Consider the following 72,089-nt stretch of genomic DNA (forward strand, 5'->3'; position numbering starts at 1 on the left):
CTTTATTAACAGATTGCAGAATGGGTACAATGCAGTACGGCTCAATAGCCTCGCCGACAAGTTAAATGCATAATCTATAGGCTAATTTTAAATCCCTCATTACCCCAATCAATCAGATTATATTTCTTTAAACGTGCCTGCTGGCAGTAGGCTTATGGAATGTGTTCTGAAGGATCAGATTAAACCGAATATATATATTTATTTATATATATATATTTAATTGTATTTGTATATCCCCTGATATCCCTTGTATATTCCTTGTACAATATGCATTGAATATCCCTTCTAGTCTACTGAACATCCCATAATAGTCTCCATTCTACCATTGGACGAGACCTTGGTGCCAGGTCGCCATACCCCTCAGACCAGGTTCAATCGTACCGCTCAACATGTATGGACAAGTCCTAGTTCCGCGTAGGAATATGTCTACCGCACCACTAATGGTACTATTTGTTCATAGTGCGTATATATACTGCGCTATTAAAGTAGAGCTTTCTTTTAGTCCAGTTCCTTACCCTCCAACAGAGTGACAGACGCAAAAGCCTCCCCGCGAACCACGTGTGGGCAGTAAGGCCAATTCGGCCCAGTATCGGCATTGAGACATCGTGTATATTAATATTTGAATAGTCATATTTGGCACTATATCGTCGAGTTGGACGTATTCTATTAAGCTAATAATAGTCTATTCATATGTAGTGCCTCGTGCGGTAAGAGTTCTATAGTAATCAGCACCCCCATCGTTTCGGGCATCAGCTGGACGCTTATCCAGGGTGGTTGACCCCACGTGAAGCTGCACCCGAGGAGCTCCAGGCCAAAGAGCGAGTGGACCTGTATATTGGATTATTCTACCGACGACGGCTAGCCTTCCCCGGCTTGGATTATGCTTTGAGTACTTTGATTATTCTATGGATAAAGGCCAACACTGCGGTGTGTTGGAAATACCCCCCCCGGAGAGGACGACAGGTGAGAAGACGCTCTACACGACGAGGTCGCCTCACGTCTCTCCATCGTGGACCGGAGGACGCCGGCCACAGAGAGTCCAACTGTTTTCATCTGTGGATCGAGGATCGCTGGGCACCGGGTCGCACGACTGTGGGCTCTCCCAGGATACCCTCGGCCAGACGGGATACAGCCAGACTCTACCCCCCCCCTCCAGCTGTCCTACAAGCAGTCGGAACCTTCCCCTAGTGTATCCAGCTATATAATCATTCAAGTATCATTGCTATTGTTCCCTAAATATTCCTGGTTGTATATTTGCTTCCTGCGCAATCAGAGATTGGACATTCGATATTGATCTACCTACGAATACTCATTTGCCATAAAAGTGCATACTATTTCAAATCATAAATGTAATTAAGTGATCGTTGTACATACCTTTTGCTATGTATTATTATTAAACGCAGACTTTCGACTTGGTACATTTGTGTTGGATCCGTTTCATCAGGTGGGAGTGTTTATCATAATTATTTATACCTAGTACTGGGTGGCCAGAGTCTAAAGTACAAGAGGTAGTGGTAGTAAGTATCATATCTAACAATACAGTCAGGGAATTGTACCCCTCAGTTACAGAATGAATAATCAAATGAGATCTTGCTAGCGAAAATAATTAGTTCAACTCTTTCAGAATAAGGATAAAAACAAGCCCAAAGAGTATCTAATTGATAAGAATTAATAGATGCTTATGAGGATATCTGCACTGTATGCGCTCGGCTTAGGTAACATGTACTTTATATATAAATACAATTTTCAAGGCACGACCCCCGAAATAACAGAGAGGCTTGGAGCCGGCTATACAGTTTCACTATTAATCAGGTTTTAATCTGTTTCGGACATAATCCATATGCATTGAATTAGGGCTCGGCGATATGGCCTAAATATGATATCACGATATTTTCTGACCTTTCGGCGATACACGATACGCATCACGATGTTTTTATTTTTTTCCCCAAACAATTCATTATGAGGCTTACCAAGACAGTATTTGAGTTTGCAAGCTAACATTAAAGACAAAATAAAATACCCATGCATTTAGCATTTTTATATTATATATTAGATTTAGATGATTGGATTATTAGATTATATATTGCATATATTTAGCAATGAGATATTATATGATTTAGATATGAAATATGATGAATTGAAAATGGGGGACCCTGATGTAAACAAGACGAAAGTCTTTCTCTGGTCTGCATCCTCCAGTCCACTGTTGACTGTTGTTGTATTGAGCTGTACTGTATTGTACCCATGCTGCAATTTAATAACGTTTTCATTCATTCAGTTGGCAAACAGAATCATTTTGATTGACAGTCGCGTCTGCCAATTACGTCACATCGCTTGCACCCGCCCTGCTGTTCTTAGCACCAATCGGCAAGCGCGTATTCATTTTTTACTTCCGCCATTGGAGAGCTCAATGACAACAACAATGGCAGCGGTAGCTCGCCGCGGCCGACGTTTAGCTTTTAGCTCCGCAGGAAGACTAAACGACTGGAGGCATAATGATTTTACTGCAACGGATGTTATAATAAAAGCCTTTCCATACATCTGTCTGATTGAAAACGTTATTAACAGACCGCAGAATGGGCACAACTGAGTCAGCACGGGCTGAGATATGAACAACTAATGCTTGCTATATCTAGGTCGACCTCGGTCGTTGCTATGTAAATACGCTGATGTTATTGAAAGTGTAACTATATAACGTTAATGCCACAAAACAAATGCCTTTGTTATCATAAGTAGTAACTTTTGATGCAGTAGTGTGTGTGTGTGGGGCGGCGCTGTTCAAAAGTGTCAACGTGTGGACCAGATTGACGCGACACAAGCCTCTTGGGCAAAACATCACGATATCCACGATACGTTTAAAAAGTGTATCGTTAATGAACTGTACCCGATATTTATATAATATCGTCATATCGCCCAGCCCTACATTGAATTGATTAACCTTTGGTTTATACCAGTGACGCATGTTCATCATCAGATAACAGTGAATCTAACTTTATTAGACGGCCGACGTACGGCTCTCTTGTCCATTAATGGATATTTTATTTATCTGGCACCGTGGTGTAATGGTTAGTCCGTATACCTCTCAGGCGGACGACCCGCGTTCGAATCCCCCCTTTTTCAAAATTTTCTTTTTCTTTTTGCGATGTAAATGCTTCAATTTGGTGCACTTTGAGAGCTATATAAAGAATGACATCCTCAATGCATGTAGATTTATAATATTTTAACTTAAAACTAGGCTACTTTTGCGTATAGTCCTTAATATTATTTTCCAAAAAAAATTATATTAGAAACGCGGGGTTTCGAACTCGGGTCGTCCGCTTGACAGGAATGAGCACTAACCATTACACCACTGTGCCAGACAAAATATATCCATTATATATCCATCAATGGACAAGAGACCCGTGTTTCTAATTTTTTTTTTTGAATGAAGTTTTATCTCTTTATTCTCAAATGCATTAATGTGACGTCAACGGCTCATTCAATTGCTCAAATCCGTCAAACAGCGCATCTCATCAGACATTTTAATCACAGTTACAATATCACAATAACGTGTGAGTGATGATGATACAATTCAACAATCCTCAGATTCCTCGTAATTCATAATCCACAAAGACCACAATCCACGCATAGACACTTCAATTTTATGCTTGAATGAAACACAATCCGGGCGCTCCGTTAAGCAAATCTACAGCGGAGAATATATGAAACTAATCAGAGCCAAACGGCCGATAGGTTTCATTCATTAAAAATATCCCAGCGGGATTCACATTTGCAATGCGCCTTATTAAAATAACCACATGCAGCGTGTATCGCGACTCCGAGCGCCGTATATGACATGCATTATTTTATTTAGGACAAAGTAAATCTATAGGCTGAATATGATTTATTATCAGCATTTAGTTCTATTATACATTTCAAAAGCCCCCTCTAGGAAAATGAAGCACAAAAACATAATTCAGAATCGTATAATGGGATCTAGACTGTGAGAATTATTTCAGGAAGCGAGCTGGCATTTCTTTGCGAGGGCGTGGCCATGCAGGTTATCCAGCTAACTGAACTAAACCCTGCCCTCGACCAGGTTCAAACTTTCTGATCTGTTACCATGGTGATTTAGAAAATCCAACTTCGGGGAACGGAAAGGTTTGGCTTAAGTCAAGCTATGCTGAAAATTATCCGGCTAACTCAGTTAGCCAGGTACGGGGAACGGGGCCCAGAAAAAGACTTTTGGCTTTTTTACATAAGGGTCCTCCATTTTCAATTCATCAAAACATTTAGAGACATAGAAATATACAGTAGTTTAAAAAAAAAAGTAAAAAAAGGTTTTTTGCCACAAATATAGGTATCGGCCGCAAATTTTCATATCGGTGCACCCCTAGCAATGTTGTTACGTGGTAGACAGGGTAGTATTACATTGTATTATATTGTTGTTGTTACGTGGTAGACAGGGTAGTATTATATTGTTATCTGGTAGACGTGGTAGCACATCATGTGGTAAATGTCTCACCTGTTGTGTATTTTCTGTTCCAGAGGAGTTCAGATGAGCTCAACCTGTATTCTGACAGCCCTCCCATGACTGGTAAGTTTACCTCTTACCTTTAACCTCAGTCTACCCTTAACCTTTATCTAACCATAACCTCTATCTAACCTTAACCTCTATCTACCCTTAACCTCTATTTAACCATAACCTTAACATAAATCTACCCATAACCTCTATCTAACCTTAACCTTAACATATCTACCCTTAACACTTTCACGGCCAACCACGTGTATATATATACGTGTTTGCTTGCCAACGTTTCAGCGCCATAAACGTATATATACGTTTTTAGATCGTTTTTTCTTTTATTCGATCTTAATATCAATATTACACTCACGGACCTATATGTTACGAGTGAAAGCCATCTAGAGACCCAAAAAGTGCTATACCGGCCAAAACCGGCTAGGCGGCAGTATCGAGAACGCTTAAAAGCCTGTTCCAGACCGCATGTTATCTAAACCCCTCCGGGCGCATAATTTTGGTTCAGGCAAGTCTAGCGGTTCACACTTGGAAACGCGTCCAATGCCCCTCGATGGATAACTTGTGCCACATTATGTCCGGGACCAGATGAACATCAATACTGGAAATCGCGATCAGACAGTTGGAATATTCTTTTTGGAATAAGCCCGATCTAAGGTAAGGAACATCTGACGTCAATTCCAGCTTGATCCTGCAATGATTTCATACCGATCAGGCCGATCAGCATTTGTGGTGTTCAAAACGATCAAATAATCAAACCCCCCCCCCCTTTGATGCATTCATGATGAAACAATACCTATTATATACATTTGATTTGGGAATATTAGCGTGTCCAGGCGAAAAACTTCAAAAATTCACATAGCGCCCCTTTACGCAGCTTTCTGGAATTAGCCGGGATCGTTCTGAAACCAGGGTTAGAAATTAACGGGGGCTTGGGGCATAATGCCCTTGAAAATGGACAAAATGCCCTCGAAAATCAGTTAAGGGGGGCACTTAATGCCCCCGACAGTTTACTAATTATATATATATATTTATCCAGTAATGGAGCGTCTGTGTATCGTACGGTTCAGATGACGCGCAAATAAAAAAAATAATTTGGCGGAGCCGGTGTTCTGCACTGGCTGCAGGCAGCGGCAGCACTGCAGCCCAATAGGGTCCAGCTGCAGCCAGGTGCTAGTCAGTTTGTGTAAAAATGGCACGCACAATATAAATCAATCTTCATTACGACTTTAAAAACATAGCCATTAACATTACATTTACATTTACATTTACATTTAGTCATTTAGCTGACGCTTTTATCCAAAGCGACTTACAAGTTCTGTACGACAAGCCATCAGGAAGGGCACAACTCTATCAGCTGAGTAACAATGTTCATCAAAGTGTTGAGTGCTACAGTGTAGGTTAGTTTATTAGGACAAGTGCATGACAGTACGGTTAGTTAGGGTTAGATTTTTTTTTTTTTTTTTTTTAATTCAGATAATGGTTGAAGAAGTGCGTCTTTAGTCGACGGCGAAAGATTGGACGTGATTCGGCTGTCCTAACTGGGGTGGGTAGTTCATTCCACCATTGTGGGGCAAGGACTGAGAATAGGCGACTTCTCTTTGATGACCCTCCCGGAGCTTGGATAGGAGTAGGTCTGAGGCGGCCAGAAGATGCAGAGCGTAGGGGTCTTGAGGGTGTGTAGTTAGACACCATTGACCGGAGGTAGGCGGGAGCGGTTCCCTTTGCCGCACGGTATGCTAGGTCGAGGGCCTTGAAGCGGATTCGTGCAGCAATGGGGAGCCAGTGCAGGTCCCTAAGAAGTGGGGTGACATGGGCCGACTTCGGTAGGTTTGAGATCAGGCGTGCCGCTGCGTTCTGAATGAGTTGAAGAGGCTTAGTGGCAGTGGCCGGGAGGCCAGCGAGCAGTGCATTGCAGTAGTCGAGGCGGGAGATGACTGTTGATTGGACGAGGAGTTGGGTGGCTTCTTTTGTCAGGAAGGGGCGGATCCTTCTGACGTTGCTCAGGAGGAATCGGCAGGTTCTGGTCGTCGCTGCGATGTGAGCAGAGAAGTTCAACTGGTCGTCGAGGACAACACCAAGGTTCTTGGCGGTCGGGGACGCAGTCACAGCTGCATTCTCGACTGATTGAAAGGTCGGTTAGGGGGGAGGATTTGGCCGGCAGGTGGAGCAATTCTGTTTTGCTTAGGTTCAGTTTGAGGTGGTTGGACGTCATCCAGGCGGAGATGTCGGACAGACAGGCCGAGATCCGCTCAGAGACGTGGATATCTGAGGGAGGGAAGGAGAGGAAGAGTTGAGTATCGTCGGCATAACAATGGTAGGAGAAGCCATGAGACGTGATAATGTTACCCAGTGATTTAGTGTAGAGGGAGAAGAGAGGCATAGGCATACACACATCTTGCCATAGCGTTAGCAGTTTGTACAAAACAACGCACGTTTTAACTATGGTAGCCCGACGCAGCCCGCAAGCTAATACTGTACAGTCAATGAAATGTCACCGTAGCTACTACTAGCTACTGTAGCAGAGGAGGAAATGGGAGTCTGAGAGGCGGGGTGTTTAAAGACAATGATAGGCGTTTATTCAACATCCAAGAAGGCTAACATACAACTGTGTTTTACTAACTCCAACCGGGACTATTACCGCTGTCCCACTGCATGTTGATGTTATGAACTCCTCCTAACGTTACCGGAGCTGAAGGTGCCACACGCTAAAATGTCCGTGGGGACCCGCGCCAACCCATAGATGGTTCCAACTCACCGAATTACGTAATCCACCACAGTTGCACTCAATATTTAAATAATGTTAGTCTAAATAAATGTAGACAGAAACATAATAATTTCAAGCAGAAAACGAGTCTTTCCATTAAGAACTCACAATCAGGGAATTTAAACATGGTTGACATTGTTTTTGTGTGTTTATATTAAAGAAAGGAAAGTCTAGTGCTGGCTGAGCATATTGTTTCTTTGCACTAAGTTAATACTTTGACAATATATTTTTCAGTCAGTTCGGTCTTTGTGTGCCAAACATTATTTAAGGCTGTAAACACTGTAAACCTTTTATTTTATTTTTAATAAATGAGAAGCATGTTTAGATTTGAGTGTTACATTTTTTTTGAATAAAAATTAACGTATATCGAACTGAAAACCGTGACCCCAAAATCGTGATACGACCCAAACCGTCCATTTTGTGAACCGTCCCACCCCTACCGTTTATCATAAAAATTCAGTGCCCCCGAAATACAAAAAAAGCCCCCGAAAATCAATTAAGGGGGGCAAAAAAAGCCCTTGAATTTTTTTTTTAATTTCTAACCCTGTCTGAAACTATACAATATTCACCACGAGATAACGCGCAAATGTATTCATGAATAAAATATATTTTTTTTGCATATTGGACAGAAGATGGTTACTGTCAAATGACCATAGTAATGTATCCATAGCTATAATATAGAATATAGATATAGCTCTGCAAACATCGTGACGCACAGTGAAAATAGGCTCTAGATAGCTGGCGCTCTAGCTACGAGGATAAGGCTAATCCCTGGCGTTGAAAGTGTTAACCTCTATCTAACCTTAACCTCTATTTAACCATAACCTCTATCTAACCATAACCTTAACATACATCTTCCCCTAACATCTATCTAACCTTAACCTTAACATAGATCTACCCTTAACCTAACCTTAACCATAACATATATCTACCCTTAACCTTTATCTAACCTTAACATAGATCTACCCTTAATCTTTATCTAACCTTAACCTCTATCCAACCTTAAACTTAACATAAATCTACCCCTAACATCTATCTAACCTTAACATATATTTACCCATAACTAGGGCCGTCTTAAATACTTCGAAGCTTCGAAGCTTCGTTCGATGGCACAAGCTGCGAACATAAAAAAAAATTTGTTATCTAACCTTAACATATATTTACCCATAACTATGGCCGTCTTAAATACTTCGAAGCTTCGTTCGATGGCACAAGCTGCGAACATAAAAAAAAAACTGAGTAAAAAAAAAAAGATTTTTTTTAAATCTTTTTTTGCCTCATGTCTTGCGCCTCCATTCCAATGAAACGAAGGTAAGCGCCGCCTCGACTCCACCTCTCTACAACAAGCACGTGGAGATTATCTGTGTTGAAAACAACAAGGACATGTGCAGCAGACATGTCGACGAAGAAGTCATCAGACGTCTGGTTACACTTTAAAATATGCAAAGACAATGCCCAAAAAGCAGAGTGCCAGATATGCCAGAAGAAAATGGCATATCACAACTCTTCAACAACTTTGTCAAATCACCTAAAAAACGTAAGTATCGTTGTACACGACGGCGACGCCACACAAAACATTAATAAGGCTATGCCTATGCTGCTATGACTAATGTGTCACCAAGTTGGCTAATTTAATTGTAATCATCTGCTTTTGTAGGTGCATTGTCTGATATAATTATAAATTAAATATAATATAATTGTTTGCTTGATAGACAACGGTTGCAACATTATTATGTAATGTCATGTCGTTGGCTGTGAGAGCAGCCCCACTGCACCCAGGCAGCGCAGCCGAGTGAAACCTTGTTGGCTGCGTCACAGTCACGAAAGGTGCTACTTAATTAATTAATCCAATCCACTTTATTTATAGAGCACATTTAAAAACAACAAAGTTTACCAAAGTGCTGTACAAGTCCCACAACATAAGATAAAAAAAAAAAAAAAATATCGAAGCTTCGAATTAAAATCGAAGCTTGGCCTCGAAGCTTCGATTGCCAAAAAAAGCTTTGAAGGTCAGCCCTACCCATAACCTCTATCTACCCTTAACCTCCATCTACCTTTAACCTCTATCTAACCATAACGTCTCTATATAACCTTAACATAAATCTACCTTTAACCTCTATCTACCCTTAACCTCTATACAACCTTTATCTAACCTTAATCTCTATCAAACTCTGGGTTGCCAGGATGTGTAGGAATAATTCAACATAGTTTAAAATGCGGCTTCTCAGTGTAATCTGGCAACACTGTTCTCCATACAAAGCCTGATTTCATTCATGTCACTATACAAGTTAATTAAAACCAGGAGATTATATAACCTGATGCACCAGATGGTTTGTTACACAGAATCTCGTGATCTCCCGAATCCAGATGCACCGCAAGGTAAGAGATGATATATGTCGACAGAAAATAATGTGATCTCCCACCATAGCTTGTTGCACAAATGTTATGAAATACTATACTTATTATTTTCCAATTCACTGTCAGTAATGTATTCTATGCCACTGTCTAGGCTACTGTCACCTGAATTATGCATGTAAGGTATTTGTTTAGTATCATGACATTATTTGGCTATTTCTACCGTACCAGCTAAAATAATAACAATAATAATCTAGCAATAATTAGCTAGTATTGTTGTGAAATTGGTATTCAATTCTGCTCTAAGTGGTATTAAAATGTCTTAAATTGAACTTGTTGAAACCCCCAGATACCCTCACTAACCTCTTTTATGATCAAATCCTTTTGTATTCCTCTTTTACTTACTTTTTATTTAAATTTTTTTTTACTGTGAAAGCACATTCTCGGGCTCATACAGAACCAAGCATTTCACTGTAATGTACATGTACTTTATACGTAATGAAAGCAACATTTGAAACAAACGCACCAGGGTTCACTTGCAAGCGAGCCGAGACCCACGTTTTCTAGGGTTCTAACGAGCATAGTAAGATAATAATGAGCATAGTAAGATAATAACACGCATAGTAAGATGATAACGAGCATATTTAGATAATAATGAGCATAGTAAGATAATAATGAGCATAGTAAAATAATAACGAGCATAGTAAGATGATAATGAGCATAGTAAGATAATAACGAGCATAGTAGGATAATAATGAGTATAATTCTGAGTATAAAGGATATGTGTCCATTGCGTTATACGTGCGTTCCTGAATTCATATTCAGAAAGCGACAACAGTCCCAAGCAGTCAGTGTGAGCTGAACATGCGTCCTGACCCCTGGACATTACTGGGCCCTGGTGTGTGTGTTTGTGTGTGTGTGTGTGTAGCTAACGGCAGTGACAGTAAGAAGCAGCGCCTGGACGAGGCTCCGCCCTCCAGAGTTCTTCACATCAGGAAGCTCCCCAACGAGGTGTCGGAGACCGAGGTCATCGCTCTGGGCCTCCCGTTCGGCAAGGTCACCAACATCCTCATGCTGAAGGGCAAGAACCAGGTGTCTGATTTTAGTTTATTTATTATCGTACTAAAATAATAAATGGCATATGAAACGTATGATGAGAAGAACAAGAGTTCCTGGATAACGCATTAACCTGTTAAAGGGGAACTCCAACATTTTGGGAAATTAGCTTATTTAACATCTTCCCTGGAGTTAGACAAGAAGATACATACCTTTTTTGTCTCTGTGCGTGCATTTAGCTTTGGGAATAGACGCTCCGTTAGCATAGCTTAGCTTCATCACTGGAAGTACGGATCTGCCTCACTTCCAGTGATGAAGCTAAGCTATGCTAACGGAGCGTCTATTCCCAAAGCTAAATGCACGCACAGAGAAAAAAGGGTAGGTATCTTCTTGTCTAACTCCAGGGAAGATGTTAAATAAGCTAATTTCCCAAAATGTTGGAGTTCCCCTTTAAGCTCTAGCTATATTTACTGAAGATTTACCTAAAAGTACATACCCAAGAAAATAGAAGATTTCTCTACTTCTACAAGGTCCATTTGCATGTTCTTTGTATCTAGGGACATCTATGGTCAGACACAATATTTCTGACACTGGGAATACATTCCCTGAGGTCCATAGATGTCCGTAGATACCAATGACATGCAAATGGACGTTGTAGAAGTGGAGCAATCTTCCATTTACTTGGGTATGTACTTTTAGGTGAATTTTCTGAAAATATGGCTAGGGCTTAAGAGGTTAACTTAAAAATACTTAATATTGAAATGTACTATTTTGGAATAGGCCTAGTTGTATCAACTGTATGTTTTGAACTACTGTTGCTACTACTCCTGCTGCTGTTGTTGCTACTCCTACTGCTGTTGTTGCTACTCCTACTGCTGTTGTTGCTACTCCTGCTGCTGTTGTTGCTACTCCTACTGCTGTTGTTGCTACTCCTACTGCTGTTGTTGCTATTCCTACTGCTGTTGTTGCTACTCCTGCTGCTGTTGTTGCTACTCCTACTGCTGTTGTTGCTACTCCTACTGCTGTTGTTGCTACTACTGCTGTTGTTGCTACTACTTAGGGCTGCACGATTCTTGCTAAAATGTGAATCAAATGTATTTTTCTGTTAAAAAAATCATCATAATTTAGAAATGAGATTGCATAGATCTATGAATTGCGATCGATTAATTGTGCAGCCCTACTACTACTGTTGCTGTTGTTGCTACTACTGCTGTTGCTACTACTGTTCTTGCTACTATGACTAATACCACTTCTGTTCCTGCTACTACTGCCACTAATACTAATACCACTACTACTGCCACTGCTGCTACTACTACTGCTGCTGCTACTACTCCTAATACTACTGCTGCTGCTACTGTTCCTACTACTACTAATACCACTACTGATAATACTACTACTGCTGCTACTACTGTTCCTGCTGCTGCTACTACTACTACTACTGCCACTACTACTGATAATACGGTTATTAAGACTACTGCTATTACTAATGTGTGATTCTGTGTGTTCCAGGCCTTCTTGGAGCTGTCTACAGAGGAAGCAGCCATTACTATGGTCAATTACTACATCACTGTATCAGCACAGGTCAGGCCTAGTACACTGTTATATATTGTAATCATTCATTATATGAAAAGTACGAGAAAAGGGAGAAAAATACAATGCATAGAATATGCCATGTCTTGGCGCTATGGAAGTGGCAGGGAAGAAGATCTTGGCACGGAGTTGAGAGTATCCACTGCTCAGCTTAAGGATATTGTAACTGTTTTCGTTAGGAACAAACAACAGACTAGACAAGAACAGAAACAATAAGGCGGCTGGGTGGCGCAGCTGATATTGCGCTCGTCACCAACGCACGAGACACCGGTATCGAATCCGGCTGTCGGCGTTGCCTCCGGCTTGGTCCGGCCGTCATACTAACTCAATTGGCAGAGTTAGCGGGTGGGAAGTCGATGGGTGGTAATCTGGACATTGTAAACAGCGACTCCTACAGCACAGCAGAGACAGGAAAATGGCGGGGCAGTGTGAGCCTCCTACCTGTTACTCCTTGCAAAATGAGAGTCCGCGCTGGCAGGTGAAAAGATGCGACTGGCTGCCTCCACATGTATCGGAGGGGACATGTGATGCGCTTCTATCCTCCCTACAACCGGCCAGTGGGGGGCACATGCAAGCAACGTTCAAGACAGGGGAGGGGAGAATTGGCACGGCTAAATTGGGATGGGAGAAAAAATAGAAAAAGAGGAGAAAAAAGTGGATAAAAAAAAAAGAACAAACAACGGAGACTAGACGAGAACAGAAAAAACAGAGACTACACAAGAACAGAAACAACAGACTACACAAGAACAGAAACAACTGACTACACAAGAACAGAAACAACAGACTACACAAGAACAGAAACAACAGACTACACAAGAACAGAAACAACAGACTACACAAGAACAGAAACAACAGACTACACAAGAACAGAAACAACAGACTACACAAGAACAGAAACAACAGACTACACAAGAACAGAAACAACAGACTACACAAGAACAGAAACAACAGACTACACAAGAACAGAAACAACAGACTAGACAAGAACAGAAACAACAGACTACACAAGAACAGAAACAACAGACTAGACAAGAACAGAAACAACAGACTACACAAGAACAGAAACAACAGACTACACAAGAACAGAAACAACAGACTAGACAAGAACAGAAACAACAGACTAGACAAGAACAGAAACAACAGACTAGACAAGAACAGAAACAACAGACTAGACAAGAACAGAAACAACAGACTAGACAAGAACGGAAACGGAGACAAGAACAGAAATAACCGAGACTAGACGAGAACAGAAACGACAGACTAGAAAAGAACATAAATGGAGCCAAGAACAGAAACAACCAAGATACTATAGACAGACAAGAACAGAAACAACCAAGATACTAGACAAGAACAGAAACAACCAAGATACTAGACGACAACAGAAACAACAGACTAGACAAGAACAGAAACAACCAAGATACTAGATGACAACAGAGACTAGACAAGAACAGAAACAACAGACTACACAAGAACAGAAACAACAGACTAGACAAGAACAGAAACAACCAAGATACTAGATGACAAGAGACAAGAACAGAAACAACAGACTAGACAAGAACAGAAACAACCAAGATACTAGATGACAAGAGACAAGAACAGAAACAACAGACTACACAAGAACAGAAACGACAGACTAGACAAGAACAGAAACAACCAAGAGACTAGACAAGAACAGAAACAACCAAGAGACTAGACACGAACAGAAACAACCAAGAGACTAGACAAGAACAGAAACAACCAAGAGACTAGACAAGAACAGAAACAACAGACTAGACACGAACAGAAACAACCAAGAGACTAGACACGAACAGAAACAACCAAGAGACTAGACAAGAACAGAAACAACAGACTCTAGACACGAACAGAAACAACAGACTAGACACGAACAGAAACAACCAAGAGACGAGACTAGAACTAGACAAGTAACTGTTTATATCAATAAACCTGTGATACCAAAGAATCTGTTGGTCGCATATTTTCTCAAGGGGAGATTTCATTAGAGTGACTTTAATTCAACAACACAACAGAGTCCTATCCCCAAGGAAAACATCAATGTAACAGATCTCCCTCAATACTGGACCCATTAGAAACATGTTTGTCCCCATTAAATGTGTATTTTGCAGTGTGTGTATATATATATATATTCCCCCCCCCCCCCCCCCCCTTGTGTGCAGGTCAGAAACACTCCTGTCTTCATCCAGTACTCAAACCACAAGGAACTGAAGACTGATTCTGCTCTCAACTCGGTCAGTCCCTATTCACTTATTATATTATTATTATTATTATTATTATTATTATTATTATTATTATTATTATTATTATTATTATTATTATTATTATTATTATTATTATTATTACTAATTATTACACTAATCACTGTTTGTATTTTCATTGCATGGCTGGTTGTTGAACTGTAAAGTGGGGTCTTGATTGTGTTCGTTTTATCCCCCCAGAGGGCCCAGGCGGTGCTGCAGGCGGTGTCAGCAGTACAGGATGGAAGCTCTCCCTCCTCTGATACTGGAGTCCTGGACTTGGCTCCGCCCCCCAGCCCCGTCCTGCGCATCATCATCGACAACATGTTTTACCCCGTCACTCTGGATGTCTTGCAACAGGTACTAATTATATAATTATATTAAATGTATAATATAACCGGTACTAATATTATATTAACTGTATAAATATAACTGGTACTAAGAGAGGCACAGGTACTAATATTATATTAAATGTATAAATATAACTGGTACTAATATTTTATTAAATGCATACATATAATGGGTACTAATATTATATTAAATGTATAAATATAACGGTTACTAATATTATATTAAATGTGTAAATATAACTTGGTACTAATATTATATTAAATGTATAAAAGTTACTAATATTATATTAAATGTATAAATATAACGGTTACTAATATTATATTAAATGTGTAAATATAACTTTGTACTAATATTATTTTAAATGTATAAAAGTTACTAATATATTAAATGTATAAATATAATGGGTACTAATATTATATTAAATGTATAAATATAACTGGTACTAATATTATATTAAATGTATAAATATAACTGGTACTAATATTATATTAAATGTATAAATATAACTGGTACTAATATTATATTAAATGTATACATATAACGGGTACTAATATTATATTAAATGTATAAATATAACTGGTACTAATATATAATACAGACCTGCCAACCTGTACGCAAATGTCTATTAGCAACCTGTACGTGTGTTTACCAGCTAAACTTTAGTCTTGGCTTTATTTTTCTAACGTGATTCATTAATTCATTGCACACATGACATGTTGCGCATGTTTTGACATTGAACGTCTGCCATTTCCACGGCAACGATGGCACATAAGTAACTATGTGTCATCATGAATATCCAAATCTATTAAATGCCATGGCTTTTATACTATACTGCCACTTTTATACTACCCCATTATCAGGGCCGCCTGGGAGAAATGCGAGGCCCTGTGCGAGATTTAAACGCGATAATAATAATAATAGCGCTGCCCGAGGCTGGGCATGATACAGTCAACATATAGCAAGAGAGAGAGCGAGAGAGAGCTCCCGTTCTACAGTCAATATACAGTGTACAGAGAGAGAGACACATTGGAAAGAAATTGAAATGCTATTTGGCCCTAAACAGAGAGTACACAGTGGCAGAATACCTGAGCACTGTGACTGAAGATCCTTGACTAGGTACAGACTCAGCGAGCACAGCCTAGCCATCGAGAAAGGCCGCCATAGGCAGACTGTGTGTTAGAAAGAGAGAGAGAGAGAGAGAGAGAGAGCATGTGTGTTAGAGAGAGAGCATGTATGAGAGAGATAAGCAAAGATGACCCCCTAAAGGATATTCAACTTTTAATGAAAGAACAAAACAGAAGGAAAAGATAACTTCACAAAGGCAACATGAATATACATAGATCCAAAAGGACAAAGATCAACACTTAAATCCAAAGAGAAGAGGGTCTATACCAGAGAAAACAAAGCAGCAAGGAGCCAATGGCCGACAGCTAAAGGCTAGCCAGGTAGGCTACTGACACCAGGCCACACACAGCTTTGGCCAACGGCCCAACGCTACCCAAGCTACACAAACGACCAAGACAATGAATTCACACACAGCACATGTCGTATCTCCAAATGTTGTGAAGTAACATATGTTTTGCCTGGAAAAAAACATCGTTATTAACAAAACATTCGGGAGGGGAAGGAAGGAAGAGTGGGGTAATGTCATGATTTTCATTAATCTTACCTGCACCAAGGAACGCAGGGCGAAAGGCCGCAACACAGGTCTCCACGTTGACGAAAGGCCTCTCGCTGGCGGGACAAAAATAACCCCCTGCTATTCTCACGGCTAATGTCAATGGTCGTAGCACAAGCTAACAGCTAACTCAAGGCTAACTGATAGCATCAAACGAACGTTCCCAGCCGAGCGCAGCCGGCAGCTAACGTCGTAGCTAAACGGCTAACTGGCTAACAGTTAGCTCAACCAGGCTATCGCTAACCATTAGCTAACGCAGAAGCAAGCTATGCGGCTACATACAGGTGCTGACACCAGGCCACACACTGTTAGCTACTAGTAGTACTACAACAGCTAGTCGGCCAGTTTAGCTCCAGAGAGAGAGAGAGAGATGTCCACGGCGGGAATAGAATAGAGTTAATAGAATAGGTTAAAAACTCACCAAACGTCCAAGAGGATGGAGACAACCGCGTGGAGTTGACGAAGTTCATCTGCCAAACGACCATCCTCTTCATCTTGGCTGTATGCGCTGTCTCTAGGTTAGCTAACGCTAGTTAGCCTTTAGCTAAGCTAGCTACTAGCCGACATCATCATGGCTATACCATGACAAGGCTCCGGCCATTTGTCCCGCCAGCGAGAGGCCTTTCGTCAACGTTCCTTGGTGACCGACCGACTGATAATGACCGACCTCTTTATTCGTCTTGACTGGCATAACTAAGCATAATAGTCAAAAGCTGCATGCGCGAAATAGTCAAACGCAGCTGACTCACGCCGGCGTACTACACATGATGTAACTTGTAAGTAACCACTCCCTTCGTTGACACCAATAGTATGTCTGCTGCAGAGCCCCAGAGGCTGAGCTCCAATAGTGAGTATGTCTGCAGACCCAGGAACAAGTCAGACACATTCTACAAACGTGTCTAATGTGAAATATATAAGCATATAAGCAAAACTAGATTTTAGGTCTGTGATGAAAAAGGGCCTCGCGGGAAGGGGGGCCTCGCAAAAAAAATTAAAAATACAAATAAAAATAATAATAAATAAAAAATATTTTTTTTTAATTTTTTTTAATTTTGCGAGGCCCCCCTTCCCGCGAGGCCCTGTGCGACCGCACTGCTCGCACACCCCCTGAGGCGGCCCTGCCCATTATACTAGACTATTTATTTTATAATAGACTATCTATTTTATACTATACTACCCCTTTTATACTATACTACCCCTTTTATACTATACTACCCCTTTTATACCTTTTATACTAGACTACCCTTGTTATACTACCATATAGATGTTGGTATGATGTGTTAATGTGTTGATGCTTCTGTTTCTCTATCGTAGATCTTCAGTAAGTTTGGGACGGTGATGAAGATCATAACCTTCACTAAGAACAACCAGTTCCAGGCTCTGCTCCAGTACAGCGACCCAGTCAACGCCCAGCAATCTAAACTGGTACATACACAACCATACACACACAAACCACCTTTGCTGTAGTCTGATACATCACTCCTGGGTTTACTTTGGTACTGTAGAACCCTTTGCTGTAGTCTAATACATCACTCCAGTGTATGGAGTGCTTTTTATAACTGGTCTTTGACTATTTCCATTGACTGTCCTTCAACACTAAGAATAAGATACTAAGTTCAGTTAACATTAGTCATGAATGTCTGAATACTAAGTTCAGTTAACATTAGTCATGAATGTCTGAATACTAAGTTCAGTTAACATTAGTCATGAATGTCTGAATACTAAGTTCAGTTAACATTAGTCATGAATGTCTGAATACTAACTTCAGTTAACATTAGTCATGAATGTCTGAATACTAACTTCAGTTAACATTAGTCATGAATGTCTGAATACTAAGTTCAGTTAACATTAGTCATGAATGTCTGAATACTAAGTTCAGTTAACATTAGTCATGAATGTCTGAATACTAACTTCAGTTAACATTAGTCATGAATGTCTGAATACTAAGTTCAGTTAACATTAGTCATGAATGTCTGCTCTGCTGCATTTAAATCCAAAACCGAGGTGGTGATTCTTGTAAACGTTCCACCCAGCAAACTAAACTCTCATGCACTCCATGTGTCTCTCTATCTCTCTTTGTCTGTTGCTCTGGCTCTCAAAGTCTGTCTGTGTCTCTTTTTCTCGGTCTGTCTCTCTTTCTCTCCATCTGTCTGTCTTTCTCTCTGCCGCTCTTCATCTGTCTGTCTCTGTAATTTTGTCAACATCTCTTCTCTGTGTGTCTCTCTAGTCTCTGGATGGTCAGAGCATCTATACCTCCTGCTGTCCTCTGTCTCTATCTGTGTCTCTCTCGATCTCGATCTATCTCTATGGATCTCTCTCTCTGTCTGTCTCTGTCTCTAGTCTCTGGATGGTCAGAACATCTATAACTCCTGCTGTACTCTGTCTCTCTCTGTCTCTAGTCTCTGGACGGTCAGAACATCTATAACTCCTGCTGTACTCTGTCTCTCTAGTCTCTGGACGGTCAGAACATCTATAACTCCTGCTGTACTCTGTCTCTCTAGTCTCTGGACGGTCAGAACATCTATAACTCCTGCTGTACTCTGTGTCTCTCTCTGTCTCTAGTCTCTGGACGGTCAGAACATCTATAACTCCTGCTGTACTCTGTCTCTCTAGTCTCTGGACGGTCAGAACATCTATAACTCCTGCTGTACTCTGTGTCTCTCTCTGTCTCTAGTCTCTGGACGGTCAGAACATCTATAACTCCTGCTGTACTCTGTGTCTCTCTCTGTCTCTAGTCTCTGGATGGTCAGAACCAGGGGCGTTTTTAGGCTTAGAAAACATTGGGGGCTTCAGCCCCCCCCCCCCCTTTTTTTTACACACAAATACGCAATTTTAGAGTAATTAGAGACGAATACTGAAGAACTAGATTAGAGTTTTTTAAAGTGAGGTCCAGGTCCATGAGAGTGATCTGGGCAGTCCCCATAGAAAATTCAAAGTTAACAGGACCAAATCATCAGTTTCTTATTTATTTAACCTTTATTTAGCCAGATAGAACATTGATATGGTCCAAGAGGCCCCAACGAGAGTACAAATATACATATATACACATATACATACATACATACATACATATATATATACATGTATACATACATACACACATATACACCAATAACAAAATAAAAACACAGTTAAGAATCATACACATAAGCAAATAAACAAACAAACATTATGCACAGCCTATGTACAAAAGAAATAAACAGTTCATCTCTAGCCTTTACAGTTTTCTTCGATTGCATAAACGATCAAATCAAAAGTATTACACAATTATCAAAACCTTACACTCAAGGAGCAAAACATAGGCCCAGATTTGCACCCCTATAAGCACAAAGTCAGCCTCACTTTTTGCAAAACAATACACACAGTGATTTGCAAAACACTAAACACACTTGCATTACATTACACATAGAATGTCAAATTACCACACATATGAGCCAATTGGTTAAACACAGCAATCAGATGCACAAACACACCATTGCTTAACCCTTTAATCGCTGTTGATGCTGAAACACGTCATTCCCGCCATGCTTATTCTGCCGATGACGCTGGACAGGGTCTTTGATATCAATATTTCAAAAATCTGTGATCGAAATCATATTTCTCCCCCGGAGACATTATATGTATTGGTGAGCCCCTGTCAACTCTCTTAACGGTTCAAGAGCGCCATCTGGTGGCCGATCGGCAGATCGCCCAGGGAAGAAACGGGGAAGTAGAAGCTGGTGCTCATTTCAATTTGGTCCGATCACTCGCTATAGGTCCCGGGACTCGAGCTCGACACAATGGATATCGATCCGTTGCCAATAACTCGATAAACAACATGATTTGGACGTATATACTATTATACAACCTGGAAATGGATCGGGTATTTTCACATCCCATAATAGAAAAAATTCTGTTCCACGCTCATCTCCCAACGGCGAGAGGAAGCTACGGTGAGTTTCAGCGTTATTTTGTAATGTCTTCTATACTAACTGCTCCAATGATCATATCACCCACACTACATGAATGATATAACGTTGCCCACGGAATTATAAACGACCCCCCGCCCATCCGGTCAACATCAGATCATACGTAGTAACTTCTAGAAGTACGTCCATTTGAATTTTTTTATCTCGTGCCGATTGCTATCAAACTGTATACAATCATCAATATAATGCATTTAGGGCTTTAAATCACGTTCTGGAGAAAGCTGCAGAAAACGATAAAAACATACTTATACTTTAGACCGTATTTTAGTATGAATATGTGAATGAAAAAGTATAACGTTGCTACACCCTGAACAATAGATATAGGACTTTGAATGGGCCATGGTAATGTCAATTTAGCAATACAATTTAAAAAGTTATAGCCCTGCAAAGAAGGGGAACTTCTCCATGTTAAATAGGGCTGGCGAGGGATGGTAAATTATGAATTTAACCCTGGCGTTCAAAGGGTTAATTGTAGATACACCAATCAGGTTTAAGCACTATAAAAATGCAGCAGGTGAGTTCACCTGTCTTCAACCAAAATGGAAGGAGAGTGAAGTACTGTACACAGAGAATGTGAAAATATACAATACATTCACCAAACACTACACAAGACAACCAATGATGCAGACTGATGAAAATATTAATTGTCTCTCCATATACCCAAATCAGTCAACATGGAGAATCGCAACAAAAAAAATCTCTTGCCAGATCCAGCTAGGCAAAGAGATAATGTCTAGTATTTTCTGTACTATGTATTTACATTTTTTCTATTTGTTTTTGTTTTACTGTAATTTTAACCTGTACTGGATACAGTATTTTATGTTTGTCTGATATTTGCTGAGCTTACTGTGTTATGCACACTGTAGTAGCATGACAACTGGGACATGTTTTGTTGTGATTCTCCATGTTGAAATGTTGACTTGATTTGGCTATATGGAGAGAATTTATATTTTCATCAGTCTGCATCATTGATTTGGGTATATGGAGAGACATTTTGTCTTTGTCATCATTCTGCATCATTGATTTGGGTATATGGAGATAAATAAATTATATTTTCATCAGTCTACAGCATTGGTCTTGTGTAGTGTTTGGTGAATTTATTGTATATTTGCACATTCTCTGTGTACTTCACTTACAGTACTCTAATCACTGAGAAGTAGAATTGCTAAATGTGTTTTAGGTTAAGCACAGCAGTGTGTAACTGGTTCAAACAGAATTAAGTCATATGAAACGTGTGTTTCATATATGGTAACAAAATGTAGTTTTTATAAATTAGGTCGCTTTCCCATATAGTTTTGGTGGACTCGGTGCGGTTCTGGTGGTGAAGTTGCAACATTGTCATTCATTTGGTTCGTCTGCGTTCACATAGCAATTTGTGAGGCGCACCGAACTTTCTGAACAATGTCACGCGGTCGAAAAGGGTGCTCGTCTATTGGACGGAAATGTGTGTGTGTGTGGCTGCGAGCCCGTGTGCGCGCGTGTGTCTGTGTGTGGACTGCAAGCCCTCCAGATCAGCAGAGGCAGAGTTTTTTATTTTGACGTGACATTGATCCATTGTTCTATTGAAGCCCATTACCACCATCCTCTCGCTAAACAACTTGTACACTGCGTTGTTTTTATGAGTGCCCACAAGTAGGGCTGGGCGATATGGCCTAAATATGATATCACGATATTTTCTGACCTTTCGGCGATACACGATACACATCACAATGTTTTCTTTTTTCCCCCAAACAATTCATTATGAGGCTTACCAAGACAGTATTTGAGTTTGCAAGCCAACATTAAAGACAAAATAAAATACCCATGCATTTAGCATTTTTATATTATATATTAGATTTAGATTATTGGATTATATATTGCATATATTTAGCAATGAGATATTATATGATTTAGATATGAAATATGATGAATTGAAAATGGTGGACCCTGATGTAAACAAGGCTAAAGTCTTTCTCTGGTCTGCATCCCCTTAACAGCAATGAGCTGTACTGTACCCATTCTGCAATATGTTAATAAAGTTTTAAATCAATCAATCAATAGCATTTTTATGAAACTACTGTATATTTGTGAAACAACTGTATATTTGTATGTCTCTAAATGTTTTGATGAATTGAAAATAGAGGACCCTTATGTAAAAAAAACGAAAGTCTTTTTCTGGTCTTCATCCTCCAGTCCACTGTTGTATTGAGCTGTACTGTATTTTACCCATTCTGCAAACTGTTAATAAAGTTTTCAATCATTCATTCATTCAGACGGCAAACAGAATAATTTTGATTGACAGTCGAGTCTGCCAATTACGTCACACCGCTTGCACCCGCCCTGCTGTTCTTAGCACCAATCTGCAAGCGCGTATTCATGTTTTACTTCCGCTTTTGTCCGCCATTGATTTTGACGAGAGCTCAACAACAACAACGTTACTGTAGCTCCCCGCGGTCGACGAGTAGATTACCAGCGCTCCGCAGATGACTAAACGAGGCATAATGATTTTACTGCAACGAATGTTATAATAAAAGCCTTTCCATACATCTGTCTGATTGAAAACTTTATTAACAGACCGCAGAATGGGCACAACTTACTCAGCACGGGCTGAGATATGAACAGTAATGCTTGCTATTAGGGATGTCCGATATTATTGGCCGACCGATATTATCGGCCGATATCGGCAGTAAAATGTGATATCGGAAAATATCGGTATCGGTTTAAAAACAAAAAAAAAACAATAACAATATTTGTTATATATATATCCAGTGAAATTATTAGTTACCTGAAATTATTCCGTTTTTTGGACGGGGAAACCCTGCATATATCGGTATCGGTTGATATCGGTTGATATCGGTATCGGAAATTAAGAGTTGGACAATATCGGAATATCGGTATCGGTAAAAAAGCCAATATCGAGCATCCCTACTTGCTATCTATCTAGGTTGTCCTCGGGACGTTGCTATGTTCGGGTAAATACGCTGATTTTATTGAACGTGTAACTATATAACGTTAATGCCACAAAACGAATGCATTTGTTAATCATAAGTAGTAACTGATGCAGTAGTGCGTGTGTGTGGGGCGGCGTTGTTCAAAAGTTTTAACGTGTGGACCAGATTGACGCGACACAATCCTCTTGGGCAAAACATCACGATATCCACGATACGTTTAAAAAGTGTATCGTTAATGAACTGTACCCGATATTTATATAATATCGTCATATCGCCCAGCCCTACCCACAAGTAGCTGTTTTATTTGGTCTTCTGCCCATATGTGTACAGTGTGCTTGCTTTGCAGTGAATGCCGAGCGCCTCGGTAATAATATAATAAGCTGTGTTTTTTCTTCCCTCTACCCAAGATGCACAGTTAGATATAGATAGATAGAGAGATAGATGCAGTGTGCTTGTTTTGCAGTAAATGCCGCGCGCAGTGGTAATAATAAGCACTTCCTATATTTGGTCCGCGTTTGGTCCGATGAAGCGAACCGAGACCTATGTTTTTGGTCGGACCAGAGTTTGTGTATTTGGTCCGCGGACCGAGTTCGACGCGCATTCACACAAACCCGAAAAACCGGACTATCGAATTCTGGTCCGATAGTCCGGACCAAACAGCCCCTGTGTGAAAGCGACCTTAGTGTATAGTTTGTGTTTAATTTAGCAAAGGATCTGAGTTGTTCTGATAATTGTGTGTGTGGTTGTGCTAATTGTGTGTAGTGTTTTGAAACACCGGGCCCTGTTTTCAAAATCGTGCTTAAGCAATCGAAAAAATTATATACATAATGTTTCAGTCTTCTCATAAAAATAAGGTTAGATTTTGGGGTCTTTTCCTGCCTTTGGTCCGCTTTGCATTCACATCTCAAATGAACCGCAGCAGGGTTCACTTGCAAGAGTGAATGAGCTTTCACACCACCCCAAACCAACCGGACTATCCGAGGAAATGAACCAGGGTTCGATTAAAGTTTATTATAGTTTATCACAGTATCATGAGCATGTCTTTGTCAGTGGACACTGGACATGGGTATGGATGGCTCCAGGTGCTGCTGCGTTAAAGTGCACATCTTCAATACCTATCTGTACTATTTAAAAGCACAGTGCAGGACACACTCAAAGGTTATCGCACCTCAGAGATGGCAGTGGACATGTATGACAGGACAAAGGCCATATGTAATGGCCTTGGGATTGAGGAACATACTACCAGCCAAAGGAGGAAGCAGAAAAGGATGGACGAGTATGTAGTTGAGTCATCTTGTGGCACAAGCTCAGACCTCATGGAGATCAGCTGAGACAGAGACTGTTCTATCCAGTCCTCGACAGAATGCTGCAAGAGCTTGAGAGCAGGTTCTCATGAGTTGGAGAACAACGTATGAGAGGCATACAGGCATGTTATCCAGCCTCAGACCAGTTTCTCTCAGTGGAATTGCTGCAACCCCTCGCCACACATTACAATATCTAACTACTGCCAGATGAGATCACAGTTGCAAAGTGTTTCCTGGCCAGGACAGGCAGAGATGCAGTCCTACTATCCAAAGTGTATTTTCCCTCCTGGATGATGATAATAATAATAATTAGAGATGTTCCGATACCATTTTTTCCTTCCCGATCCGATTCCGATACCTAAGCTTTGGGTATCGGCCGATACCTAAGCTTTGGGTATCGGCCGATACCGATACTGATCCGATACCAGTGCATACATTAAAAATAAAATAAAATGTATATAAATTATAAAACTTTTTTTTAATATATATACAGCTACTGTTTTATATATATACTGTTTTTTAGTAATAACTATAAAGTAATGGTATTTATTCAACAACAGGTGATTGTATAGATTAGTATCAGTAATTGAAAACTCAATGAGTTCACCCACGGAAAGGTTGTTGGCACATTAGTTCCACACGGACATTATTCGTTGCTGCACTTGCTTTCACAAGGCTCCGTTTAAGTAGCTGTTGTGATTTTTGCACAATAAATATTCAACATTCTCTTTTGAGACTCCGCCTCAGACTCTTATCATTTGGTACTAAAAGCTAAACATTGTCACCGATATGGCTGTCCGCAACATGTCATTAATTGTGTACGCGAGGTGGTCGATCAGTGACGACGTTAACGTGAGCTAGGTTAGCTAGCATGAGCTACCGGTAGATGGAAAGACTGTAACGTTACTGGTGAAAATGTGAAATGAATACTCCTTTGCCAACTTGCTGTACTTTGCTTGCAGGTCTGCAGCCATTATTGCTGGATTATGAATAGCCCCAACTTTAGCCAAGGTAACGTTAAAGCTAAAACTTTAACGTTAGTTAACGCTAGCTTTCGGTTAGCTGTTCAATGCTAATAACACCACCAAGCGAACCCATCAGAGCTCCCCGTCAACACCGCTCTGTCGGGAGGATGGCATTTAAGAAAGTATCTGCTGTTAAAATGACAAACAGCATTGACACTTTAATTCACGGTCGGTTAAAAACATGTTTATTTTATAATGCTAACTCAGCAGACCGCAGTGTTGTTGATAAATTACGTCGTATGGTATCGGAGCGCAGAATTAGAGGGTACTCGCCGATACCGATACCAGCATTTTAGGCAGTATCGGCGGCATTTCCGATACTGGTATCGGTATCGGAACAACTCTAATAATAATAATGCATTTTATTTATAATGCGCCTTTCAAGACACAAAAAAAAAGTCCACAAATCGGTGAATGAAAAAATAATATAGGATCAAATGAAAACTACTACTTGCTAAAAATCGATGTTTAAAAGTACTAAAAACCAAAGAAAAATACCAAACACTAACAAACATTCAGCACAGACAATGGGGATGCTGCCATCAAAAAAATAAAAATAAAATGTAAACAATTTTTTTTTTTTTAAGATCCGGGGCTAGGAGAAAAACATCCGGGGCTAAAGCCCCGGAAGCCCAGGGCTAACGACGCCACTGGTCAGAACATCTATAACTCCTGCTGTACTCTGTGTCTCTCTAGTCTCTGGATGGTCAGAACATCTATAACTCCTGCTGTACTCTGTGTCTCTCTCTGTCTCTAGTCTCTGGATGGTCAGAACATCTATAACTCCTGCTGTACTCTGAGGATTGACTTCAGTAAGCTGGTGTCTCTGAATGTGAAGTACAACAACGATAAGAGCAGAGATTATACCAGACCAGACCTGCCAGCAGGAGACGGAGATTCTGGAAACAAAGACCACAACTCTCTACTAGGTAAACACCCGTCTGTCTGATTACTACAACTATGTCACTACTGATTACTACAACTATATCACTACTCTTCAGATTACTTTATTCACCATATTGCAGTACAAATGGAACTTGATTTGACGATTACAGTGCATGCGTTACACAATTTAGAACAATACAACAGTAATAAATAATAAATAATTATAAGTAAAGTGCAAGACAGGACAGAACAGTGAGACAACAATAAGACTGTAAAAAGTAAAAAGTGCAGTGGTAGGGGACATGGAAACAGTGCAGCATAATTCAAGTCCGGAGGTCCAGCCCTAGCAGCTACAGTACTGTACAGTACAGTCCAGTACTGATTACTACAACTATGTCACTACATTTACATTTAGTCATTTAGCTGACGCTTTTATCCAAAGCGACTTACAAGTTCTGTACGACAAGCCATCAGGAAGGGCACAACTCTATCAGCTGAGCAACAATGTTCATCAAAGTGTTGAGTGCTACAGTGTAGGTTAGATTATTAGGACAAGTGCATGACAGTACGGTTAGTTAGGGTTAGATATATATATATATATATTTTTTTTTTTATTCAGATAATGGTTGAAGAAGTGCATCTTTAGTCGACGGCGAAAGATTGGACGTGATTTGGCTGTCCTAACTGGGGTGGGTAGTTCATTCCACCATTGTGGGGCAAGGACTGAGAATAGGCGACTTCTCTTTGATGACCCTCCCGGAGCTTGGATAGGAGTAGGTCTGAGGCGGCCAGAAGATGCAGAGCGTAGGGGTCTTGAGGGTGTGTAGTTAGAGACCATTGACCGGAGGTAGGCGGGAGCGGTTCCCTTTGCCACACGGTATGCCAGGTCGAGGGCCTTGAAGCGGATTCGTGCAGCAATGGGGAGCCAGTGCAGGTCCCTAAGAAGTGGGGTGACATGGGCCGACTTCGGTAGGTTTGAGTTCAGGCGGGCCGCTGCGTTCTGAATGAGTTGAAGAGGCTTAGTGGCAGTGGCCGGGAGGCCAGCGAGCAGTGCGTTGCAGTAGTCGAGGCGGGAGATGACTGTTGATTGAACGAGGAGTTGGGTGGCTTCTTTTGTCAGGAAGGGGCGGATCCTTCTGACGTTGCTCAGGAGGAATCGGCAGGTTCTGGTCGTCGCTGCGATGTGAGCAGAGAAGTTCAACTGGTCGTCGAGGACAACACCAAGGTTCTTGGCGGTCGGGGACGCAGTCACAGCTGCATTCTCGACTGTGATTGAAAGGTTGGTTAGGGGGGAGGATTTGGCCGGCAGGTGGAGTAATTCTGTTTGGCTTAGGTTCAGTTTGAGGTGGTTGGTCGTCATCCAGGCGGAGATGTCGGACAGACAGGCCGAGAGCCGCTCAGAGACGTGGATATCTGAGGGAGGGAAGGAGAGGAAGAGTTGAGTATCGTCGGCATAACAATGGTAGGAGAAGCCATGAGACGTGATAATGTTACCCAGTGATTTAGTGTAGAGGGAGAAGAGAAGGGGTCCTAAAACCGAGCCCTGGGGGACACCCGTCCGCAGGGGGCGGGTGGCCGACAGGGTCCCTCTCCATGACACTTGGTAGGAGCGGTCATTGAGGTATGATGACAGCCATGTCAGCGCAGAGCCAGCCACTCCCATTCCTGCGAGGGCCGCAAGGAGGATCTGGTGGTTGACTGTGTCGAAGGCTGCAGATAGATCTAGGAGAATCGGGACAGAGGAGAGGCCTTTTGCTAAGTGAAGTGCCTCTGTGACCGCAATGAGGGCTGTCTCTGTGGAGTGACCAGTCCTGAAGCCTGACTGATTAGGGTCTAGGAGGTCATTCTGTAAGAGATAAGCAGTAAGTTGGTTGGATACAGCACGTTCAAGTGTTTTAGAAAGGAAGGAGAGAAGAGAGACAGGACGGTAGTTGCCTATGACGGTAGGGTTCAGGGTTGTTTTTTTTATGAGCGGCGTGACTCTGGCTTGTTTTAGGGAGGTGGGGACCACCCCCGAGTTGAGTGAGGAGTTGATGGATGCCGTTAGGAATGGGAGGATGTCTGGTGCTATGGTCTGGAGGAGTGGGGAGGGTAGCTGGTCCAGCTGGCAAGTAGTCGGACGGTTCGACGTTACCAGTGTCAGGGTCTCTGCTTCTGTAATGGGAGAGAAAGATGACAGAGTGAGGGATGAGGTTCTCGATTCAGCATTTGGAATGGGTGGGGTTTGGGAGAAGGAGCTGCGGATGTTCTCCACTTTTTCCTCAAAGAAGATCGCAAAGTCTTCGGCAGAGAAGACTAGTAGTAATCACTACTGATTACTACAACTATATCACTACTGATTACTACAACTATATCACTACTGATTACTACAACTATATCACTACTGATTACTACAACTATATCACTAGTGATTACTACAACTATATCACTACTGATTACTACAACTATATCACTACTGATTACTACAACTATATTACTACAACTATATCACTACTGATTACTACAACTATATTACTGCAGATTACTAGAACTATATCACTACTGATTACTACAACAATATTACTACAGATTACTATAACTATTGTAGTAACTTCCTAGCTTAATCTTCGTACTCTGCGCTGTGTTTTAACCTTATAAAGCTCTTTGAAGTACTACTTAGCTACAAATGCAGATAGCCATGTATGTGATGGTTTTCTGCTCGTACACCTTCAGAGAACACGGCGCGGCGGTTGAAGAAATCGAGTTCTGAGCAGTTTGAAAAGGAATCCGTGTTTAATATAAAGGATTTCAATCAATACAAATCAAAGATTTGAAAGAACAATTGCAATAAAACCTGATGGAAGACCTCACTATGCCGAGGTTCACCAGACTTTAGGCTAAATATTCAATATCTATGTCTCGTCTCGGCTTCTTCAGATGGTAGGTTTTCGCGGCCGTCTCTCTGCTGCAGTCTGTTGTGGAGAAAAAGGGTGTGTGTTCTTTGTCGCTTCCTGGGTCTCTCTTCGGGTCTGTTGTTGTGCCCTCTACTAGCACGGAGTCCTGCTAATATCAAATTTAGGCTCCGCCTCTAATGTTACGGCAAGCGGGCGTTTTCCAACCTCTCCTCGAGTGTTCCTATTGGAGGACACGTACTCTCAACTCTCATTGGCTAACTCCTTAACGTGACGTTTTACATCGAATTGTGTCACGATGTGGTTTCAAATGGTCTTTTCTTTTGATCTGTGATGGTTATCTGCTCTTTTGTTTTCAGCAGAGACAAACTGGCATCTCAAATGGCAGTTTCATTGTTGGAACAGATGGCCTAGGGCCCTGGGTTGTAAAATCACCCATGTTATTGACTTTCCCAGGAAGGATCAAACGAGACACTGTCTCCTACTCAATAAGCGTCTGCTTGTTTCAACCCCCCTCCACAGAGATTTGAGGAAGCCCGAACCAACAGCCGCATTACCAAGTCAGAGGTGTCTCGTTTCTTGTACTTTAGGAGGGGGGGGGAGAAAAGTGTATGTATTGTACCTCTGTGTTTTCGCCATTCTGTGCTTCATGATATACAGTACAATGAACACCAGTTTGGCTGGAATTCTACTACACTATCACTACAGATTACTACAACTCTATTACTACAGATTACTACAGCTCTATTACTACAGCTTACTACAACTATATTACTACAGCTTACTACAACTATTTCACTACTGATTACTACAAATATATTACTACAACTACTAAAACTATTACGCTACGTGCCATGGAACACACGTGAAAACTGTTTTGGGCTGTTGATGCCCTTTAATTCATTATCTTGCCGATCCTCTTCACCACCACTGCACTCGTCTACGCGGCTCCAACACCATCATCAAGTTTGCAGATGACACAACGCTGGTGTGTCTCCAGCTTAAAATCTCTGTGTACATCTCTGAGGACCTCTCTTGGACCCACAACATCTTGACACTGTTCAAGAAGGCTCACTAGCGTCTCTTCTCCCTCAGGAGACTGAGGAAAGCCCACCGGTCTCTGGTGAACTTCTACCGGTGCACCATAGAACGCATACTCGCCAACTATCTGCATCACAGTCTGGTATGGTAACCGCACTGCCTCGGACCGGAAAGCACTGCAGAGAGTGGTGGAAACCCAACGCATCACCGGTACATCACTCCCTGCAATTGAGTCTGTCCAGCACAAACGGTGTCTGAGGAAGGCACGCAGCATTGTCAACAACACCTCTCATTCCAACTACAAACTGCCTCCTCCTCTCTGGGAGGCCACCACAGAAATCTCGATTCCAGGACCAGTAGGCTCAGGAACAGCTTCTTCCCCTCAGATGTCACCTCGCTGAACCATAGTGTGTTGATACTCATATTGATTGATTGATTGAAAAGTTTATTAACAGATTGCAGATGGGTACAGTACAGTACAGCTCAATACATACAATTGTTAAGGGGATGCAGACCAGAGAGACTTTCGTCTAGTTTACATCAGGGTCCCCCATTTTCAATTCATCAATTCATCATAAATCACTGTATATAATAATAATGTACATGCATTAGCTTAGCATATTTACTCCACATATAAACATGTTATACATGTACATTACAATGTATTTAGCAACTTCTGGTTAGATGTAGGGATGGGACTTTCTAGCAAAAGTGCTATTCGAAAATCGCTGGTTCTTAACACTTTGAGTGCCACGAACGTGTTTTGTCGTTAGTTCATGCCGACCTTTGAGTGCCCCCGACGCTATATAGTGTTTGTTTGTCGTTTTCTTTTGGGCGATTTGAATTAAAATCGAGCCTCGGGTTAGTGCTGCAGAGTCTCGCTGAGCTCAATTGGGAAGATACCGCCCCCTATCGTCTCTCCCTGTGTAACTGCACCCCATTACTTTACACTGACGAAGGGGCGGTGGCCAGTTTCCTCATTTTACTTTTCCGTCGAGGCATCTGAAGAATCCATTGTGCTCGCCGGCCCGGAAAACGCGTGGATTATATATTTACAGTACCCAACACTGTAATCAATAAGCGTGATCGATATTTGGAATTAGAGATGTTCCGATACCATTTTTTCCTTTCCGATCCGATTCCGATATCGGCCGATACCGATACTTATCCGATACCAGTGCATACAGTAAAAAAAAAAAAAAAACAAAAAAACGATATTATATACATTTTTTATAAATATATATATATTTTTTTTTTTAACAAATACTGTTTTATATATACTGTTTTTTAGTAATAACTAGAAAGTAATGGTATTTATTCAACAACAGGTGATTGTATAGATTTGTATTATCATTAATCAATGAGTATGGGGCTTCAGCACTGCAGATATACCCTACTCCAATGATCCACACGGACATTATACGTTGCTGCACTCGCTACCCACTGGCTCTGCAGATATACCCTACTCAGTCTGTCTACAAGGCTCCGTTTCAGTAGCAGTCGGATCTGTTGTGATTTTTGCACAATAAATATTCAACATTCTCTTTTGAGACTCCGCCTCAGACTCTTATCATTTGGCACTAAAAGCTAAACATTGTCACCGATATGGCTGTCCGCAACATGTCATTAATTGTGTACGCGAGGTGGTCTCAATGACGACGTCAACGTGAGCTAAGTTAGCATAGCATGAGCTGCCGGTATATGAAAAGACTGTAACGTTACTGGTGACATTGTGATTTAACGAATACTCCTTTGCCAACTTGCTGTACTTTGCTTGCAGGTCTGCAGCCATTATTGCTGGATTATATGAATAGCCCCAACTTTAGCCAAGGTAATGTTAAAGCTAGCTTTCGGTTAGCTGTTCAATGCTAATAACACCAGCCACCAAGCGAACCCATGAGCTCCCCGTCAACACCGCTCTGTCGGGACGATGACATTTAAGAAAGTATCTGCTGTTAAAATGACAAATGGCATTGACACTTTAATCGAGTAAGCACCCGTTTGTTTTATAATGCTTACTCAACAGACCACAGTGTTGTTGATAAATTACGTCATATGGTATCGGAGCGCAGCATTAGAGGGTACTCGCCGATACCGATACCAGCATTTTAGCCAGTATCGGCGGCTTTTCCGATACTGGTATCGGTATCGGAACAACTCTATTTGGAATGGCGATCAGGAATTGGAATAATCTTTTTGGATAACATCTGATTAACAGTCTTAGGATAATCTGAGCTATTTTCACAGAGATATAAGCGTTTGCCCTATGTGTGTGTGTGGCTGTGCGAGCGATCAGGAAATGAGATAATCGATATTTCAGCCCGCTTCTATAGCCTGCATAAGTACATATACTATCGATAATCTAGCGTTTATTTGAAAACTATTCATAAATAGGCCGAAAAATTACTGTTTTTGTGTATTCCAGAATATTCCAGTAAATGCCTTTTATCACGGAATCTTTATATTTTCCTTAAACGAGGGCTTTTCAAAATGCTATAAAACGGAAATGAAGCGATTAAAAGAAACAATCCGTTTCGACAATGTTGACTGCAAACAAGTCATTGATAAACGACGGGCAGATTAGACACAGCCATAATTTAAGACTGAGATTATGCGTTCACAACGCTATCATTGAAGTGGGTGCTGGCATTCAACCACGTTTTACCATGTTAATGGCCGGTAATCAAAGTGTTAAAATGGAATATTCGACCCCCCCCCCCCCCCCAACCACCAATTTTTTTTTTTTTATTACAAATATATTGTTGTTTTCTGTTTCAGTTTAAATTCAGTTAAAATTGTCAGTTTTAGTTAAATTCAGTTATTCTTTTTAATAGAATGGATCATTAAAATCAAAGGGTATTGCACATAAATAGGCACTTCAGAATCTGAAGTTCAGATAAAGATAATCCTTCAGAACGTTGATTGGCTTAAGCTGACCGACAATAAATCAAAATGACACCATTCACCACTGTAGCCTATAATAACAGCATTGCATTGGCCTATCAACCGGTTTTAAACAAACGGAAACAGTAGCATGTTCATCTCTTAGATCAATTAGGCCAGTGGTTCCCAAAGTCGGGGTCGCGACCCAAAGGTGGGCCGCGAGCAGCCACGGGAGGGCTGTGAGATGATTTCCAAAAAAAATATATATATATATACTTTTTTTTTTTTTTTTTTTTTGTCAGGCCCCTGAACAGGCCAGGACAGTGTTTCTAGTTGTATTCTAAAATTCTATTCTATTGTATTCTAAAATGTGACTATATGGTTTTATATTACCGTAACTTTATAAATAAATAAAAACGAAAAATCTACTTATTTCAACGAACATTTCAAACTAAATAACAGATTATGCACATAAAACGCTGAAAACAACCGAAGCAACAATAGTATTTTAATGAGGCTATTATTATTATCATTATTATTTTGCAACAAGTTAGCCCTCTCATAAATAGCACATATAAATGAATAACTAACTTGAACTAACTTAATAGGATTGAAGTGATATTTGGCATAAAAAATCGGTCGCCTGGCAAAAAAAAAAAAAAAGCCTGACGATGTGCATCGGGCCGCGGCTCTCTGACGCCTTATTTTCTGGGTCCCGGCCTGAAAAGTTTGGGAACCCCTGAATTAGGCTATGAAAATTAGGCTGCCTCTAAATATAAAAAGGGATGAAATAAGAATGGTTTGCTTCACAAAAAAAAGTATTCTATAAATTTCTTTTCCGATTGTCTGACATGAAAATGGAATGTAGGTATGGGATCGAATTTTCGAATATTCTATCCCATCCTTAGTTAGATGCCATCTTCATTTCAATTTACATTACTTTACTATTAGACCTCAATGTAGGAGCTTATCGAACCCGCTCTCTGCCCTGGATTACACTACATCTTCCTTTCGTCGATATAAATGTTACTGATTGTGTTAAATGGGCATATGATATCGTCTCATATTGTTCGCAGGCACCTCAATCTAATCATATCGTATCGTGGTAGACTTTGTGATATCGGCAAATATCGTATTGTTGTCCTAAGAATCAATATTGTATTGTGATGAAACTGGTAGGGCTGACCTTCAAATTATTTTTGAAATTCGAAGCTTCGGGGCCGAGATTCGATTTTAATTCGAAGCTTTTTTTGATAAAAAAATTAAATAAAAATGTATAAATAAATTTTTCTTTTTCTTTTTTTATGTTGTGGGATTTGTACAGCACTTTGTCAGTGCTGTAAAGTTTTAACCTTTTTAAATCTTAGACAAACGAAACACGTTGCTTTCATGAAATATTTATTGTAAGCTGTCATTTGAGGCTTTATAAAAGCAGCACAATGAACACAAATCTGTCAGTGCAGAGTCCGACCTCATCTTAACACATTCCCGGCCATTGGGATCCGTCTAATCTCACTCTGAGGCCAGTTTCTCATAACAACGTTTCACTGTGCGTGAGGTTGTTTGTAGAGCTAAATCTATATTTTATATTATTGCTATGTGTCCATTGTCAATTGACAGTATAAACCTTCCCTTCAATATGCCATAAAGAAATACTTTTTTCATCAATACGTTCCCATTTTATAGTGTTGTGAATATGAACTATATACCAGATTGGTCTAGGGTAATTCCTGCAAAGCTAGTTATAGGGCGCTAAGCTAATAACGTTAAATCGATTGGTGTTTCGGCCCTACACAAGCTACAGTTAAAAATCAAAATGCATATGATCGGTATCATGGTCCACCATGAATGCATGAAAGGGGGGGGGGGGGGCGGGGGAAGTCGTTTCTGATTATTGATTACCAATAACTAGGGATGTCCCGATCACGTTTTTTTGCTCCCGATCCGATCCCGATCATGTGATTTTGAGTATCTACCGATACCGATCTTTCCCGATCCGATAAAAAAAAAAGTAAATATATATATATATATTTTTTTTTTTATTCAACAAACATGACCATGTTCACGTCTTAAACTCATACTGAGGCCTTAGTTTTTGTTTTAAATTGCATATCATCATTCATTTATTTATTGTCACAGAGCAGAAGAATTTTGCCAAAACAAACCAATAGTATCCAGCTGCAGAACGGCAGAGCAGCCACACTCTCGGACCCAAACGCATTTCCTTTGATTTAATTATACATCAAATGATTTATGTCAAGGATTGCAATGCCTCGCTTGAATGAAGTTAACTTTTCACCTGGATAACGTCAACATTCAGGGTGAATGTAATGTGAGAAATTGGGATAAAAAAAATAAAAATAAAATGTTTATAAAAAAAATTAATTTGGGTCTGATAGTGTGGCTGGTCTGCCGTTCTGCAGCTGGATACTATTGTTTTGTTTTGGCAAAATTCTTCTGCTCTGTGTGACAATAAATAAATAAATGATGATATGCAATTTAAAACCAAAACTAAGGCCTCAGTATGCGTTTAAGACGTGAACATGGTCATGTTTGTTGAATAATAAAATAAAGAAAAAAAAAATTCCAGATTTATTTTTATTTTTTCTTGCCGATCCCGATCTTCGGAAAATCACGTGATCGGCCCTGATCACGTGATCGGATCGGGACATCGTTATTACAACAACATCCGCTGCTAGCTTGTTTAGCTGGTTAGCTTGGTATCGTTCATTATAATCATGAATGTTGAAACACTGCAGCTACGTCATTTTCTTCCCTTGCCTGCCCTTCTCACTTTATACAAAACCCTGTTTGAACCCCTCATTAATTACTGTAACGTCATATGGTGCAACACATACCCCAGCCATCTCAAAAAACTAGAAAGCCTACAAAAGAGGGTACTACGAGTGCTGTCATGGTCCGGGTATCGAGCGCCCTCAAAGCCTCTTTTCCATCGCTTTGGTCTCCTGAGGCTCGCTGAATTTAACATTCATCAAAACGCATCAATTATGTATCAAGTTGTCAACAACATGAATCACAGACTGTCTGAGCTTGTCCCAGTCTGCCAACCACTGCACATCCACAACACAAGAAACAAGCATCTTATATCTGGCAAGAGGAGAAGGCTAAATTGTGCTAGCCTAAGCATAGCATGCAGGGGTCCACAGATCTGGAACAAGCTTGATGAAAATCTAAAAATGACTAATACCTTTAAAACCTTTAAAAAATCACTGAAAGAGGAACTGATAAAATCATATCTCTAATTCAAATTATAACTTAGGAATAAAATTGTCTGTATTATGTATCTCTGTTATATGTCAGTTAGTAGGTAGGTGTGTAAACCTACCCACGTTGTTTTGTTTTGTTTTGTTTTTGTTTGTTTTTTTGTTATTGTTTTGTTTGTTCATATTCTGTTTGTATCTGTGTTCAGGCTCCCTCCAAACGCTTTAAATAGCTTCTTGGGAGACCTGGCACATGCACACAATTTGCGACATGTTATCACATGAGGATACTCGCATGTAAAATGTATCGTGTGTGTGTGTGAATAAAAATTCATTCATTCATTCATTCATACTGCCTGACCAGCGAGGATGGTAGATTTGTGTGTTAAAATATTTTATTAATAGTTGTTTTCTGGCTATGCTGTATGGGGTGCTGGTGCCCTACTGGAGTGTAATAGAATCTCCTTGCAGTTACGTTCTATTGTTTTCTGGGTAAGTCCTTCTGCAGCATGAGATTCATACCACACCTCACTCATTCCTCCCACAGTGTAGTAAACTCTCCTAATAGTTTCAGGCAGATTTATTGGTGGATATGCAAGTTATATTGATCGCTATGTTTGGTAAATAGTATCTGGATACATGTTTATATATTGATGGGTGTTTTGGGTAGATATTCCCATGGCTATCTTCGGTAGACATATTGATATGTTGTGTAAATATGCTGGTAGATGTGTTGGGTAAGTACTGTGTATTCATAGGTATATTTGGTAAATATATTGTTAGATGTGTTATGTAAATATGTTGACGGGTATGTTTGGTAAATATATTGTTAGATGTGTTATGTAAATATGTTGACGGGTATGTTTGGTTAGATACATATATTGATAGATATTGTTATATTGTGTTATAGGTTCGCCCTCCGGAGCGGTAGCTTCCTACTCTAGTGGAGGAGGCTACTCTAGTGGAGGAGGCTACAATAGTGGAGGAGGCTACTCTAGTGGAGGAGGCTACAATAGTGGAGGAGGCTACAATAGTGGAGGAGGCTACAATAGTGGAGGAGGCTACTCGGGCTACTCATCTTCTTTCTCCCACTCCCAGGGTGGAGGTATCTATCCTTCCCTTTTTCTAGTTTCTTTTTCTGTGTGTCTCGCTCTCTCTTCCTTTCCTCTTCCTCTACCCCTTCCTCTCTTTCTTTCTCTCTCCATCTCTCTTTCTTCCTCTCTTCCCTTCTCTCCTCTTCCTATCTTTCTCTCCTTCCTCTCTCTCTCTCTCTCTCTCTGTGTGTGAAGTGTCTGGTTGCTCTAGACTGCTCTGCTTGCTCTCATGAAACAGGAGATGTTATTATTTGTGTTAAAATTCTGTAAAGTAGCATCACTTAAAACATATGGGTGACATTCATAAAACAGCCTCCAATCCACTCCATAATGCAACACATCACACTTCATCTGTGGTCATTCACTGGCAGCTAACGTTGGCTAGCAAAGCACATAGAAGGTTAACTATGGATGTAAACAACTTCTGGAGATGCTCATCATTGCTGCACACTTTCTGATCTTGTTGTATGCAGTGTAACGTTAGCTAAAGCTTGGTTTAGACAACATAATTATAGGCAAATTTTCCACTCGCCAATCGCAGACAAAAGGCCCCAGATCAGAGGCACACTGGCGTTCACTTGGCGCTCGATGCTACGTGAACACGATCTGTGCATCACAGACGCCCGGCTGATACCAAACCTGTCTGGGAGTCCAACAGCCAATGAGAGGACAAGACGTGAGTCCAACAGCCAAGGAGAGTGCAAGACGGGAGAGAACATCTGCTGTGGATGAGTTGCATTGACTTTGAGCTACTAAAGAACCGCAAAAAGAATATAATTTAATGTCTTACAACAATGACCATTTCTGCAACGTCCAACCTATTCGTTTGTAGGTTAAATAGGTAGTTATGGTGGCGGTAAGCCTTCTCTAGCAATGATCTGCATTTTAACCTAGAAGAAGAATTTAACTTCTGAGTTGAGGGCTGCCAGCAGAGAGGAGGACATCTAGAACACGACAAGAAAGGCACACTCGGCCATGGAGACTCGGCCATGAAGTAAATGCAATCCAATGGAAATTGGTTGGGAGGACAACAAATATGGTGGCCGGCTACGTGTGTTGAGGAACGCTGTGCTTTGTTGCAAAACATTCAAACCTGGCCTATGCTAGTCCGGCTGTGACGCATACTTACCACAGATGATCTGTCGGCTTCGTCCGCTCTGGTCTTCAGGCCCCGCTGCCACCACCATCAGACCGCTCTGGTCTTCAGGCCCCGCTACCACCATCAGACCGCTCTGGTCTCCAGGCCCCGCTACCACCACCATCAGACCGCTCTGGTCCACCAGGCCCCGCTACCACCACCATCAGACCGCTCTGGTCTCCAGGCCCCGCTACCACCACCATCAGACCGCTCTGGTCCACCAGGCCCCGCTACCACCACCATCAGACCGCTCTGGTCTCCAGGCCCCGCTACCACCACCATCAGACCGCTCTGGTCTCCAGGCCCCGCTACCACCACCATCAGACCGCTCTGGTTTCCAGGCCCCGCTACCACCACCATCAGACCGCTCTGGTCTCCAGGCCCTGCTACCACCACCATCAGACCGCTCTGGTCTCCAGGCCCCGCTGCTACCACCATCAGACCGCTCTGGTCCACCAGGCCCCGACCACCACCACCACCATCAGACCGCTCTGGTCTTCAGGCCCCACCATCAGACCGCTCTGGTCTCCAGGCCCTGCTACCACCACCATCAGACCGCTCTGGTCTCCAGGCCCCGCTGCTACCACCATCAGACCGCTCTGGTCCACCAGGCCCCGACCACCACCACCACCATCAGACCGCTCTGGTCTTCAGGCCCCACCATCAGACCGCTCTGGTCTCCAGGCCCCGCTACCACCATCAGACGGCCACGATGGACATACCGCCTGAATGCAAGTTCAATGGAGTGTGGTGTATTATCCAGGAAACATCCCAATTTTGCAAAACTCTGATAGTCCTAACTTTCTCAAGTTCACCAGCCGTTAGTTCTACAGCAATGGGCAGCAGTCCGTGCCCACGGTTGTGGAGTCTGATGGCTACTGGCATGAAAAACGTTGTTTGTGGTGTGTAGTGGGGGGATGAGTCTATGGCTGAACATTTGAAGCGAGGTATAGACTCCATGGTTTGATAGAAATGTGACAAAACGGCTGTTCTGATCATAAATTATTGTGATTCTATCACGCTACACATGGGTAATTTTTTATAAAATTTCAAACCTTTATTTCAACTCGTAAGACACTGAATTTACCCTAATTTACAGCGATGACTAGCTTACAAAACGAGACACAGTTTATCAGCAATTTCATACACGTAGGCACAACAAAACAAATGATAATAAAATCAGTTAAGCCAATTACAAGTTGACACACATTGGTCAGAGATCATATTTTTAAATGCAGCAAAAGAAGGAAGAAGCTTCAGAGTCAGTTTAGGCTAAAACGTTTTAGGTGAGATATATGAGATGCAATCACTGGATCCTCATTCATGTTTGATCTGCAACAGCTAGTTTTAACAGTGTGATCTGAACGCTGTGACCCAGGCGAGCTGCGGTGCATCTCGTCCCACTCGCTCCACAGGGCTGTGATGGAGACGCATCCTGTGCCGTGCAGGTCACTGTAGCTGTGATGAGATACTGAACTCTCTCTCCCCCCCCTCTCTCTCTCTCTCCTTCTATCTCTGTCTCTCTCTGTATATCTCTCTCTCTCTCTCTCTCTCTCTCTGTATATCTTTTCTATCTCTCTCCTTCTCTTTCTCTGTATCTCTCTTCTCTCACTCCTTCTGTCTCTCTCTCTGTGTGTCTCGCTCTCCTCTCTCTCTCTTTGTCTCTGCCTCTCTCTCTCTCCCCCTCTATCTCTCTCTCTCTCTCTAGGAGCCATCAGTCCCATGAATGCAGCAGCAGCAGCGGCGGCAGCAGCAGGAAGAGTAGCTCTCTCTGGGTCCGGAGGGTCTGGAGTCCTGCTGGCCTCCAACCTTAACGATGAGGTACACAACTTTCAACTAACGCCCAGATAACCCCCAACTAACCACCCACTAACCCCCCAACTACTAAACCCCAGCTAGTCTGGATCAGCGTCATGTGACTGTGGGTATAAGATGCCATTGGCCGACTATTTCAGTCGGGCTTCTCCTCCCCTTCCGCTTGTCTGCAACACTGTTTGCAAAGGGCACAGTCGCTGCACCCTGGGCGTGGCGCCGCCCAGGAGGATTGTGATTGGTTTAAAGAAATACAAACAAGCCAGAGTTGTGTCCCCCATAGCAGAATGATGACGACTTCAGCCAGACCTCTCTGGTGCTGGCACAGCGCTAACGTAGTGTGGAGAGAGGTATGGCTATGCGAGACTAACCCCCTGATAATCCCCAACTAAACCACAACCATGCCCCAGCTAACTCCCAACTAACCAATGACTAACCCGCAGCCAACCACCAACTAATCCCCAACTAACCCCAGCTAACCACCAACAAACCCCCAGCTAACTCCCAACTAACTAATAACTAAACCCCCAGCTAACCACCAACTAACCCCCAGCTAATCACCAACTAACCCACAACTAACCATCAACAAACCCCCAGCTAGCCACCAACTATCTCCCAACTAACCCACACTTAACAGGTTTTAACCGGAGCAGTTGGTAATGGAAGTATCCGGTGCCCGTCTGGGCCGTCACCTGCAGAGGGTGTCAGTGACAGAAAGACCAAACCATCGAGCAAAGTCGATGCTGTTTCTAAAACTAAGCCTAACTAACATGAATCCTAAACGAGCTCAGTCCGTTTGTGTGTCTGACTGGATGAACCAACCACTAGACTATAGGGACAGAAGAGACTGCAGCATTATGTTAAGCATGGTGAGGGACAGACTGCAGCATTATGTTACACATGGTGGAGGACAGAGTGTTAAGTTAAGCATGGTGGAGGACAGAGGAGACTGTGTTAAGTTAAGCATGGTGAGAGACAGAGGAGACAGTGTTATGTTAAGCATGGTGAGAGACAGAGGAGACAGTGTTATGTTAAGCATGGTGAGAGACAGAGGAGACAGTGTTATGTTAAGCATGGTGAGAGACAGAGGAGACAGTGTTATGTTAAGCATGGTGAGAGACGGAGGAGACAGTGTTATGTTAAGCATGGTGAGAGACGGAGGAGACAGTGTTATGTTAAGCATGGTGGAGGACAGAGGAGACAGTGTTATGTTAAGCATGGTGGAGGACAGAGGAGACAGTGTTATGTTAAGCATGGTGAGAGACAGAGGAGACGGTGTTATGTTAAGCATGGTGGAGGACAGAGGAGACAGTGTTATGTTAAGCATGGTGAGAGACAGAGGAGACGGTGTTATGTTAAGCATGGTGAGAGACAGAGGAGACAGTGTTATGTTAAGCATGGTGAGAGACAGAGGAGACAGTGTTATGTTAAGCATGGTGGAGGACAGAGGAGACAGTGTTATGTTAAGCATGGTGAGAGACAGAGGAGACAGTGTTATGTTAAGCATGGTGAGAGACAGAGGAGACAGTGTTATGTTAAGCATGGTGGAGGACAGAGGAGACAGTGTTATGTTAAGCATGGTGGAGGACAGAGGAGACGGTGTTATGTTAAGCATGGTGAGAGACAGAGGAGACAGTGTTATGTTAAGCATGGTGGAGGACAGAGGAGACAGTGTTATGTTAAGCATGGTGAGAGACAGAGGAGACGGTGTTATGTTAAGCATGGTGGAGGACAGAGGAGACGGTGTTAAGTTAAGCATGGTGAGAGACAGAGGAGACAGTGTTATGTTAAGCATGGTGGAGGACAGAGGAGACAGTGTTATGTTAAGCATGGTGAGAGACAGAGGAGACGGTGTTAAGTTAAGCACAGTGAGAGACAGAGGAGGCAGTGTTATGTTAAGCATGGTGAGAGACGGGGACAGTGTTATGTTAAGCATGGTGAGAGACAGAGGAGACAGTGTTATGTTAAGCATGGTGAGAGACAGAGGAGACAGTGTTATGTTAAGCATGGTGAGAGACAGAGGAGACAGTGTTATGTTAAGCATGGTGGAGGACAGAGGAGACAGTGTTATGTTAAGCATGGTGGAGGACAGAGGAGACGGTGTTATGTTAAGCATGGTGAGAGACGGGGACAGTGTTATGTTAAGCATGGTGAGAGACAGAGGAGACAGTGTTATGTTAAGCATGGTGAGAGACAGAGGGGACAGTGTTATGTTAAGCATGGTGAGAGACAGAGGAGACAGTGTTATGTTAAGCATGGTGGAGGACAGAGGAGACAGTGTTAAGTTAAGCATGGTGAGAGACAGAGGAGACAGTGTTATGTTAAGCATGGTGAGAGACAGAGGAGACAGTGTTATGTTAAGCATGGTGAGAGACAGAGGAGACAGTGTTATGTTAAGCATGGTGAGAGACAGAGGAGACGGTGTTATGTTAAGCATGGTGAGAGACAGAGGAGACAGTGTTATGTTAAGCATGGTGAGAAACGGAGACAGTGTTATGTTAAGCATGGTGAGAGACAGAGACAGTGTTATGTTAAGCATGGTGAGAGACATAGACAGTGTTATGTTAAGCATGGTGAGAGACAGTGTTATGTTAAGCATGGTGAGAGACAGTGTTATGTTAAGCATGGTGAGAGACAGTGTTATGTTAAGCATGGTGAGAGACAGTGTTATGTTAAGCATGGTGAGAGACAGAGACAGTGTTATGTTAAGCATGGTGAGAGACAGAGACAGTGTTATGTTAAGCATGGTGAGAGACAGAGACAGTGTTATGTTAAGCATGGATCAGTGACAGAAACATGGATTATGTCAGATGTGGGCAGGTTTATATTCTCACCAGGGTCTCATGAAGTCACTGTTCTCACCAGGGCCTCTGGTCCTTCTCACCCTAAAGGAAGGACTCTGTGTTTGTGCGTCCCTGTCCTTCTCACCCTAAAGCAAGGACTCTCTGTCTGTGTTCGTGCGTCCCTGTCCTTCTCCTAACTCCTAAAGGAAGGACTCTCGGTCTGTGTTCGTGCGTCCCTGTCCTTCTCACCCTAAAGGAAGGACTCTGTGTTTGTGCGTCCTTCTCATAACTCCAGAACTAGTCATCCGATCGGCTTCACACTCAGCGGGTGTATTGCTGAAGACCCAGGAGAGGGGGGTCAGAATATATGCCACTTGGCCAGATGGTGGCACTTACGGTATCTGTCATATCTCACCATGCATCCCATCTATCTCCTGCTCAGTGGGTGTGTTGCCGAGCACCCTGAGGAGGGCGGTGTCAAATGTGGTGCCATTTGGCCAGATGGAGGCACTATAAAAACAAACTATGTTAATTGGCGGGTTGTATTGCTGAGGACCTTCAGTTGATGGGATGAAGGGTTCGCCAGAGCGCTGCAAGCAGCCATACCACAGGTCTCCACAACGCTGCAAGCAGCCATACCGCGGTTTGCCAGAGGCCTCTGAAAGACCTCCGTGTTGCTAATGAGTGGTGTTGTCCATGTGATACATTCCATACTATAGAGTAAAACTGGGGGTATTATAGACTGTCCTCTTGATTCTCATGGGAATTCTTGTTGACTTCAGGATGTGTTGTTTCTTGTTGAACGCGGTCCATCCTAATGCTGTCCTGTGGCTCACTGCGATGGAGTGGTCATTTGCTCTGGATCATTTGTGTCCCAGAAACACAAATTCATTGACTTGTTTGATGCTTTTCTCATTGATTGGCATGTTTATTGTTGTTTACGTGTTATCTTTAGTTGTGGACATGCATTCTGCTTTCACAATGTTTATTTGCAGGCCTACTTCTGCTGTAGTTTTGGCAAATACGTTTACAAATTATTGTAGTTTTGCATTGTTTTAGTTGGTGATTGCTATAACTGAGATTGCTATAACTGATATTCTAAATTATTTGTCCACCTATGGAGTAACCTGAATACATTTCTTCCTCGTTTCCATCCTCAAACTATCATACTTCTTCTGTCTTGTATATCAAGGCTGCAATGAAGATACAAAACAGTAGGGGAGCAAGAACGCCTCCTTGCTTAACTCCTTTCAGTATATCTATGGACCTTGACATACCAATGTCGCACTTGATTGAAGCTTTTGAACCTTCATATGTTAGTTTGAGTAGATGGGTGTAGGATTTGTTTCTAGGGGTCTTCTCCAGGACCGACCACAGGGAGGATCATTCACGCTGTCAAAGGCCTTGGTGAAGTCTGTCAATACTATGTGCAGAGGGCCATCGAATTCTATTGACTTCTCAATTAGTTGTTTAAGGAGATTATCTGTTTGATGGTGCTCCTTCCGAGTATAGATCTTCTTTGATCCTGTCTGTGATGATGCCTATAAACAGCTTGTAGATATGGCTCTATCTATGATTGATCTCTGATTGCACATCAACAAGGCACGGTTTTCTTACTTCATCAAGCATAGGCCTTGATATCATCACAAAAGCATATACACTGGCTTATTATTGTCACTATGTGTTGCACACTTGTCTTGCAAGCTCTTGTACCGATTCCTATAAGACCTGCATATCTTTGACTAGTGACGTCGTTGCTGCCTGTCAAATGTAATCCATTTGTCAGTGTAGCATAATGGGCATTTTAAAGGGGAGATGAAGCATTGAACAATGTGATCCTAGTTTGTTTGTTGTGTACCTTGTGTAAGACAGGGTCCTATAATCAAATTTGAAATCCTGCTTATTTGTCTGAAAAACCAAATATCATTTCCCTGTTTTCCCCATGGGCGCCGCCATTTTGTTGCTGACGTCACGGTGTTGGTTTGGTCAGGCTCCTGCTGGGTAGCTGCCTAGTAAACATGGAGTGTCAGTAAATACAACGTTGCCTACCAAACAACGGGACCGCGGTGGTTATTTTTTTATTGCTCCTGGCTGTTCAAACTAATTTTACCGTGTGAAAGAGAGGAACGTTGGTTAATTTCCACAAACTACCAGTGAAAAAAACAGTGTTGTTCAACCACCGTCGCGGGGCATTTAGCTACCTGGCTACCTAGCTCCAGTTCAACCACCGTCGCCGGGCATTTAGCTACCTGGCTACCTAGCTCCAGTTCAACCACCGTCGCGGGGCATTTAGCTACCTGGTTACCTAGCTCCAGTTCAACCACCGTCGCGGGGCATTTAGCTACCTGGTTACCTAGCTCCAGTTCAACCACCGTCGCGGGGCATTTAGCTACCTGGCTACCTAGCCGCAGGAGGGATTCAAAGCCAACTAGCCGGCTAACCCAGCTCGCTAAATGCTGCATGTAGCTAGTTAGCTGAACTGGAGCTAGGTAGCCAGGTAGCTAAATGCCCTGTGACGGTGGTTGAACTGGAGCTAGGTAGCCAGGTAGCTAAATGCCCCGCGACGGTGGTTGAACTGGAGCTAGGTAGCTAAATGCCCCGCGACGGTGGTTGAACTGGAGCTAGGTAGCCAGGTAGCTAAATGCCCCACGACGGTGGTTGAACAACACTGTTTTTTTCACTGGTAGTTTGTGGAAATTAACCAACTTTCCTCTCTTTCACACGGTAAAATTAGTTTGAACAGCCAGGAGCAATACAAAAAGAACCACCACGGTCCCGTTGTTTGGTAGGCAACGTAGACTTACTGACACTCCATGTTTACTAGGCAGCTAACCCGAAGGAGCCTGACCAAACCAACACCGTGACGTCACCAAACAAAATGGCGGCGCCCATGTTGATAAATGCTTCAAAAAAGGACATAACAAATAGTTTTTTCTTAGAAACTGCTTATTTTTATAACGTGATTTTTTTTCTGTGGCTTATCTAAATACTAATTTGATGCTATGACTGTTTATATCGCTATGCTTCATCTCCCCTTTAATAAGTTCTACCACATGTGCAGATGAGGCCTTCTAGATGTATTAATGGACTTCTAGATGTATTAACACTTTGAGCGCCACGCCGTGTTTTCCTTTTTACCCCCTTGAATGCCACGGTCCACTCCCAATGTTAATGTTAATATCGCCTAATCTATGTTTTAAATTATGGCTATGTGTCTAATCTACCCGTCGCTTATCAAAGAATCATTTTCCAGTCAAGGCAGATTGGTTTTTTATCGCTTCATTTCCGTTTGAGAGCATTTTGAAAAGCACCCGTTTTCAGGTGAAAAACAACATATTCTATGATATTACTGGAATATTCCAGAACGTTGATATTTGTCGGCCTATTTATGAATCGTTTTCAAATAAACGCTAGATGATCAATAGTATACGTGCACGCACGCACGCATGCATGTTCGAGCCGCGCGCTGATAATAGCTGCTTTCATTTCCTCATGGATTTTACAGTGAAACAGCTAGAGCACATATCACAAAAAAGCTTATATCTCCTCGAAAACTAGTCTGATTATCCTAACACTGATAACATAGATTCCTTACCTGACATCAGATGGTATCCAAATTGTATATTCCAATTCCTGATCACCATTCGAAAAAATAGATAAGTATATTGATCCAACGTGTGTACAGTATAACCCATGCTCGCCGCGGCTCAGAGGATCCAGAATGAACTCTGGTAACTCCGGCAACTCCGGCTGCATCAGTGGACTGGAAAATGTGGACTGGAATATTTTTTTTCCCCCATCCATTTTCATTGAGTCCATTCCAAAAGGGTGATTTACCATCTGGGAGACGATAGGGGGTGCTTTTTTCACATCTGATCGCCGGCGGCCCCTGGGTAGGCTAGGGTAGGCTCGCGTGATGCAATATGATTTCAGATCGCTAAAAAATAAATAATCTGAGAAAAGCCGTGACGTGGCTTTCAACGTAACTATCGTAAACACGAGATTAGCCGTGAGTGGCGCTCAAAGTGTTAATGGACTTCTAGATTTATTAATGGACTTCTAGATGTATTAATGGACTTCTAGATGTAGTAATGGACTTCTAGATGTAATAATTGACTTCTAGATGTATCAATGGACTTCTAGATGTATCAATGGACTTCTAGATGTATCAATGGAGTTATAGATGTATAATGGCTTCTAGATTTATTAATGGACTTCTAGATGTATTAATGGACTTCTAGATGCATCAATGGAGTTCTAGATGCATCAATGGAGTTCTAGATGTATCAATGGACTTCTAGATTTATTAATGGACTTCTAGACGTATTAATGTACTTCTAGATGTCATAATGGACTTCTAGATGTATCAATGGACGTCTAGATTTATTAATAGACTTCTAGATGTATTAATGTACTTCTAGATGTCTTAATGGACTTCTAGATGTAATAATCGACTTCTAGATGTATCAATGGACTTCTAGATGTACTAATGGACTTCTAGATGTATCAATGGAGTTCTAGATGTATCAATGGAGTTCTAGATGTATCAATGGCGTTCTAGATTTATTAATGGACTTCTAGATGTATTAAAGGACTTCTAGATGTCGTAATGGACTTCTAGATGTCTTAATGTACTTCTAGATGTCATAATGGACTTCTAGATTTATTAATGGACTTCTAGATGTATTAATGGACTTCTAGATGTATTAATGGACCTCTAGATGTATTAATGGACTTCTAGATGTATTAATGGACTTCTAGATGTATCAATGGACTTCTAGATGTATCAATGGAGTTATAGATGTATTAATGGCTTCTAGATTTATTAATGGACTTCTAGATGCATCAATGGAGTTCTAGATCTATCGATTGAGTTCTAGATTTATTAATGGACTTCTAGATGTATTAATGTACTTCTAGATGTATTAATGTACTTCTAGATGTTTTAATGGACTTCTAGATTTATTAATGGACTTCTAGATGTATTAATGGACTTCTAGATGTATCAATGGACTTCTAGATGTATCAATGGACTTCTAGATGTATCAATGGAGTTCTAACATAGATGCCGTCATAGATAATTGCCACTGAGCTCATTCAACATGTTAGATCACGTGTACAAAAAATCGAAGCAAATTAATAAAGGGCATTTGATTAACAGGAGGATTTGTAGATACAGTACTGAATTCTGCCATACGGACACATGCAATTTGAAATGTGATTTATAGATTATAGAATATCAGGCCTATAAATGACCTTATTATGGCCACGTCGCACATTTATGGATCGTGCCAAATCTCCCCTTTCCAGTGTCGGAGGTCAATCTGGATTTAGTATCACCAGGCGCTCCTGACGGTGCATACATTCTGTAGAGATGGATTTATGGCATGATATCAATCTTGTACCGGACCGACAATGACATCACGTCATAAATCCATGACTTGGCCATAATAAGGTCATTTATAGGCCTGATCATCTATATTATTCTATAATCATTTTTCAAATTGCATGTGTCCGGATGGCAGAATTCAGTACTGTATCTACAAAATCTCCTGTTTAATCAACTTCCCTTTATTAATTAGCTTAGATTTCTTTTTACACATGATCTCAAGAAGGTGCTGAATGAGCAACATTTTGCAGGTCTGGTCATTTTTAGTATGGTGTTATTCACCATCAAATATGAAAAAATTAAAAATTAAATGGATATTCTCCTTTTGGTTCATTACAATTTACTCGAGCCTAGTAAGATACACAATATTTCTGACACTGGGAATACATTCCCTGAGATCCATAGATGTCCCTAGATACCAAGAACATGCAAATAATTGGACCTTGTAGAAATGGAGCAGTCTTCCATTTACTTAGGTATGTATTTTTAGGCAGATTTTCAGAAAATAGGGCTTAAGAGGTTAATGAACTTTTAGATTTATTAATGGACTTCTAGATGTATTAATTGTGTTCTAGATATTATCATGGCGTTCTAGATGTATTAATGGAGTTCTAACATAGATGCTGTGATGGAGTTCTAGAGGTATTAATATAGTTCTAGATATTATCATGGAGTTCTAGATATGATCATGGAGTTCTAGATATGATCAGGGAGTTCTAGATATGATCAGGGAGTTCTAGATATGATCAGGGAGTTCTAGATATGATCATGGAGTTCTAGATATGATCATGGAGTTCTAGATATTATTATGGAGTTCTAGATATGATCATGGAGTTCTAGATATGATCAGGGAGTTCTAGATATGATCATGGAGTTCTAGATATGATCATGGAGTTCTAGATATGATCATGGAGTTCTAGATATGATCATGGAGTTCTAGATATTATTATGGAGTTCTAGATATGATCATGGAGTTCTAGATATGATCATGGTGTTCTAGAAATGATCATGGTATTCTAGATATTATCACAGAGTTCTAGATATTATCACAGTTATAGATGTCTTAATGGAGTTCTAGATGCCATTGTGGAGTTCTGTGTCCTAATGGACTTCTAGTGGTTTTAATGGAGTTTTAACATAGATGTCATCATGGTGTTTAGATGTCTTAACGGAGTTCTAGATGTCATCATGGAGTTAGAGGTTTTGATGGAGTTCTATATGTTTTGATGGAGTTATAGATGTTACTTTTGATGCAGTCCTAGATATCTTAATGGAGCACTATATGTTGTCATGGAGTTCTAGATGTAGGTTAGGGTTGAGTTGTTTCCTCAGCTTTCTCTTCACTTAGAAACTCAAACTGCTTCACCAGGACAGACTCGTTGAACTAAGATATTTGCTGTCTGTATGTGTCTATGTGTCTGTCTGACTGTGTGTTTGGGAGTTGAACCAGCGATCATTCTGACACACTGATGTTCTACTGATGCTGTTACTGACTTCTGCTTTGCTCTCCTCTCATCCTCCCTCTGTTCTTCCCTCCTCTCCCCCTCTCCTCTCCTCTAATACTTTCTCTTGTCATTTCTCCCTCTTTCTCCCAACCCCTCTACTCTACTCCTCTTTCCTCTCCTCTCTGCTCCCTCTCCTCTCTCCGCTCCTCTTCTCTCTCCTCTCCCCCCCTCTCTGCTCCCTCTCCTCTCCTCTCTCCGCTCCTCTTCTCTCTCCTCTCTGCTCCCTCTCCTCTCTATTGCCTGGTCCCACCTCTACAATATGATTGGTCTAACCCGACTGCTTTGCCCTTTGACCCCCGTGCCTTCCATTTTGCTCCACCCCTCCATCGTCGTGGAAACCACCTCCCTCTTCTCCGCTCCTGATGCCTCTGATCTGTCCATCGTTCTCTACCTCCGTCTGTCCTCTCCTACTCTCCTGTCCTCTGCTCTCCGGTCTCTCTCTCTAAAGATGGTCACGCCTCAAAGTATCTTTACTCTGTTCGGTATGTCCTACCTTTTATTCTATTCTAATCTATCTGTCTATCCTATCTGTCTTATCTATCTATCTATCTATCTATCTATCTATCTATCTATCTATCTATCTATCTATCTATCTATCTATCTATCTATATCTTATTTGTTTATCTTTCTATAATCGATCGTTCTACATAGTTCTATCTACTATATCTGTGGTATGATCTGTCCGTCTTGGTTCGGATATCTCTCTAGCTCTCTGTCTCTATTTCTATCTCTCTCTGTCTCTATTTCTATCTCTCTCTCTCTCTCTCTCTCTCTCTCTCTCTCTCTTTCTCTCTCTCTCTCTATATCTCTCGCCTGGTCAGACCATCATTCAATATAAAGACCGTTAATACATTTATTTTAGATGTCTACATACCATTCAGCTAGCAGCTAGTCAGTTAGCCAGCCAGCCAGCCAGCTAGTCAGTACACCGACCAATCAGTCAGTAAGCCAATCATTTAGCTCGCTAGTCAGTCAGCCACTCACTCACTCAGTCAGTCAGTCAGTCAGTCAGTTGGCCGGCCAACCAGCCAATGAATGAGTCAGTCAAACAACCAAACAACCAAACCAGCCAGCCATTTGGTTAGTAAACCAACCAGTCAGTCAGATCATATTGGTCAGTGTTAGTCCAATTGAAGTCTGTGATTGGTCAGTGTGTGTCATGTGGGAAAGGCTCCATCTTTCTTTTCGTTTGTCTCTTTGACACTAACTTCATCCTTCACTCCCCTCTCTCTCTCTCCGTCGCCTCCATCTCTCCTCTTCTACGGCCTGCTCTCTCTCTCTCTGTCTGTGTCTCTCTCCCCTGTCTCTCTCTCTCCAGGTGTCTATGGGGACGTCCAGAGGGTGAAGATCCTCTACAACAAGAAGGACAGCGCTCTCGTCCAATTGTCGGACGGCAACCAGGCTCAGCTGGGTGAGTGACTGCTGCTCTAGCCAATTGCTGAGCCAAGAGGGCCCCCCATCCGCACAACTTGTATGAATCCCTCTGTATGGGTTTGAGAGATGGGACTCGACCCTGGTCATGTTGTTTTAAAGGCTGTCTTGCTTATATTTCTGACAGTTCAGATCTGTCTCAGGTGACACTAGGGCTGGGCGATATAACGATAACGATAAATATCGCAATATATTTTAATAATCGATATTGAATATCGAAATAAAAATAAAACGATTTTTTTTTTTTTTTTTTTTTTACTACCTGCAACAGGGCAGTTTTAAAACCAGAGACAGTGGACAGACTTGTCTTTCTTGCCTGCAACTTAAAGTAATGGCTTTGCTTGTCCAAATGACAATACTGACCAAATTGAGATTTATTTCTCTTTTGTCCATTTATTTTGTTTGCTTTCTAATTTAAAATACAGTTTGAAACCGTCTGTACACAGTAGGCTATGTGTGCTAGCAGAACTAGACTCCAGTCACGGTGCACATGTGCGGTGGTTTGTCCACCAAAAAAGCGCCAAAAGATAGAAAATATACTAGCAGAGCCAGAACTGTTCAACTCCCCTGGAGCCACAGCCAGCAGAGAAGCCGGGTTACTTTTGCTTTTAAACCAGCTGCAGCCTGAGAACTGGAGTGTGAGGGGATGTAACACTAAAGATGGCGGCAACGACAAAGAATTGCTGCAAAATAAACTTATAGCTGTTTTTTAAAAAAATTTATACTTATAACAATTTCGATAATTATCGATATCGAGAAATATGATAACATTATCATATCGTTATCGCGATATGATTTTTTTCCATATCGCCCAGCCCTAGGTGACACCTATGTTTCTAGATGAGGGTTGAAGACGTCAGATCAACTCTCTTGGGGCTTTTCACCAGCATTTTCGTCTTGTGCTTTATTATGAACGTTGTGTGTCATCCATTAATTTACGTCCGTCTCTCTTCTCCCCCCCCCCCCCCCCCCCGCTCTGTCTCTCTTCTCCCCCCCCTCTCTTTCTCTCTCCCTCCCCCACTCTCTCCCCCTCTTGCTCTCTCGCTCTCTCTCCCCCCTCTCTATTGCTCTCCCCCCCTCTCTCTCTCCCTCCCTTCTCTCTTCCCCCCTCTCTCCCCCCTCTCTTTCCCCCCCCCCTCTCTCTCTAGCTATGAGTCACCTGAATGGTCAGAAGGTGCAGGGTAAGGTGATGAGGGTCACTCTGTCCAAACACCAGACGGTCGCTCTGCCCCGGGAGGGTTTAGACGACCAGCTGCTCACCAAGGGTAAGACACAATCTGCCCTTAAACTATGGCTAAGACACAATCTGCCCTTAAACTATGGCTAAGACACAATCTGCCCTTAAACTATGGCTAAGACACAATCTGCCATATGGCTAAGACACAATCTGCCCTTAAACTATGGCTAAGACACAATATACACAATGTGTTATAATACGTGTTGTTATTATTTCTGTTGTGTATCAGATTTCTCCGGCTCTCCTCTGCATCGCTTCAAGAAGCCAGGATCAAAGAACTTCCAGAACATCTTCCCTCCATCTTCAACACTTCACCTGTCTAATATACCGTACGACACACCTGCTAGTTTAACACACATGCAAATAGATTTATAATATATCTATTATTATTATTTTAGTAATGTTTAGTTATATTTAATTGTATTATTGTAGTAGTTATATTTATTATTTTATTCTAGTAGTTATATTTAGTTATATTATTTTATTCTAGTAGTTATATTTAGTATTTTATTAGTGTAGTATATTGTAGAAGTCATGTTTAGTTGTATTTTATTAGTGTAGAGGTAATATTTAGTTGTATTTTATTCGTGTAGTATATTGGAGAAGTAATGTTTAGTTATATTTGTATTAGTGTAGTATATTGTAGAAGTCATGTTTAGTTATATTTTATTAGTGTAGTATATTGTAGAAGTCATGTTTAGTTATATTTTATTAGTGTAGTATATTGTAGAAGTCATGTTTAGTTATATTCTATTAGTGTAGTATATTGTAGAAGTCATGTTTAGTTATATTTTATTAGTGTCGTATATTGTAGAAGTCATGTTTAGTTATATTTTATTAGTGTAGTAGTATATTGTAGAAGTCATGTTTAGTTATATTTTATTAGTGTAGTAGTATATTGTAGAAGTCATGTTTAGTTATGTTTTATTAGTGTAGTATATTGTAGAAGTCATGTTTAGTTATGTTTTATTAGTGTAGTATATTGTGGTATTTAATTTATTTAATTGTGTTGCAGTTTTCTCAGCTTCAATATATTGGTTGTGTGTGTGTGTGACTGTGTGTGTGTGTGTGTGTGTGTGTGTGTGTGTGTGTGTGTGTGTGTGTGTGCGCGCAGGGAGGGGGTCGAAGAGGAGGACCTGCGGCTGCTCTTCTCCAACTCCGGAGCAACGGTCAAGGCCTTCAAGTTCTTCCAGTAAGAACCAGATACTAATAATATACTTTAAAAGTGTTTTTTTCCATAAACTACAGCTGTGCTTTAAATTAAATAACGGCTACCTGTAGCTTCCTCACTGTCACCCAGAAGTCTTCCCTTAATTTATGTTACTTTCTGCTCAAATAAAATAAAATATAACCTACATTAAAGACATAATAATAATTACATTTTTCTTCTCCTTGTCCTCTTTTCTCCTCTCCCTCCTCTTCTTTCAACTCCTTCTCATCTCCTCTCTCATTCTCATCTCCTCCCCTCTCATTCTCATCTCCTCCCCTCTTTTCTTCTCTCCTCCCCTCTTTTCTTCTCTCCTCCCCTCTTTACTACTCTCCTATCCTTCTCTACTCTTCTTTCAACTCCTTATCTGCTCCCCTCTCTTCTCCCCTCTCCTCTCTCTTCTCTCTCCTCTCTCTCATCTCCTCCCCTCTCTTCTTTTCTCTCCCCTCTCTCTCCTCTCATCTCCTCCTCTCTCCTCTCTTCTTTTCCCCTCTCTCTCCTCTCCTCTCATCTCCCCTCTCTCGCTCTCTCTCTCTCAGGGACCATAAGATGGCGTTGCTCCAGATGTCCTCTGCAGAAGAAGCCATCCAGGGTCTGATGGAGCTTCATAACTACGACATGGGCTCAAACCACCACCTCAAAGTCTCCTTCTCCAAATCCACCATCTAGATCTTAAAGCCCTAATGCCCGACTCCTGGACCCCCTAACAACCCCGAACCCCTATTTCCCAATCTTGTAAAATCTAATCTGTTTTTAGCCTCTAGTTTCTTTTTGTTCAGACTAGCTTACATAATGTGTTTTAGCCTGTAGTGTTTTGTTCAGACTAGCTTACGTTCTGGTCTCTCTGGGTCCCAGCTAAGATTTTGAAAAACATACACACACACACGCACACACACACACACACACACACACAGAGATTGCATGCTAGGGACGTGTTAGCGGAACATGTGGTCGTTGTAATCGTATCTGAAGATACCTGTTGGGACCAACGTCATGTGTCTTCAGTCTGGAGTGTGATTGGACAGTTGTTGTCTTTTGTTTTTTTTCTTTGAGTGGGACTGTTTTCACAGCGGATCAGAAAATCAGATTTTTAACTCTTCGTGTCCCAGATGATCAGATCTGACCCGAGTTAAAAACCAGTTCTCTTTTAAGACTTAAAACCTGTTTGCAAAAAGATAAAATAAAGAGTGTTTTAAGACCGTAGAAAGGGAGGATCTTAGTGTAAACGTTGTGTTTGAAGCTGTTACTGATCCCAGCCCCACCTTATTTCCTCCAATCATACCTTAGTAGACCTCGCTGTCCGTCTGAGCTTGACCTGCGCTCCACCCGGTCCACTCAGGCTAACGTCTGCTGACACTCCACCAGGACGGGACATTTTCCTCCTGGTTTGCGCACAAACATCAACTACTTAAGCAAAAGATTGCTTTTGCTGAAGGTGTGTTTAGCAGAGGGGCAGTGAAGCGCTCTGCCGGGTCCCATCAAGCAGCGTTAGCTAGTTCTCACTGAACGTCTGCGGTGTCATCGGCACTGCCCCTCATCACCATGTAGTCTTGCAAATATTAACGTTAACAGTAAATTAAACCAGTCGCCAACCTTTGAGCAGACGTAGACGTTTCAATGTCTATTTAAAAGGAATCATCATATAAACCTGTCTTCCTATTGGTCCCCAAGTCTGGCATCACTGTGACATCACTGATATCGTTTTCACTCTCTATTTGGCCTCTAATGTTAAAATTAAAGTCCCGCCCCAACACCCTGACCCCTGATCTCTGCAGCTACAAACACAATCGCTTGGTCTCTGGTGGAACTTGTTGTATATTTTCTACTTTCAGTTTTCTGTTGTGATGAAAGTCCAATTTGGAGGAAAAAAGAACAAATTAAAGTCTTTTTTTACCGCCGACTCCTGGTCTGGAGGCTCCGTGTTTGTCTGCTCTCCTGCATCAATAAACTTCTCGCTCACTCTGCTCACTCTTCTGTCACTCTGCTCACTCTTCTACCAATCTTTCTGTTCTCCAGCTCTTCTGCCTTCTCTATTATCTAATGTTTAAAACTGAACTGCGGAAATGAGATTAGATTAAAATGTATTGTCATACTGCACAAGTACAGTACAACTAAAAAGTGCAATAATATACAATGTATAGGTGATTAAACTGGGTATAAAATATATAAATGAGTACTAGTAATGGTGCTAATAAGATATATGTAGGCCTACAGTGATACAGGTACTAAGAGTATGTAGCAGTGTAACTACTAAGAGTAGTTAAGGGATATGTACAGATATAGATATAGTATCTACAGATATGTAAAAAGGATTATGTACAGGCAGATGTGGACCCATATGTGATATATACAGCTTTATGGTACATGCTATTATACAGTTTATAAGTATGTATATAGAATAATTATATGCAGGTATATTCAGACATGGATATATATATATGCTGCAAATCTAAATGTATATACGTTATATACAGCAATATCGATAGACTAATATGAGGTAGGTAGTTTACTATGATTACATTGTACAGAGTACATGTATATTTGACAGTTTCTCACTGTTGGGACAACTCATTGTGTGAAACCGGGTCCTTCAGTAGCTGTCGCTGTGTCTAAACCAGCCCACATGTCACTCCGTCTGAAGCTGTTTCCTGCCTGCTCATAAATAATATAATAATACACTTTATTTGTAGAGCGACTTTCATACAAGAATTAAATTAGACAGAAATTGTAAATGGACTGCATTTATTTAACAGCTCTTATCCAAAGCGCATTACAAATCATGCCTCACATTCACCCATTCACACACCGACGGCGGAGGCGACCATGGTTTGCAAGTGCCAACCTGCTCATTGGAAGCAGTTAGGGGTTAAGTGTCTTGCTCAAGGACGCTTCAACACGCTGCCGGGAGGAGCCTGAATCAAACCGGGAACCTTCCGACTGCTCTACCTCTACCTCCCCACAAAAAATACATAGGCATAAAATGAGCAGGTCTTGAATAAGGGCCAAGAAAAAAATACAGAAAGACTCTGAGGGTCAATTCGCTTAAAAAGCTCAGGTGGTCGACCACAGGATGGCGATAGAGTATCACACAAGAACCCCCCCCCCCCCCGCCACCTACTACAGCCACCCAACACCAGAGCCCTCTTCTCTAACCAGCCACCTACTACAGCCACCCCAACACCAGAGCCCTCTTCTCTAGTCAGCCTCCTACTACAGCCACCCCAACACCAGAGCCCTCTTCTCTAGTCAGCCTCCTACTACAGCCACCCAACACCAGAGCCCTCTTCTCTAGTCAGCCACCTACTACAGCCACCCAGCACCAGAGCCCTCTTCTCTAGCCAGCCTCCTACTACAGCCACCCAACACCAGAGCCCTCTTCTCTAGCCAGCCTCCTACTACAGCCACCCAACACCAGAGCCCTCTTCTCTAGCCAGCCTCCTACTACAGCCACCCAACACCAGAGCCCTCTTCTCTAGCCAGCCTCCTACTACAGCCACCCAACACCAGAGCCTTCTTCTCTAGTCAGCCTCCTACTACAGCCACCCAACACCAGAGCCCTCTTCTCTAGTCAGCCTCCTACTACAGCCACCCAACACCAGAGCCCTCTTCTCTAGTCAGCCACCTACTACAGCCACCCCAACACCAGAGCCCTCTTCTCTAGTCAGCCTCCTACTACAGCCACCCAGCACCAGAGCCCTCTTCTCAGCCACCTACTACAGCCACCCAGCACCAGAGCCCTCTTCTCTAGCCAGCCTCCTACTGCAGCCACCCAGCACCCTCCCTGCACTTTTTGTTTGTCAAAATCAACACCATCTACCTACAGAAGTGAGTTTTAACAGATACTTATTTAAAGGTTAGTGAATATATTTGTTAATACCATGTCAATAGTTTATATACCTTATTGGGACGTGATTTTAAAGTTGCAACTATTCCTCATTCACTAATGTTTACAAATGATAACATATTGATGAGTTATACTTATAGACCTTTATAGGACGTTATTCTAAAGTTGTAACTATTCCTCACTTATTAACATGTACTAACAATGTGTTGGGTGTTGGGCTGGGTTTTTATAAAAGTTATTCAAGTTCTATTGTACATTTGCATAAATAGGACAAAACACAGGTGGAAAGAGAGAAACAAAGAGATTAAATTAAAAACAGTTGCACAATGAGGTAGGGAGGTTTGTGATCATGTTTAAATTAAAAACAGTTACACACTGAGGTAGGGAGGTTTGTGATCATGTTTTAAATTAAAAACAGTTACACACTGAGGTAGGGAGGTTTGTGATCATGTTTTAAATTAAAAACAGTTACACACTGAGGTAGGGAGGTTTGTGATCATGTTTTAAATTAAAAACAGTTACACACTGAGGTAGGGAGGTTAGTGATCATGTTTTAAATTAAAAACAGTTACACACTGAGGTAGGATCATGTTTTAAATTAAAAACAGTTACATACTGAGGTAGGGAGGTTAGTGATCATGTTTTAAATTAAAAACAGTTACACACTGAGGTAGCGGATCATGTTTTAAATTAAAAACAGTTACACACTGAGGTAGGGAGGTTAGTGATCATGTTTTAAATTAAAAACAGTTACACACTGAGGTACTAGTAGGGAGGTTTGTGATCATGTTTTAAATTAAAAACAGTTACACACTGAGGTAGGGAGGTTAGTCATCATGTTTTAAATTTAAAAACAGTTACACACTGAGGTAGGGAGGTTTGTGATCATGTTTTAAATTGTCCAGTGGATAGTGAGGTATTGGTTTTAAGTGTGAGTTGAAGATCATTCCAGGAAGCTGGTGCATCAAAACAAAAAGCAGATTTACCAAATTCAGACTGAATTCGTGGGACCTTAACTCATTGACCGCCAGGGATTAGCCTCATCCTATAGCCAGGCCACGCTTTAAAGATAGGAGTGCGTCACCTTGTTTGTAGAGCTATATCTATATTCTATTCTATGGATACAATACTATGGTAATTTGACAGTAACTATCTTCTGTCCACGATGCAAAAAATAATAAAAAATGTCATGCATACATTCGCACGTTATCCCGTGGTGAATATAAGTATAGTTTCGGAATGATCCGGGCTAATTCCTGGGAAACTGAGTTATAGGGCTCTACGTGAATTCTACTAAAAGCATTGGCGTTTCATCCCTGGACACGCTACTATTTCCAAATCAACTGTATATAATAGGTATTATGTTTCATCATGAATGCATGAAAAGGGTGGGGGGGGGTTGTTTCTGATGCTTTGATTGCCAGTAACGGCATTCGTTATGAACACCACACACGCCGATCAGCCGGATCGGTACGAAATCCTTGCAGGATCAAGCTGGAATTGACGTCAGATAGTCCTTACCTGAGGTCGGGGGTATTCCAAAAAGAATATTCCAATTGTTTGATCGCCATCTGGTCCACGACATAATACGGCACAACACATGCATCGAGGGGCCCGGACCCGTTTCAATGCGACCGAGTGAATCTCTAGGCTTCCCTGCACTAAAAAACTGCTCCCGGAGCGTTTAAACGTAACACCCGGTCTGGAACAGGGTTTACTGCACTCTCGATACTGCTGGCCGGTACTGCACCCTCGGCGTCCCAGGATGCCTTTTAACGGCAACATACAGGTCCGTGACATTGAATAGAATATTAAAATCTAAATCAAATAACGAGTATACTTGTTGTTGGCGTTCAAAGGATGCCGCCCAATAACGAGTATACTCGTTGGCGGGGAATGAGTTAAGTGTAAAGCCAATCATTTGATTATTATCAGATACGGTTGATAGTTCCAATCTAGCATCATTGTGATATATGGTGGCAATTTTCCACCAATGGCCTTAGAGATAAACAGATACCAATCCCTATTTTGTCTCTCTGATAGAGAAGACCAACCCGCCGTATCACACAGGATGCAACGATGAATGCCGTACCTGTAACTCACCAGAATCTAAGAGCAGGACGATAGACGGGCAGCATTTCTATATCACCATAATCCAAAACTGACATGGAGACTGCTTCAACAAACCTCTTTCTGCAAATCACAGGGACGATGGATTTGTTTCTGCAAAATAACCTCAATCTCAGTTTGATAGTGAGATTGGCTATGTGGTATTTCAAAGTAAATTTTTCATCAAGCCAAAGATATTATATTCAGTGACTCTCTCAATAGTGGATCAATTTAGCAACAATTATAATCTGTTTCTGGGTCTAGAAGATTGCATACATTTAGTTTTACTAGCATTCAGCAGCAGCTTAAGCTTGGCGAGAGCTCCCTGCAGAGCATCGATCAAAGAACAGAATAGAATCAGCAATACAATAAATTATAGTATCATCAGCATACAAATGGTCTTGATAACTATTCAACGTAGTGACTCTTCTGTCACTCTGCTCACTCTTCTACCAATCTTTCTGTTCTCCAGCTCTTCTGCCTTCTCTATTATCTAATGTTTAAAACTGAACTGCGGAAATGAGATTAGATTAAAATGTATTGTCATACTGCACAAGTACAGTACAACTAAAAAGTGCAATAATATACAATGTATAGGTGATTAAACTGGGTATAAAATATATAAATGAGTACTAGTAATGGTGCTAATAAGATATATGTAGGCCTACAGTGATACAGGTACTAAGAGTATGTAGCAGTGTAACTACTAAGAGTAGTTAAGGGATATGTACAGATATAGATATAGTATCTACAGATATGTAAAAAGGATTATGTACAGGCAGATGTGGACCCATATGTGATATATACAGCTTTATGGTACATGCTATTATACAGTTTATAAGTATGTATATAGAATAATTATATGCAGGTATATTCAGACATGGATATATATATATGCTGCAAATCTAAATGTATATACGTTATATACAGCAATATCGATAGACTAATATGAGGTAGGTAGTTTACTATGATTACATTGTACAGAGTACATGTATATTTGACAGTTTCTCACTGTTGGGACAACTCATTGTGTGAAACCGGGTCCTTCAGTAGCTGTCGCTGTGTCTAAACCAGCCCACATGTCACTCCGTCTGAAGCTGTTTCCTGCCTGCTCATAAATAATATAATAATACACTTTATTTGTAGAGCGACTTTCATACAAGAATTAAATTAGACAGAAATTGTAAATGGACTGCATTTATTTAACAGCTCTTATCCAAAGCGCATTACAAATCATGCCTCACATTCACCCATTCACACACCGACGGCGGAGGCGACCATGGTTTGCAAGTGCCAACCTGCTCATTGGAAGCAGTTAGGGGTTAAGTGTCTTGCTCAAGGACGCTTCAACACGCTGCCGGGAGGAGCCTGAATCAAACCGGGAACCTTCCGACTGCTCTACCTCTACCTCCCCACAAAAAATACATAGGCATAAAATGAGCAGGTCTTGAATAAGGGCCAAGAAAAAAATACAGAAAGACTCTGAGGGTCAATTCGCTTAAAAAGCTCAGGTGGTCGACCACAGGATGGCGATAGAGTATCACACAAGAACCCCCCCCCCCCCCCCCGCCACCTACTACAGCCACCCAACACCAGAGCCCTCTTCTCTAACCAGCCACCTACTACAGCCACCCCAACACCAGAGCCCTCTTCTCTAGTCAGCCTCCTACTACAGCCACCCCAACACCAGAGCCCTCTTCTCTAGTCAGCCTCCTACTACAGCCACCCAACACCAGAGCCCTCTTCTCTAGTCAGCCACCTACTACAGCCACCCAGCACCAGAGCCCTCTTCTCTAGCCAGCCTCCTACTACAGCCACCCAACACCAGAGCCCTCTTCTCTAGCCAGCCTCCTACTACAGCCACCCAACACCAGAGCCCTCTTCTCTAGCCAGCCTCCTACTACAGCCACCCAACACCAGAGCCCTCTTCTCTAGCCAGCCTCCTACTACAGCCACCCAACACCAGAGCCTTCTTCTCTAGTCAGCCTCCTACTACAGCCACCCAACACCAGAGCCCTCTTCTCTAGTCAGCCTCCTACTACAGCCACCCAACACCAGAGCCCTCTTCTCTAGTCAGCCACCTACTACAGCCACCCCAACACCAGAGCCCTCTTCTCTAGTCAGCCTCCTACTACAGCCACCCAGCACCAGAGCCCTCTTCTCAGCCACCTACTACAGCCACCCAGCACCAGAGCCCTCTTCTCTAGCCAGCCTCCTACTGCAGCCACCCAGCACCCTCCCTGCACTTTTTGTTTGTCAAAATCAACACCATCTACCTACAGAAGTGAGTTTTAACAGATACTTATTTAAAGGTTAGTGAATATATTTGTTAATACCATGTCAATAGTTTATATACCTTATTGGGACGTGATTTTAAAGTTGCAACTATTCCTCATTCACTAATGTTTACAAATGATAACATATTGATGAGTTATACTTATAGACCTTTATAGGACGTTATTCTAAAGTTGTAACTATTCCTCACTTATTAACATGTACTAACAATGTGTTGGGTGTTGGGCTGGGTTTTTATAAAAGTTATTCAAGTTCTATTGTACATTTGCATAAATAGGACAAAACACAGGTGGAAAGAGAGAAACAAAGAGATTAAATTAAAAACAGTTGCACAATGAGGTAGGGAGGTTTGTGATCATGTTTAAATTAAAAACAGTTACACACTGAGGTAGGGAGGTTTGTGATCATGTTTTAAATTAAAAACAGTTACACACTGAGGTAGGGAGGTTTGTGATCATGTTTTAAATTAAAAACAGTTACACACTGAGGTAGGGAGGTTTGTGATCATGTTTTAAATTAAAAACAGTTACACACTGAGGTAGGGAGGTTAGTGATCATGTTTTAAATTAAAAACAGTTACACACTGAGGTAGGATCATGTTTTAAATTAAAAACAGTTACATACTGAGGTAGGGAGGTTAGTGATCATGTTTTAAATTAAAAACAGTTACACACTGAGGTAGCGGATCATGTTTTAAATTAAAAACAGTTACACACTGAGGTAGGGAGGTTAGTGATCATGTTTTAAATTAAAAACAGTTACACACTGAGGTACTAGTAGGGAGGTTTGTGATCATGTTTTAAATTAAAAACAGTTACACACTGAGGTAGGGAGGTTAGTCATCATGTTTTAAATTTAAAAACAGTTACACACTGAGGTAGGGAGGTTTGTGATCATGTTTTAAATTGTCCAGTGGATAGTGAGGTATTGGTTTTAAGTGTGAGTTGAAGATCATTCCAGGAAGCTGGTGCATCAAAACAAAAAGCAGATTTACCAAATTCAGACTGAATTCGTGGGACCTTAACTCATTGACCGCCAGGGATTAGCCTCATCCTATAGCCAGGCCACGCTTTAAAGATAGGAGTGCGTCACCTTGTTTGTAGAGCTATATCTATATTCTATTCTATGGATACAATACTATGGTAATTTGACAGTAACTATCTTCTGTCCACGATGCAAAAAATAATAAAAAATGTCATGCATACATTCGCACGTTATCCCGTGGTGAATATAAGTATAGTTTCGGAATGATCCGGGCTAATTCCTGGGAAACTGAGTTATAGGGCTCTACGTGAATTCTACTAAAAGCATTGGCGTTTCATCCCTGGACACGCTACTATTTCCAAATCAACTGTATATAATAGGTATTATGTTTCATCATGAATGCATGAAAAGGGTGGGGGGGGGTTGTTTCTGATGCTTTGATTGCCAGTAACGGCATTCGTTATGAACACCACACACGCCGATCAGCCGGATCGGTACGAAATCCTTGCAGGATCAAGCTGGAATTGACGTCAGATAGTCCTTACCTGAGGTCGGGGGTATTCCAAAAAGAATATTCCAATTGTTTGATCGCCATCTGGTCCACGACATAATACGGCACAACACATGCATCGAGGGGCCCGGACCCGTTTCAATGCGACCGAGTGAATCTCTAGGCTTCCCTGCACTAAAAAACTGCTCCCGGAGCGTTTAAACGTAACACCCGGTCTGGAACAGGGTTTACTGCACTCTCGATACTGCTGGCCGGTACTGCACCCTCGGCGTCCCAGGATGCCTTTTAACGGCAACATACAGGTCCGTGACATTGAATAGAATATTAAAATCTAAATCAAATAACGAGTATACTTGTTGTTGGCGTTCAAAGGATGCCGCCCAATAACGAGTATACTCGTTGGCGGGGAATGAGTTAAGTGTAAAGCCAATCATTTGATTATTATCAGATACGGTTGATAGTTCCAATCTAGCATCATTGTGATATATGGTGGCAATTTTCCACCAATGGCCTTAGAGATAAACAGATACCAATCCCTATTTTGTCTCTCTGATAGAGAAGACCAACCCGCCGTATCACACAGGATGCAACGATGAATGCCGTACCTGTAACTCACCAGAATCTAAGAGCAGGACGATAGACGGGCAGCATTTCTATATCACCATAATCCAAAACTGACATGGAGACTGCTTCAACAAACCTCTTTCTGCAAATCACAGGGACGATGGATTTGTTTCTGCAAAATAACCTCAATCTCAGTTTGATAGTGAGATTGGCTATGTGGTATTTCAAAGTAAATTTTTCATCAAGCCAAAGATATTATATTCAGTGACTCTCTCAATAGTGGATCAATTTAGCAACAATTATAATCTGTTTCTGGGTCTAGAAGATTGCATACATTTAGTTTTACTAGCATTCAGCAGCAGCTTAAGCTTGGCGAGAGCTCCCTGCAGAGCATCGATCAAAGAACAGAATAGAATCAGCAATACAATAAATTATAGTATCATCAGCATACAAATGGTCTTGATAACTATTCAACGTAGAGAACGTCAGTCTTCTGTGATTAATATACATAATCCAGGAGTCATAGGAGGAAAGTGTTCTAGAATGTCTAGAGATCGTTTGATCTTCCGGTGGAGCCGGCTGAATGTACCGGCGGTCTACCGGAGAGCAGTCCGTGTGGCAGAAGGGGAGGCCGGCGGGCAGGAAGGTCAGAGGTCACCTGTGGGGAAATGGTGCATTTATATAACAGCTTTTATCCAAACCCCTTTACAATTTGTTCTTCACATTTGACCCGTTCACTCACACATTCACTCACACATTCACGGCAGAGCAAGGTGCCGACCTGCTCATCGGGGCACTTAGGGGTTAAGTGTCTCGCTCAAGGACACTTCGACACGCTGCCCCGGAGGAGCGGGAATCGAACCGGGAACCTCCGGATTACCGGACAACTGCTCTACCTCCCGAGCCGGGTACAGAGGTACTCTGGTTAAAGTAGAAATACCTTGGTGTAATAGTACTCTGGTTAAAGTAGAAATACCTTGGTGTAATAGTACTCTGGTTAAAGTAGAAATACCTTGGTGTAATAGCACTCTGGTTAAAGTAGAAATACCTTGGTGTAATAGTACTCTGGTTAAAGTAGAAATACCTTGGTGTAATAGCACTCTGGTTAAAGTTCAAGTTTCTCTTTATTAGTTGTCATACAGAAGTACAGAATACTTTTATGCAAAATGCTTCTTTCAGTTACGCTCCAGAGACAGTGGCGGCTCGCCACTAGGGGCGCCGCCCCCCCTGGTTGAGAGCAATGAGAGAGTAGGAAAAGAAAAACTTGTGTTTTTTTATTTTAGATATTTTGAAGGCTTGAAGCCCTAAAAATAAACTAAACATGTTTAAAATGAATAATAATTACGATTAAAATGCACAATAACGTTAATATAGCAATAAATATAGTATAAATCATGGTTTTTTGCATGGTATTCTAATCTCCCCCTCGTTTGTGATTGACGTTAGTCTGAATCCGGGACATCCAGGGCGCTAGACAAAACGCACTGAGTAGGCGTCACTGCGCGCAAGCGGCCAATGTAATGAATCTAGTAAATACATTTGAGCCTATCAATGGTCATAAATATGATCTGGGGGGGGGGGGGGGGGGGGGGGGCTTGGGGGGCTGGGGGGGGGGTTGCAGTTTCTGGCGCTCTGGACAAGCAAGCACTGCACAAGCAAATGTAGTAACTTCCTAGCTTAATCTTCGTACTCTGCGTTGTGTTTAAACCTTAAAAAACTCTTTGAAGTACTACTGAGCTACAAATGCAGATAACCAGGTATGTGATGGTTTCTGCTCGTACACCTTCAGAGAACACGGCGCGGCGGTTGAAGAAATCGAGTTCCGAGCAGTTTGAAGAATCCGTGTTTAATAATAAGGATTTCAATCAATACAAATCAAAGATTTGAAAGAACAATTGCAATAAAACCTGATGGAAGACCTCACTATGCCGAGGTTCACCAGACTTTAGGCTAAATATTCAATATCTATGGGCATGTCTCGTCTCGGCTTCTTCAGATGGTAGGTTTTTGCGGCCGTCTCTCTGCTGCGTGGTTTCCTCAGTCTCTAGTGGAGAAAAAGAGTGTGTATTCTGCTGTTGTTTCCTGTCTGGTCTCGTGGGGGTTCTGTTTCCCTCTCCCATCGAGGAGTTTGTCATATTCAAATCTAGGCTCCGCCTCTAATGTTACGACAAGCGGGCGTATCCAAAAACTCGCATCAAGCTTTCTAATTGGAGAAACACTTGTTTTAGCTCTCAATAGGCTAAGCCACTACAGTGACGTTTAGGACTGAATTTATTACTGGGCGTTTTCCAGCAGTTCAAGATACCCTATTAGGTCACAGAGTGGACTCAAACGGTCCCTCTTTGATCTTTGCTACATCTGCTGTCCTTTGTTTTAGAAGAGACAGCAGCCCCCCCTTAGTGGGGCTTGTCTGGCGCCTTATAAGGCAGTTTCTTTAGTATCTTGTATATTCAATCTGTCTGACCAGATGGTTCTCTAGCTGCTTGGTTGATCTCAAAGCTGTAAAACCACACATTTGTTGATTTTCCCAGGAGATCAAACAGCCACTGTCTCTCACTTAATCAGCGCCTGGCTATCTCATCTTCCCCCATGAGGAGATTTGAGACAGGCAGCTGCCTGTACCAAGTGAGAGGTGTGTGTCTATGCCTCTTGTGTTACAGAGAGAGGGGAGAGGGGGGGTAGAAATTTGTGAATGTATATTACCTCTCCTTTGAAGCCATTCTGTCATCGTTGGTTGTGTTGTACATTATTACATATACAGTTTGCTTGACTGAAAACTACCACAGTTTCCCCGGTTTGGGGATTAATGATCCCCAATATACTTGTTAGTATTTTCTCAATCAAACTGTTTACAATTACCTTAACCTTACTGTTTAGCCCAATTACCTAAGAACCAAATATTTCCAGAATCCTTCTAACTCATTTTCCATATTTGTTAGTATCAATTGCTTTCAACACCCACATTAGCTCCCTCTTTCACTGACCGACTATGAATCCATTTATGTTTACACAGTTCTCTATTCACTCACACCGTTTAACAATTTCCACTCATTTGCAGGTTATACACAATGTATCAGTTATATCAATTTCACTTCAGTCTAGGTCCGTCCCTTTATGCAAAAAGATGATCGTACCAATTACCAGGTTTAGACTATACTTATGTGTTTTTTAACCAAACGTGTCTGTTTTGTGCAATCCACTCTGAAAGAAAAGACTTTACATTGCATTTATTATCTAAACATTTCTAAAAAAGGAGAGAGCTCAGCTAATGAAAAATGAAAAATTAATATATACACGCCCTCTCCAAGGCCTATCAGTTACACTATCCCTTCTTTCGCCTATGTATACCGTTGAGGCTTCTGGATGACTCGTTTTGGTCGAGTATCTCGTTCCGGGCTTGTGCTAAGCACTGGTTCCTCCGGTTCTTCTGGTACCTTCTCCAAATCCACAGAGGAGAAATTATTATGTTCCAATTCATAATCTTCTCCTCTGTCTGGTTCCTGTAAAAAACCTTCATCTTCTACTCGTGGCCAATCGTGGCCCCCTCGGTCTGGCTCGCCATAATCATTCGGGTCTTCCCCATCGTTTGGGGTTAGCGCCACCCCAATTTCATCTTCCGCCGCTTTCACTTTGCCTTCATGTAACGGTTGCGACGCCCCGGTTTTACCGTCAAGGTCTTGTGGTTCAGGTTCCCATTCTTGGTCCGTATCGATTGCTTTTACACAATGAGTAACGTGAAACCACATAGGCGATCCTTGAATTTGTAAAGCCCTCTCGGTGGCTCGAACGACTTTGTATGGCCCTTCTCGTCTCGCGCCAAACCACTTGCGTCTAAATACTTTAACATAAACGTAGTCGCCTGGTATGATTTGAGGTGTAGTCTGCCTATTCACCTCCTCCCCGGTTTCATGCTCCTGTCTACTGGAGACATGATCCAGAATCCTTTTGTGTATTTTTGACATGTATTTTACGTACTCACGCATGTCGTTGTCCAGGATGTCCAAACTCGGACCTTTGCCTGTCACGCGCAAACCTGGTACTACCATGCAGCGACCTAACATCATTTCGTGCGGTGTCAGACGCAGTCCGCGAACCTCGCTTGACCGGCATGCCATCAGTGCTAGAGGGAGAGCGTTCAACCAATTCAATCCTGTGTGTTGACAGATCTTTACCAGCTTGTTTTTTAGCGTCCCGTTCATGCGTTCCACCATCCCCTGGCTCTGCGGATGATAAACGGCCCCCAATCGCTGTTTTATGCCTAAATGTTGGAGTATTAAACGTACAGTTTTGTCGACAAACTCTTTTCCATTGTCGCTGCTGATTCTGTCCATTAAACCAAACCGGGGACATACCTCCTGGCATAGGAACTTAGCCACAGATGCTGCATCCTTGTGCCGGGTGGCGCACGCCTCCACCCACCTTGAAAAACGACAGACAACGACAAGAATATATCTCTTCTGATTAATGGGCTTAATCATGTCAATGTAATCAATTACAAGGTCTCGCATTGGGCCATTGGGCGTGGGGATATGTCCTGGTGACACACTGATCCCCTTACGTATATTGTTTTTCAAACATATTACACATCTCTGTATCACATGATCAATTTGACTGTTCAAATCTGGCGCCCAAAAGCCATATTCTCTGATTTTTCTCCTTACCTCTCCTCTGTGCGCATGGCAAAAGTCGTGCGCCGTGTGGATCAGCAGTCCGACCAGGCCAGCAGGAGCCACCACAAATCCACTGAAGTCGCGCCACAAACCTGAATCATCCTGACAAGCTCCCCTGGTTATCCAGAGGTTCCGTTCTACCTGACTAGCCTCCTCCTGGAAAGTCAAAACATCTTTGTAGGTTATCTTGTCCTCTAACTCAACTCCGTGTGTGATAACCAACACCTTACCTGCTCTGTCGGCACCTGTCACTTCCTTGGCAGCTTCGTCTGCTCTTTTGTTTCCTCGAGTTATCTTTGACTCGTCAGACTGGTGGGCAGCACACTTGATTATCGCAATCTGCTTTGGTTTCATAATTGCTTCTAACAACCGTTTAATCTGACTACAATGTTTTATGGCGCTTCCGTCAGCTTTCTTAAAACCTCGCCCTTTCCACACTGTGCCATGTAAGAATGCGGTACCGTGAGCATAGGCACTATCGGTATGAATATTTACAGTTCTGCCCTCTGCCATGTTACATGCTTCCGTCAGTGCGACCAACTCTGCTAATTGGGCCGAACAAGGTTGTGATAATGCTTCGGCTTTTTCTACCACAAATCCTTCGCCCTGTGACCTTACCACGGAGTAACCTGCTTTTAGTCCCTCGCCAACACGATAGCAAGAGCCGTCAGTCCATAATTCCAGATCTGGACTGCTAAATGGAAACGCCTGCAAGTCTGCTCTGAGTTTAGAGTACCTCTCGACTTCGACTAAACAGTCGTGGGGTTCTCCATCCTCAGGCGTAGGGATGTCAGCTGCCGGGTTCGTTATGGAACACCTGACCAGCGTCACGTCTTCCTGTTCCAAAAGTCTGTAGTAGTGTTTAATGCGAGGCATCGTTAGTGCATATTTACCGGACTCCAACAGACTCTTTAAGTCATGCCTCACCATGATATCCACTGGATATCCCATCATAATACTTGCGGCTTTTTCGTACATCGTATACACTCCAGCCATTTCTCGGTAGCATGGAGCCATCCCCATCTCTACTTCCGAGTAGGCAATTGAGTAGTACGCCATCGGCTGCGGTCGCGCCCCCACCCCTGTGTTCTGGGCCAACACCGCACACGCCTGCTTCTGATCTGGAGAAGAAGAGACGTAGAGTATGAATTTCTTGGTATAGTTAGGCAAAGCCAGGGCCGGCGCCTCTAACAGTCGGGACTTGATTGTTTCGAATGCCCGTGAGCCATCTTCGGTCCATACCACTTTACTGCTCAGTTTATCAACGCCCGTTTCTTTCATCATCTCTCTCAATGGTTTCACTATTTCCGTATAGTTCTCGACCCAGGGAGAGCTGTACCCCATTATACCCAGAAATCCCATTAGCTGTCGTACCGTCACAGGCTTGGGCGCCGTCCTTATGGCCACCAAATGTTCTTCTGAAATAGCCCGATGGCCCTGTGAAATTGTTTGTCTAAAATAGATCACTTTAGGTTTACAATATTGCAACTTTTTCAACGACACTTTATGGCCGTTTTCCGCCAACAGTTGCAACAGTTTCACGGAATCGCGATGACATGTTTCCTGATCGTCCGTGCACAGTATCAGATCATCCATGTACTGAATGACCCTAGAGGTCACAACTTTATCCAACCCCTCTAAATCCTCCCTTAGGATTTTGTTGAATATGTGTGGCGAATGCTTTAGTCCCTGCGGGATCCTAGTATACTCATAATATTCATCCTTATAAGTAAAACCAAAAAAATGCTGGCACTCCTCGCTCAAGGGCACACTAAAATATGCACTACACAAATCTATAACCGTAAAGTATTTAGCTTTCGACGGGATAAATGTCAATAGCACATGGGGGTCGGGGACATCTGATGGATAGTCAAGTAACACCTCGTTGATAGCTCTTAGATCATGCACCAGCCGGTAAGAGGTATCAGGCTTCTCCACGGGTAGCAACGGCGTGTTGCTCCGGGGATCAGTTGTTTTCCGTAAGACTCCTGCGGCTAAAAGTCCTTTAATTTGTGGCTCAATTCCAGCCACCGCTTTCTCCTTCAATGGATACTGGTTCTTCCAAGGCAGGGTGGCCCCAGGTCTAAGCTCCACCTTCACAGGTTGAGCGGACTTGATTAGTCCAATGTCAGTGCTGTTCTTTGCCCACAGCGTCTCAGGCACCGCCTCCATCATGTCCTCTTGGAGGCTTGATGCATTAGGATTAGGGAGTTCTCCCAGTGTCTCTTGGGATAATTGCACAGTTTGGGGACGACCCATCCCTGTGCCTTGAACCATGATCTTAATAAACCTTTTATCAGGGCTTATCCAGATCCGTTTGTTTTCTTTCATCTGTTCAAATTCTATCCCTTCAGCTTTTTTCATCATTTCGCCTATGTGTTGTTGATCACATGAGCTGATTACCTTCAAAGTCACATGGGGAACACTATCCATAATGCCGTGTTCTTTAAGCAGATAGTCGCTCCGTGCAATACGTAACGCTGCTCCCTGTGGCCCCAATATGATATTGGTAGCATTCAGCTGTACTTTGTCAGGTTGCACCCTCAGCCACTCCTTAGTCTGTGACGAGTTTGCATCTCTATGATACTGCAGAGTGCAATGATAGGGGGTCTTTGGATCCCTTGCTTCCGGCATATTGGCAGTGATAAATTTCTCCCATTGTAAGGCGGGGCCAAGTAGCTCTTGGTCCAGTCCCCCTAAACAATAGATCTCTGGTGGTTGACTGTCAATTCGTTGTACCATCTGATAGTACTGGTCTTCTCGTTCGGCTATCACGCAACCCTCCGCAGTACATTTAATGTCC

General features: G+C 42.0%; 1 protein-coding gene across 2 annotated transcripts; it reads left to right on the plus strand.

Moving 5' to 3' along the window:
• Positions 1–4,531: 4,531 nt before the first annotated feature.
• On the plus strand, positions 4,532–56,209 carry LOC311238788 (polypyrimidine tract-binding protein 2-like). 2 transcript variants are annotated; one of them, XM_084326983.1, is made up of 16 exons: positions 4,532–4,576; positions 9,627–9,662; positions 10,567–10,730; positions 12,204–12,275; positions 14,459–14,530; positions 14,738–14,896; positions 17,880–17,990; positions 26,550–26,721; positions 37,624–37,818; positions 40,654–40,766; positions 50,883–50,916; positions 51,753–51,845; positions 53,014–53,130; positions 53,332–53,431; positions 54,217–54,294; positions 54,849–56,209. In XM_084326983.1, the coding sequence occupies exons 1-16, from the start codon at positions 4,570–4,572 to the stop codon at positions 54,976–54,978; spliced, it is 1,653 nt and encodes a 550-aa protein (XP_084183109.1). In that variant the 5' UTR covers positions 4,532–4,569; the 3' UTR covers positions 54,979–56,209. The 2 variants fall into 2 exon arrangements, with proteins under 2 accessions (XP_084183109.1, XP_084183110.1); XM_084326984.1 differs by lacking the exon at positions 37,624–37,818.
• Positions 56,210–72,089: the final 15,880 nt, after the last annotated feature.

Source organism: Notolepis coatsorum (genome assembly GCF_963971535.1).
Source record: "Notolepis coatsorum genome assembly, chromosome: 13".
NCBI lineage: Eukaryota > Metazoa > Chordata > Actinopteri > Aulopiformes > Paralepididae > Notolepis > Notolepis coatsorum.

What these genes read in the sequence shown, in the direction of transcription:
- LOC311238788 (XM_084326983.1), top strand. An exon ending in GAATCCAGATGCACCGCAAG is followed by an intron (nt 9,663 to 10,566) that starts GTAAGAGATGAT and finishes GTGTGTGTGTAG; the next exon opens with CTAACGGCAGTGACAGTAAG. An exon ending in CGACCAGCTGCTCACCAAGG is followed by an intron (nt 53,131 to 53,331) that starts GTAAGACACAAT and finishes GTTGTGTATCAG; the next exon opens with ATTTCTCCGGCTCTCCTCTG.